This window comes from Oreochromis aureus, linkage group 3 (assembly GCF_013358895.1).
Source record: "Oreochromis aureus strain Israel breed Guangdong linkage group 3, ZZ_aureus, whole genome shotgun sequence".
In the NCBI taxonomy this organism is placed as follows: Eukaryota; Metazoa; Chordata; class Actinopteri; order Cichliformes; family Cichlidae; genus Oreochromis; species Oreochromis aureus.
The window spans coordinates 5711884-5777335 of record NC_052944.1 but is presented as its reverse complement, the minus strand read 5'-3'; the positions used below and the strand labels follow the sequence as shown (position 1 = coordinate 5777335).

The following is a 65452-nucleotide window of genomic DNA, read 5'->3' as shown; positions in this document are numbered from 1 at the left end:
TGCATTTTGTGTTTACTTGGGTCTTTACTGTCTAATATTAAAATGTATTTGATCTGGAACATCTTAAGTGTGACAAATATGCAAATTATAGTATAAATATATATATACAATTATCTAAATATATAAAGAAGAGCAAATACTTTCATAGCACTGTGTTAAAAAAAAAAAAAGAAGCTGTTTCTGTGCTGTGATGAGCTCTGAAACCTGACTGAAACTCTTCAAATAAGCCATTCCTCTGCAGATGATCTGTTAGCTGTTTGACAACTACTCTTTCAAGGATGTTTGATATGAAAGGAAGGTTGGAGATTGGCCTGTAATTAGCTAAGACAGCTGGGTCTAGAGATGGCTTTTAAGTAAAGATTTAACTACAGCCAGCTTGAAGGCCTGTGGTACATAGCCGATTATTAGAGATAGATTGATCATATTTAAGATTGAAGAATTAATTAATGGCAGGACTTCTTTGAGCAGTTTTGTAGGAATGGGGTCTAAAAGACACGTTGATGGTTTGGAGGAAGTAATTATTGAAGTTAACTCAGAAAGATCAATTGGAGAAAAAGAGTCTAAATGAATATCAATGGTACTGAAAGTAGCTGTAGATAACCATTTCACAGATGTAACATTGAGTAATCTTTTCTCTAATGGTTCAAATTTGATTTGTTTGTTGCGGAGTAGCTATGGCAGTTAATTTTTGGGTGTTAAATGTCATTGTTTTGTGCTTGGCTGCTGGTAAGTAATGGATTCTTAGGTTCTCTATCCTTCCATCACAAATAGATGCTCTGAGATATGAACCCCTTTCACTAGTAGCTTCTACTAGCTACCAGCTAAAACAACTGCTTTAATAGTAGTTAAAGCTAAAATTCAGCATTAGATACTGTTATAGTCGTTTTTATCTCTGGCTCTTTTCTTTCCTTTTTTACTTTAGCTGCTTTTTCCTGTAAAATTTGCTTTTATTATAAGGCTCATGAGTTGGCTAACAGTGTCGCTTTCTCCGACTCTGCCTTTAAACGACCAGATGATACACAATGAGACTACACTGTAGCCTTTGATCATAGCAACATATGTCAGATTCACCTTTTCATTTCTTTATTCAGCTTCATTAATGCTATTCTCAGTAATGATTAGCCATCTCGTCCAAGTCCATTCTGCAAAGTCCTGAAAAGAAGCATCCTTGAAACTTGGGTTCAAGCAAGGTTGTTTGATCTTTGTTCATTTTTTCTTTAGAAACCTGTTGAAGCATCCCTTTAACACTGTTCACAGAACTCTCCAACCTGCTGAACTCATCCATTGGTTTGTTTTATCTTGAATGTCATAACCCCAGAACAAGGTGACATAGGATTTTAAAATTCATACCAAAGATGCAGTTTCTAAAATTCTTGGATAAGTTCACATCTCAGTGATCTTGAAGCCAAGATCAAGGTCAGAGATCAAGTGTCCTGAAAATCTAGATAACTGAATGTGAATGTGACAACTCACAAATGCTCACCGAGGATTTTCACATTTATACTGCACGAGCATCTACAGGAGGGGAAGCAGCAGTCGCCAAAATTTTTACTGTGATCTAACATCATTTTTATTTTCTTTATTTTTAACCAATGTTGTTTGTATAAAAAATATTCATAGTATAAGGCTATCACTACCATGTTCTTTGTGTCAGCTGAAACCCTGCTGAAGTTTTTATACTGTGGAAGAACTCTGCAATGCTCAGGGCTGGAAAAGTCAAGTTAAAGCACCTCACTGCATAGCAGAGGTTTGTTCTATGGCTCAACTAAATAAAAGCTCAGTTTTTGAACTTGTTCCTTTTTGTTTTTTTCTGAAATAATTCTGCAATTGTTTTAACAAAATGTATGCTTTTTAAAGAAAAGTGATATGTTTAGAGATGTTGAAAATTAAAAAATTAAAAAATTTTGAAAAATCTTGACAAACATTTTTTGACAAAAAGTTGATAGAGTCAAGAAACACAAGGTTTTACAGCAGTGTCTAGATGTTGGTCAGCTCAATTTAATTTTTGGGTGGGTGAACAATTTGCATTATTACATGATTTCATTTAAACATTTAAAATAAACAGTCTGAATCTCAACACTTTACTACTTAAAATCATCTAAAAGTCAATTGAAAACTGAAGTATATATCAGGAAATACGATGACCACAGAGACACAGACACAAATTTTTATCCAAACTGTGATCTTTGACTAAACCTAACCAAGGCAGGAAATGAAAAGTCTAAATCCTAAGTAAAAGTACCACACACAACATAAATCCCAGTTTCTTGGCTGCAAAACCAGATACCCCACAAATGAATATGGTCCTTGCTGTTAGGCAACAGTGCAAGTCACCGCAACACCGTGGTGCCCGCACTCTCAAACTCTTAAATATAAAATTTGTAAAGTGCATCTCAAGGAGACGAAGGAGATAACAGACATGGAAAAAAGACTGAGACAGAGACAGAAAGGGAACACCGACCGCCGACCACACAGGGGAGGCATGGTAACAGAAACCTAAAGACTAGATGGCAACACGACACAAAGCAGAAACATGACAATGAGAACCAAAACCCAGAATACAAACTAAATCTTAGAATATTAAATAAACCAGAATCCAACGAGTCCAGACAGCTTGTCACTAGCTTGTCTGTTGTATCAGACCACATGTCTCATATGCCATGATGTGTCTGGGCTGACCCATGACCCTGTCACTTGTTCACCACTGTTTCTTCCTTGGACTGCTTTGGTAGAAACCCACCACTGCAGACCCTCTTACCCAGGTGGGTAGTCCTATGCTCGCCCATTTTTCCTGTTTCTAACACATCAGCTTTGTAGATAAAATGTTCACTTACTCCTTAATATTTCCCACGCACTATCAAGTGCCATCATGAAGGGATAATCCATGTAATTCTCTTCACCTGTCAGTGGTCATAATGTTATGCCTGATGGGTGTAAACCTGTCGAGTTGAGCATCCTGATCTATGTCTGTGAAGGTTCTCAGTCATCCAGGTCTTTCTTTCTCTCTCTCTCAGGATGTCCCAAACTGTAGATTTTGACACTCCTAATATTGTAGCAATTTCTCTGATGGGTTTTTTCTGTTTTTGCACCTTAAGGAGTCTAAGGAGCTTGAAAAGAAAGGCGTCTGTACTTCAGTTAGGTCTCTTGAAGACGTTTCATCTGAGAAGCTTCTTCAGTTCTAGGGTCAAATGGTGGAGAGTCCCAGATTTAAGCCCTGTGGGAGTGCCCCCAGAAGAGGGCCAATGGACCCCCCTAATGATCCTCTACCTAATCACACGAGCCAAGGTAAAGGGTGTAGGTCACAATCAGCCAAGGTTTCGGGTGAACTCATTGTGAAACCTAGCCCCACCCTATCATGTGATTTCCTGAGGTCACATGGCCCACGATGTGAGTGGGCGTTAAGTCATGTGGGAAGCATCTCAAAACATGGATTAAAGACGGCAGCCCTTCAGGCTTAGAGGGAACATTTTCTGCCCGGTGTTGTAAGGTCCTAATTACTCCAAGTTTGTGTTCCAGAGGGTGGTGGGAGTCAAAGAGGAGGTACTGGTCTCTGTGTGTGGGCTTCCGGTAAACTTCAATGTTGAGGTTTCCATTCTCTTCATTACGCACGGCACAGTCAAGGAATGGCAAACAACAGGGGCGATTCTAGGATCAGAGCTTTGGGGGTGCTGAGCACCCAGAGAGCTGCCCAGCCAGCCTAGATAAACTTTACTCGTCACGATGAAACTTCTTCCCTGTCTCTGTCAGTCCCTGCATCCTTAAATGTCTCCAGAAGTCCCGAGTTCTCTCTGACTGTCTCCTTGGTGCATTTAAACCCCTGTTCGTCCCTGTCCTCGTCGTCTGTTGTCTTCGTCTCTGTTATCAGTCATCATAATTTTACCATCTCTGTGCAAGTCTGCAAATTTCTTTTGTTATGGCCCGTCTAGGCACGGCCAGACCACAACATAAAGGGTGATCCATCCCCGTCCAACCCCAAGCAGCACGTCACACACTTAATACTTTGTGACAGTGATTTATTTACAATGAGTGCATTTAAACAAAGGAAGGGAGCAAATTATAACTTCAGGGTGAACCCAAGGCCAAAACAACAAACAAAAAGGTAGCCTATCTCAGGAGTACATAACTTACCTATTCAAAAGAACCAAACCAAACAACAAGTACTTTCCTCCCTACCTAACAAAAACAGGAGAAAACTAATCAAACAAAACGGCAGTCCACCCCTACATGCTCTTACATCAAATCAACATAGTGACACAGTGAACACACGGTCTGCCGGCTGGGTTGGGCGGAGGATGAATGACCTGGCAGTCCCTGGCAGTGTCTTCTTATGCGCTGCCTCCCGGTCGTTAGCCAATCGGTACAATCCATCCACCCTGGATGCACCAATCATGGAGGACCACCTGCACACTCAAATTTGCATATTATAATTACGGCAACAGTCGTAACACTTTATTAAATCATAAGATTCTTAAATTCATCAAGTCTCTCTGTGCCTGGGTACTCGTCACAAAACATGACATCACTGTTTTGTACATTTTAACACAATTTATCCCCACATTAGTGAAAGAAAAACACTTTTTTGAAAAGTCTGTAACAAAACCATCAAATCTGATAAAGTTTATTTAAATGCTGCAGAGAAGAATGGATTGGAATAAAAAAAATACATATATTAACCTTAATTACTGGGGGAGAATAATGAATGATGCTCATAGTGAGTAAAAAGTAAACTGAGTGCATTTTTTGGACAGAGATTCACTTTTAATGTGTATGTATAATATAATACAGATACATAAAAAATGCACTCCAAAAACAGAAGAGTCCTTGAAATGTACAATGTACTAATAAAAAAATTATAAAAATGGAGGCAACTGTGCCTATGGCGCAATGTATACAATATATGAAAAGATCTTTACTACAGATACTACTATGGCTCTGGAGACTTTTTTCTTTTATTTTAACCTATGTGACTTTTCAATTTAGTAACAGATTGGAATTTTGTGTTGTAAGATTTATGAGTTTCATGCTTTCATAGTGGTACTTGGGTGTAAGTGTATTTGTGCTTTTGGAAAACATTTAAAGCTGCTGTACAGAATCTTTGAAACAAGCCAGCTTAAAACATTTTTAGAATATAAACAGAGCACTCTGCTTCTCTTTACAGCTCCTCACTCCACCAGGGCTCTGTTTGGCATTTTCTGATAGTGCGCAAATGTGGTGCACGTACTGCAGCAGTCATACAGACAACTAGATGATCCAAAAGTTGGCCTACCTATTGTTGACTGAGGTTTTAAATGGCCTGTATTTATATAGCGCCTTTATGGTCCCTAAGGACCCCAAAGCGCTTTACATATCCAGTCATCCACCCATTCACACACTGGTGATGGCAAGCTACATTGTAGCCACAGCCACCCTGGGGCGCACTGACAGAGGCGAGGCTGCCGGACACTGGCGCCACCGGGCCCTCTGACCACCACCAGTAGGCAACGGGTGAAGTGTCTTGCCCAAGGACACAACAACCGAGACTGTCCGAGCCGGGGCTCGAACCGGCAACCTTCCGATTACAAGGCGAACTCCCAACTCTTGAGCCACGATCGCCCCAGTTTTAGTAGAGTTGTGGCTGAACAACACAAAAATATATCATTAATTTTAATCTCCCCAATCAATGATAATGTTATGTTGGAATGTTATTAAAGAGGGTCAAAAATGTTTCAACTCAGTTTGTTTTGCAGATTCTGTATAGCAGCTTTAATATAGGGAGAACACAACTTCCAGATTGTATGAGTAAAATTGTTTTTTTTGTCTTTGTCAGTTTAACAGTTTCTGTTTTGCCTGTCACTATTCCCTGTCTGTTTTCTTACCTGGTTCTTCCTGACCTTGTACTTTCTCCTCACGTTCCCCTCTTTCCTCTCTCCCTTTGGACTATCCTACTCCCTCAGTTTTCATCCGATTTTCACCATTCACATTTTAAACTGTTCTGCTCTTTCTGCTAATGCCAGCTATATCTTTTGGTGCTCATAACTTTTATACTTGAAATATTAAGCTTTTTATGCCATTTTTTGGCCCATTTTGCTGAATGGGACAACATTATCAGTGTGATCACCGGTTTAGCTTGCTGGGCTGAGTCATATTTTAGCTCAGTGAGATGAACAGCCGTTCTCAGAGCGGGAGGCCTAGGTTCAAATCCTGCTTATAGCAACATTTTTTCAGTTAAGAATTTAACTTTTTTAACTCCTTTCAGCACAAAGTTCATCTTCACCTCTTTTCAGCACAAATTTCAGCTTCTTCACCTCTTTTCAGCTAAATGTTCAGTTTCTTCAACTCTTTTTAACAGAATGTTCAGCTTCTTTAGCCCTTTTCAGGAGAAAGTTCTGCTTCTTTACCTCTTCAGCAGAAATTCTGCTTATTCACCTCTTTTGTGACAGTTCAGCTTCTTTACCTCTTTTCAGCAGAAAGTTCAACTTTTCACCTCTTTTCAACACAAATTTCAGTCTTCACCCCTTTTATGCAGAATTTTCAGTTTCGTTACCTCTTTTCAGCAGAATTTTCAGTTTCTTCAGCTCTTTTTAGCAGAAAGTTCAACTTTTTCAGCTCTTGTCAGCAGATTGCTCAGCGGCCTCTGCAGCCTCCACATTTTTTCTCTCATCATATCTTTTAGTCACATGAGAACCAGTTTCGCTCAGTGAGATGAGAAGCCGCCTTGAGACCAGGTGGCGCAGGTTCGAATACTACCTGTGGCTCGTCCAGCACATCTTCCGTCCTCGCACTCATTCCGCTTTCTTGACACTCTTCAGTGCACCCTTTCAAATAAAGCTGTCTTCAGCGAACACTTCAGCTTCTACACCTCTTTTCAGTAGACTGTTCAGCTTTTTACATCTCTTGAGCATTAAATTCTGCTTCTTTACCAATTTTCAGCAGAAACCTCTGCTTCTTCACCTCTTTTTAGCAGAAAATTCAGCTTCTTCACCTGTTTTCAGCAGAATTCTCGGTCTCTTCATTTCTTTTCAGCAGAAAGTTCAGCTTTTCACCTCTTATTAGCACACATTTGAGCTGCTTTACCTCTTTTTCACCAATTTTCAGTAGACAGTTCAGCTTCTTTCCCTCTTTTCAGCAGAAACCTCTGCTTCTTCACCTCTTTTCAGCAGACAACTCAGCTTCTTCTGCACCCTACACATTTTTTTTGTATCATCATATCTTTCATTTGAATGAGGACCAGTCTGGAACAATGAGATGAGCAGGAGGGTGGGGTTCGAATCTCGCTCATGGCAACATGTTTTTTGTTTTTTTTGTTCACTTAATTTCAGCAGAAACCTCTGCTTCTTCACCTGTTTTTAGCACTAAGTTCAACTTTTTCTCCAACTTGCACATTATTCTCTCATCATATGTCTCTTTGGGACAAGAAGTGGTTTGGCTCAGTGAGATGAGCAGCTGCCATGAGATCCGGCATAGGTTCGAATCCCACCTGTGGGCGTTGCGCACATGTTCCCAGCTTGCGCTCAGTCTACTTTCTTGACACTCTTCCGTGTACCCTTTCAAATTTCAGCCATTCAGCCATTTTCCTTATGCCATTTTTTGGCCCGTTGAGATGAATAGGACCACATTACAAGTGCGATCACTCATTTTGCTCGCCGAGGTGAGCTGTGTTTTAGCTCAGTGAGATGAGCAGCCGTTCTCATACCGGAAAGCCCGGGTTTGAATCTCGCCCATTGCCATGTTTTCAGCAGATACGTCAAGCTGACAGAACTTTAGCTTGTGCAGCCTTTTTCAGCTGATTGTTTTGCTTGGTAAATACTTCTGCTAATTTATTATTATTCTGCAATATTTTTGTGATTTCAGCAAATTTTCTAATATTCATTTCAGCTTTTTCATCTCTTTTTAGCAGAAAGTTCAGTTTCTTCACCTCTTTTCAGCACAAATTTTAGCTTTTTCACCTCTTTTTCAGTTTCTTCACCTCTTTTCAGCACAAAGTTCAGCTTTTTCACTACTTTTCAGCAAATAGTTCAGCTCCTTCACCTTGTTTTAGCAGAAATTTCAGCTTCTTCACCTCCTTTCAGCAGAAATTTCAGCTTTTTCAGCACAAATTTTAGCTTCTTCACCTCTTTTCAGCAGAAATTTCAACTTCTTCACATCCTTTCAGCAAAAACTTCAGGTTCTTCACCTGTTTTGAGCACAAGTTTAAGCTTCTTCACCTCTTTTCAGCACATTTTACTTTCTTCTGCACCCTTTTATCTCATCCTATCTCTCTTTGGGACAACAGCTAGTTTGGCTTAGTAAGATAAGCAGCTGCTGTGATATCCGGTGGTGTAGGTTTGAATCCTAACTGTGGCTGTTGTCACATGTCTTTTCTGCTTGCACTCACTCTGCTTTATTGATACTGTTCAGTGTACCCTTTCAAATACAGCAGTTTTCAGCAAAGACTTCAGCTTCTACACAGTGTTTTCAGCAGATAGTTCTCCTTCTTCTGCTGTTTTCAGATTCCACTACATGGCTTTCACACTGCATTTTCACAGGAAATGCAACTTTTTCTAGTTTCATCTGCCTCAAGTGCAAGTTTCTTTACCAAAGCAAAACAAAGCAACTAGTACTGAGTCTCCCTGTTAATGTTGTTGCAACAGTGTCATGAGAAATGTTCATCAGCACTATCATTACAACTGAGCAGTCCTGTCTTGTGACATCATAGCTATCGGACTCAAAAACAGGTCATTGGCAGCTAAAGTCATATAACATACTGGCAAGAGATGAAAATATTGAAAACTGGTGAATGCAAAGCTTTCCGCCATTAGATTATTGCTTATCCAATTTTAGGAAAACACCATAATTTGAAAAAAAAAAAATCTATGCTACTGGGGATGGTAATACTGTTATTAAAAATGTGATTAAAAACATAAAAAACTGCTTGTCCAATCTTTTTTTTTTGAAGTTTATTTTAATCAGAATATGAATAGTGTAAAATTCGAGCACTTGAGTATCAGTCTTGAATGCTTCTCTGTGTAACCATGATTTCATTTGTGATTTCATCGCATTGCATCATGTAATTCAAGACCGGCAATGCTCACTAGAAATTTTAACTCATTTCACAACTCAAAATTTTAACATCATCAAAGTTTTTTATTTTTTTCTTAAATTTCTACTTGTTAACTTGAAATTTTGAGTTATTCTTGGAGTTACTCTTTTGATTCCAGTAGCAGAAACCAGCTTCCACAGAATGTTTCAGAATGGTTTCATTGCTAATGGAAGGTCAGGGTAACTGATTCATGACTTAGAGTTGGAACTGTATTTGTAACTCCACCCACACCATTATTCCAAACCCAAGCTCTGTCTTTCCCGTCTGAGTGTCAACTTGGAAGACAGTAGGTTGTTTTTCTGACATCCAAAAACATTTATTATTGTTAACAAAAAACAAATCCAGGATTGAGCTCCCGAAACACTAAAATGTTTAAAGAATTAAAACTGAAAAGAATTTAAAATTGTATGATTTACAAAAAAAATTTATTTACAGCACTATACAAAAGTCTTGGGTCAATCGTCATTTTTTAATATTTTGCTAGGAAAATGGGAAATAGGTTTAATCAATAGCTGCACCTAATTTACATGGAAAAACAGTACATGAGGCAAAACCAGGGTTTGTACAATTCTACTGACCACCTATATTCTTCAACACAGGCTGGACTCTCTTGAGTGCCATTTGTTGTACTTTCTTTAAATAGTCTTCAGGTCTACAGTTTTCCAAGCATCTTAAAGGAGGTAGATGATCTGCAGACTCTTTCAACAATCTCTCCTTTGTTCCTGTCGGTGTCTATATAATCCCACACTACCTCCGTGATGTTGAGATTCCAGACTCTCGGAAGGCTAATCCATGACTTAAGTCTATTCTACGATGATTTTACTGGATTGGTTAGGAATGATTTCCAAACTACAGAATGGAGCTGTTGCCAACAAGATGTTTTCTAGATGGTTCAGCGTGACAGACAATATCTGACAGTACATTTATGCATTCTGTTATGTTCCAATCCCAGTTTATAGTCAGTACCATTTAGTCTCCAGCTAATAGTCAGCTGCCACTAAGAGCTTACATAAAGAAAAATACAGCAGAAAAAACAGTGCAACACAAAATTATGACCAAGTCATAACCATTATATTTCCATCAATCTTGATACCACTGACTCAATGGCAGCCCCAAACCACGACAGAGGCTCCTCCATGTTTTCAGGACTGTACTGGCAGTTGCTCTGCTCCTGTAGAAACAGGAGGCAAACTGACATGTCTTCATATGACACAAGCTACTGTTTTTGATACATCATTAGTCCCCCACTGTTGCTTTTTCTGTGTGTGACCTTTTGCAGGTGAAAGTCACAACTTTCAGATGTACTGTTTCAGCTTTGTGACTTCTTTCATCCACTGATCCAGTTTTTTTTCAGGACCTAACAATATTTGATGACCAACTCTTTGGGAATCATCTGGTAATTGTTAAAAATACGAGAATGTCTTTAGAACTGTTGGTACGTGTCACTCATCTAAAACAATGTTGCCAGCAGAAATTTTACATTGGCTCTTTGCTTGTTGTAAAGGGTAAATAGATCAACTCCACTCGAGAACTCTACAATGTGTCTTGTCATCCACCTGTTTAAGCACACATTTATACAACTCTTTTGTTTGTGCTTTCTATTTAACAAACACACACACACACACACACACACGCACGAGACGTGGCTCAAGACTGTTCTCAGTAATGTATTTGTCAGTGGTTTCATTTTCAAAGTTCATTCTTGATTTACTGCAAAACTTGACCTCTGACCTTGACCTTGAGGTGGCTGATCCCATAACACACTCATACAGTGTACACATAACAAACTGAGATTAGGAGTATTTGTAATTGACTGTACAGTAGGGGGATCAAAAATGCACAAATGAATTTTTCAATCAACTTCAAGTAACATTAATGTGTTGTTTCTGAGTTTTTTGAGATTCTGTCTCTCTCCATTAAACTGAAATTATTATAAAGAACTATTAGACTATTGATTTAATAAAAATTCAACAGGGGATCGAATAATTATTTCTCCCATCAAAGTCACATCAAAGTAGAAGCAAGTGTACTTTAGAAAGTTACATGAGTAAGATCCAGCCTGGAATGTTCACTAGTGACCAGCTGTCGATTTTTAACAAGTGAACAGTGTTTCCCTGTTTCCACGTGTCAGGAAGTACCTGTTTATAGTTGTCTATTTAAATGAAACATGAAGTAAACACAAAGATAAAGTTAGAGGCCCATGGGCATTTAGATTTCAGGGAGCAAACAGCATCAAACAAGGTGCGTCTCAGAAAGAAACATTGAATTAAAGGGCTTAATTAGGTTTGACATAAAGATCCCTCTGTGTGACCTAAAACAAATGATATTAAATAAATATATTTCATTATGTATTTCATGTATTTCATTTCAGTGATAAAAAATAACATTTCAGTACATGCCTGGTTTATGCCGCTAGCACGCTCATCTTACAGCAATGGTGGCTCAGAGTTATGACATGTCTTATTATTTAAACTGCTGAAAAAAATTGTTTTTTCTCTGAAATTATTGACTTTATCATCATGTTGGAAAACAAAATTGTGAAACTTGTGATTTGAAAAGCATCTTCAGTGTGGAACGTCTTGTCCCAAAGTTGCTCCATGTCTACTCCGTACCAAAAAATAACATCTTCTGTCTTCATGCAGTGTCCCTCCTACTGTCCTATATTCTTGTATTGTGCGCTGCTGTACTGCTGACCTGGTGAAATATTTATCCTCTTTGTGTTCAGCTCTGCAGCAAATCCTCGTGCCTTTTGATAAAAGAAGAGAGAGCGCTCCCGGTCTATTATGAAGTTGTGGTAGATGGTGGCGAGTTGGGTGCACAGCTGCAACTGAGACTTTTTGTTGCCCAGATCCATGGCTGCAGCGAGAGCTAAGTGGTAGTATCCAGCAGCATCAAAAGGGTCCTGTTGAGGCAGGATTTCAGTTTAGGCATATCGCAGATCACTATGTTCATCAGATTCACATTTTATTGTTTAAAATACAGAAAACAACCCACATCTACGGTCCAGTCCATTACCTTCAGATCAGTGAATATAATGTCTCCCAGTGTTTGGTACAGCCTCACATAATACAGTGGCTCCTCATCGAACTGCAGAGGTGTTGGGCAGAGGGTCAGGGTCTTCAGGTAATAGTGCTCAGCCAGTTCATACTGTTTCAGACAGTGGTACAGTGAGCCCAGACGGTGGTACGCCACTCGCTCATTCAGACGCTCACCTACATGTACACAGTTTATTTGGTTTTAGCACGGGAATTAATGTCAGGATATAAGCCAGTGATACGTTTTTATAGGAGCTAACTTTGAAGTCTAACCATACCTGCTGTTCACAGCTGTCATGATTTATTTGAATTTGTCATTACATGCCCCAAAATTACTAAAACCAAAAGAAGGCAATTTAATTTTATCGTCATTATATTAATATAGATTAATAACAATAAAAATACTGCAAACAGCAAGTAAATTACACTAAAAATGAAAATGTTTGTTTGACTGTTAGGATGTTCTCTGTATTATTTTAAAGTCTTTATCTCACAATTCAAAGTACCTTGAGGCGACTTTGACAACATCAACAGACAACAAACTCACTTTGTGTCTCTGGTCATACAGGAGATAAAGAAAATACTAGACAAACTAATGTTTAGAACACTACAGAGAAGTTAATTACTAAGGCATGTTGAAAAAGAAAATGCAATCGTTAAAGGTAGATTAACTAAAATAACAGCTGATACTGTTGTGGGCAGTGGGAAGCAACTTAATTGGATTCAGGCTCTGGGATTTGTGGATGCACAAATCACCACAAAAAGGCTACAAAACAAAGTTAGCAAATAACCTACTAACACTCTTACTTTGTCTGAGTGGCAATAGACAGAAACACAAAAAAAATTGGAAAGCAGTAATTGTGTGCTGAGGAAACCCTTAGTTGAATGTCTATTTGAAGTTACCTGTAGCAAAAATGGAAACCCTTACATATGTAAAGTTTGTAAAGCTGTTAATGTTACCGCTCCCCCATGCCATTAATGCTTCCATAGTTCAGCATATAGTCACCTGAAAACACACCTATTATCCAAAGTGTTTTGAGAATAGTTAATTTATGTTCTGTGTTATGTAGATTAGCAATCAATGGCAGGACAGGTACACACTGGGTACTACCAACAAGCCCTAAACCTGAATATTTTAAGTCAGCATCAGCACCTGACGAGCCTGAAAAAAGGGGACCGGGTGAAGCTGCATCTTCAGTGGTATTTTTGCCTGCTTTTAATTATAGTAACAATAGTTTTGAAAAGCTAAGTACAGAGAATACACTTTGGTCCAGTGTTGACACACTTCATGAAAGGCAAAAGATGGAAACAACTTTGGTGTGTGCTGGTTTTGCTTACCCAGACTCTTACTGATGTCAGCTGCAATGTGAGCAAACTCCACTGCTTCCCCATACAGCTTGAGACAGAACATCACTTCAGCGAGCTTATTGCACAACCTCAGTCTACTGTGAATGCTGTTGCTCTTCACTGCGATTGGCAGAGCACGGTCCTACATGGAATGAACATAAAAATACAGCCATTTAATTATGATAATTACAGTGTTTTCTAAGCTTGTATTAGTTTGCACCAATTTTGTAGAAATTATAGTAATATCATCATAGCACAATAATGCTGAAAAAGTTTTAACAAACATGGATAAATAATCTAATCCTACATATGAATTACTAAAATCAAGAGTACTATGACATTATTCTAATATGAAGTACCCTGTAGAAGATGACAGCCTTGTCCCTGTCCTGGCAGCTGTCGAAGAAAATGTCTCCTGCAGTTTCAAGAAGCTTCAAGATAAAGCTTGTGTCTCCTGTGCTCAAAGCTACATCCTGGGCTGCCTGAAAACACCAGAAATACAGGATTTCAGTGTATGATGAATTTCATTTTGGCCAAAGCTGAAATCGCTAAAATTGTGAAGATGGCTCTTTCTTCCACACATTTTCTTTGCTGATTATCTGACTTAAGAGTTGTGGTAAATGGAGTAATTCTTTTATAATACTTTTCTACTCTACGCAGACCCAGGACACACTGGTGAGATTACATCTCTCGATTGGCCTGGGAATGCCTCAGTGTTTCCCTGATAAACTGGAGGAAGTGACTGGGGAGTTGGCTGTTGTCCCCATAACCTGACCCAGAATAAGTGGAAGAAGACAAATGGATGGATAGAAGTTGAGAGATATTCATGATGGCTGACAAAGTTTTCAATATAAACTTGCAATTCTGAGAAAAATAAAAGTTTAAGACGATACCAAAGTTCCACATATATAGCTACAAATGAAAACACTGGTATCAGACCTGAACATAAATGTCCACCAGTTCAATCTGGCCCAGCAGCTGGTAGATCTTCCCGGCTTGTAGCCAGCCATATGCTTCCTTCTCCTTGCAGCCCAGGTCAATGAAAATACCCAGACTGGTCTTGGTGTAGTCAAGAGCAGCTCGGTACGCCCTGAAACAATTCAAAGACAACTTTTTTAAAGGTCTACAGTGGTTCCAGTGTTAATTTTATTCCATTCAATTTTATTTACCATTCACAACAACAGTTGCCTCAAAGCACCTTACACTATAAGGTAAACCCTACAATATTAGAAAAAATCATAACAATCATACAGCCACCTACGAGCAAACACTTAATGACAGTGGGAAAGAACTATTTTTAAATACTCTTTCTATCTGACAATCACATGCATTCATATTCTGATGGATGCATCAGAGAGCAACTTGGGCAACTTGGCATGCAGACTGGAGCATTCGGCAAACGAACCACCAACCTTCTGATTAGTAGGTGACCTGCTCTAGCACCTGAGTTATAGCTACCACAGGTTAAGTATACGCTAAATGGCAGGGGAACATGATGAAAACAGCCCCACCAAGGCTGGAGATTAGTGGTGTGCGATACTGCATATTTTGGTATTGATCCAATACCAAGTAAATACGGGCCAGTATCGCCGATACCAATACCGATACCGATACTTTTCAATAAATAAGGTGGATGCGTCATTGAATTGCTAATTATTTTTAGCAATTATTATTTTTCATGACCTTAAGTGTTTTTTGTGATGTTTCCTTTTTTATTAATAAATAGTTAAAACCCAGGACATAATTAGGACAAAGTTTAAAATTAAATAAAAAAAATGCTTTATTATTGTGGCAGGTCGTGGTCTGCGTTGCCGCTGCAGGTGAGATGGACTCACCTTCATGGCATCTACAATCATGCCTTGCTGGCTTAAAACCTGTGAGCTGCTTGTGCTGTTGTTGTTTTTGGTGGTTATGTGTACGGCTGGCAGCGGGAGAGCTGCAGCCGTTGAATGTACTGTTACAACAACCGTGTGATTACTGTAAGGGTGGACAGTGCGCGGCTTGGGGTGAGCCAGAGGCTGGAGCCCGGCTCACTTCCACGCCTGCTGCGCCGCCGCTGCTTGCCACATGGGTGGCCACCAGACCAGCTCCGGGGCTTCCGCTGGAGGCGCGGGCAGCCGCCAGAGTGGACACTTCCCCGTCGCTGGGCCGTGACATGGGGCGCCGATGGTCCGGGCCGATTCCCTCGCCTGTTTGCGGAGTGGGGAGTAGGTTTGGCCGGATGGCTCCCCGGCCTGAAGCGGGCGATGGGGGTATGTGGCGGGGCGTGTTCTGCGATGCCGCTGCAGGTTTGGTGGTGGTGATGTGTACAGCTGGCAGCGGGAGAGCTGCAGCCTTTGAATGTACTGTTACAGCAACCGTGTGATTATTGTAAGAATAAATGATGCTGCGAAGCATGAAAATGCCATCGGGTCTGTCGTGGTGGCGATCTTTTTTTTTTTTTTTTTAAATCTTAAGTGCACGCAAACCAGTAAACAAATTAAAACAAATACTGTTGATAAACTATAATACAAAACTTACAATTAAAATTCTCAACAACAAAAACAACTGGTAAAAATATAATTAATATGTAAACAACTTAACAACCCCCAAAGTATCTAAGTCACGTCACGTGACAGCACAACACCGAAACATAAGAATGGGGGAGGCGGAGCAAAGTGTGCCTGCTCTTCGCGGACGCAGGAGCGGCGAGTCCAGCGACCTGGCTGTTTCGTCTTTGCCGAAAGCACAGCGTTGTAAACGAGCAGAACTCAAAGTAAAGAATCGATCTCACCAGGCTAGTATTGATCCGATACCGATGCTGACTTGGTATTGATACTATCGATATTTGGATCGATCCGCCCACCACTACTGGAGATGGAACAAGACTGGAAGATCACAAGGAAGGAGGAAACAAGACATAACAATGCTAAATGGCTAGTGGAGTTAAGAGAAGACCACAGCAACCTCCCTGAACAGGATCCAGTAACCATCACAGTGGCAGACATCCAAAACAGAGTCTCAAGCATGAAGAGTTGGACAGCATCAGACCCTGACATGACTCAAGCCTACTGGCTAAAGAAGCTAACTGTACTCCATGAGTGCCTTGTAGCACAAATGAACCAGTTGCTAACGAATGAGACACACCCGAATTGGCTAACTGAAGGCTGGACAGTCCTGCTCCCGGTAGATAGAGCAGTTGTACGAGATAGTAAGATCAGACTGACCAACCTGTGCAATACCTGGATTGACTACAAGAAACCCTAGTCATGGGATGCCTCACACATGGATCCTTGAATGTGTAGAACTATACAAGATCAACCAAGAGCCTTCATCAGGAATTCAATGGGGATGTGGCGAACAACACTAGAAGCTAACTTCAAGCTAACTTCAAGCCAACTGCACAAGTCACCCTCAACTGTGGGATTTACCAAGGAGATGTCCCCACTGCTGCTCTGCATAGGCCTGAACCCCTTCAGCCAGATCATTGACAAGACTGGCTACGGATACTGACTACGGAATGGAGCAATTGTTTACCACCTCCTCTACATGGATGATATCACTGTATGCTAGGAGTGAATGGGACATTGATTCACTCATTCACACTACTAGGATCTACAGCAGTGACATTGGAATGTCATTCAGACTGCATAAGTGTAGTTGGATGGTAACTAAGAACGGAAAGGTAGCCAGGACTAAAGGGACAGCACTACCAGTAGGCAACATTATAGACATTAAGAATAGCTTCAAGTGCCTGGGAATCCCTCTGGTAAATTGGAACCATGAAGAGGCTGCTAGCAAAGCCACAACCACCAAATTTTTATTTATTCTTTATTTAACCAGGAAAAAAAATTTCTACTGAAATTTCTTTTACAAGGATGTCCTGGCCAAGATGAGAAGCTGCACAGTGTGGAAAGTTCAAAACAAGCTTCATTACAACAATTAAAACAATTTTGTTTACTAAGTTGGTGACCAAGACCTCTGTAGGTCTCTGTAGAGATTCCAACTCTGACAGGAAGAGGTCTGGCAGACCCAAAGCCACAACTGAATCAAAGTACAAGTTTGTGAGAGTTGTTCTGAAACTTTTGACCGGTAGTGTATACTTCATTCAGATGCTGATGAATATAGAACTGTATCATCTGCATACATATGGTAAGAGGAGAATTTGAGCTGCTCACAAATGTTATTAATACGAAGTAAAAAGAGCAAGGGTCCTAAAATAGACCCTTGTGGAACCTATTTATTCAGTATGAGTGGCTCAGAGAACACCGAATCAAACCGAACAGACTGGGTACGTTTTGTTAAGTAGCTTTTAATCCAACTAGTCATATCTGTACTAAAACCAAGCTTTTGCATAATATTGATAAGATCAGTGGTCCATGATGTCAAAGTGGTCCATGATGTCTAATACTAGTACTCTAATTGTATTATGTCCCGCCCTGAAGCCAGATTGAAAATGGTTTATAATGTTATTATTTTCAAATAACTGTTGAACTGGACAGACACAATTAACTCAAACACTTTTGCTAGGATTCAGCATCAGCAGATGCTGAGGGAGGTCTGTAGGACCCAATTATTATTATGGGCGAGGAAGCCAAAGTTATTTGCAAAGCCAAAAACTCAAACTGTCTGGGAATAGATATAAAATGCAGCAGTGATGCTTGTAAATCCTCAGACACATACATGGTGACACCTTCAGCTCTGTCTTTTCTATCTGCTCAAAACACATTATATCCAGTAAGATATAAAATATTATCATTTATCGTTGGACTCTGAGACAATCACTATATCAGGTTTACTAGTTATGAACAAAGTCTTGAACACATCTAGTTTAGGGACAAGACTCCTTGCATTGAAGTGTAAAGTCCATGTCTATGACTAAAGTCTTCAGGTGTGGCTAGATGATGTACGCAGAAGGTACCTGCACAAGGTCAGTTGAATGGGAAAAACAAGATCGGCCTGCCGGTCGTAAAATACCTTGCTGTGCAAAGATGCCCCTGTGGCAATCCAGCACATAACAGCAAGGTGCAAGACGCTAGCAGGCAGGGCATAGCTTGGAAGTCCCAAGGTCAAAATGGGATACATCCCTAGGGTGGTTGAAAATGGCTGAGATAAGAATACAGACCTACAGATACAGTCATACAAACTGGCGATGGCTAACCAACCAAATATAGTAGTGGTGGACAAGCAGAATAAGACAACCATGGTCCCCGTGGTCATCGGAGAACTCGGGTCAGTGACCCCCTAAGCTAGGCAAGTGGCTCCAGCAGATTCCAGGAATGACATCCAAGATCTCTGTCCAGAAGAGTGCAGTCCTAGGAACAGCTAAGATACTGCACAGTACCCTCAAGCTCCCAGGCCTCTGGTAGAGGACCCGAACTTGAAGGATAAAAGAGGGGCGAGCGGTATAAGTGAAATTATAATGTATATAGATCCCTTTTGAGTTCTGTAGAATGAAAAAATGAAACAAAAATATTCTAAACCAGCACTGGGCAAAATACATTTAGCACTGTGAAAGTAACATGACAGTAGTGTTTTAAATTCTTCTCCTCAAAGAAAGGTCTGGAATAATCAGGCCTCGTCATATCTTAAAGACCTCAATAGTACCGTATCACTCAAATAGAGCACTTTGCTCTCAAACTGCTGGAGCCTTCAGCTTTCAGTCCCGATCTGATCTAAACCACAAAACACTGTATTTTGCTACTGCATAAAAGTGAGTGAATGTCATATTCCAGTCATACTGCAATTCTAAATGCACATACTGTTCTGTGCCAATAGAAAGGTAGATCTGGCTGATTGCTTCCAGTGCTTCTCCCTCCTGTTCTCTGTATCTGGTGCGTCTCAGCAGCTGGACTTGGTGCTGACTGTAGATTATCCACTGAACCTGGTTTGGAATCTTACACTCATACAGACGACACAGACATCTTGTTACACTGAGCTCGTCTGGCGAAGTGACAGAGAGAAAAAAGGACAGTTTTAACACAGAATATAAGATGAACATACTGCTATGGTTATGTGACATTCATACTTACACTCTAATAAGTTAGCATTGATTGCCAGAAGCAGAGCCCACTCATAGCATCCTTTCCCATAGTCCAGCTGCTGTTGCTTCACATAATACTTTCCCAGCTCCATCAATACGGGGATAAAGTTTTCCACATTGCTTTCTTCACTGAGCTCAGAGAAAAGTTGAACTGCCTCAAACAGATGCCTCTCTGCTAGTGTTTTTGCTCCAGCCTTCAGACACAACAACCCTTTATGAAGATGAGAAAGAGTCATAACATATTTGGAATGAAACATTTATGCACAGTAGGATATTCTAGCTTACCTAGATTGGCCTGAGCTACCGCCCCGTTTGGCATATCTTCAAACTCTTGGCAGATGTCAATAGCAGCCTGGTAGCTCTCTGCTGCCCTCCGAACATCACCCATACATCGAAGTGCCACGCCCCGCATGTTGAGAACCACACCTTTGTATTGCATTAAAGAAATTTACTTTAACATTTAAGAAATGCCTGTTTGCTAAATCTTGATCCTACAGTACACTCCACATAGTTTTATTAATCAGTCAGAAGTCCAAGTCTTTCTAAAGTTGACCACTTTCTTTAGTTAAAAGTTTCAGCTGTATGTAATATATATAACAAAAGGAGTTAGTAACCCTGATATATAAAAGTCAAAATCCCAGATACCAAAATAGTTATTTGTGCGAAGCTGTGGTTAAACTCTGAAGTAACTCTGAATGAAGATGTGGAAGACAGCCAGAGATGAATATTAACTAATCATTAAATGCCGAGTGATGCATAAGTGTGAAGCAGAAACACTCCTAGGCCAATTGCAGCGTAACTAAGGAAGGATTCAGGGTCACCTGATCCAGTTCTGACTAAATAAAAGGACAAAGGGTGTCATTTTAGATGAACTCAATGCTTTTCAGGGAATTTTAGGACATTCTGATAATGATGAATTACAGTAGTGCAGTCTAGAAGTAATAAAAGCATGAACAAGTTTATCATCATCACTCTGAGACAGAATATTTCTAATTTTAGAGATATTGTACAAATGGAAAAAAGTTATACATATTTAATACACACATTGACGGATAACTCCTGGTGAAAAATGACTGTTACTGGAGGCCAACGTAACAACATCCAGAGTAAGCATCTGGTTACTAAAAATGTTTCAAACATTTTCAGGGCCGAGTACAAAAACCTCAGTTTGATCTGAATTTAGAAGCAGGAAATTAGAGCTCATCCAGGTCTTTATGTCTTCAAGACATTCCTGAAGTTTAACTATTTGTTGTGTGTTATCTGACTTTGAGATAGACCTCGGTTTATAACTACATTTAAGAGTGTGAAACAGCACATTACAACTTTGAAATATGAGCTGCAATTTTAAAACAAAGTATAGTTTGAAGACAAAATGAAGAAGCTAAACAGCTCAGCACACACAGCTTTGCCTGTTCCAGTCTCTTAAGGTCGAATGACATATTTTGGGAATGAAAACTCAGGAAGAGATGGTCCATACAGATCTGGGATCAAAAATATAAAAAATGAATAAAATATGATACCACTTCCTGTTTACGGGGCTTTACAGCCAACTTGTTGTAAAGGACATTTGCAGAAGCAAATCTTAAACTGAAGGTCATCTGTGAAAATTTGGGTGAAAACTAAAAAACACTTTAAAATTCCTTAAGCTATAATAAGCGGTAGTGATAAAGGAAACAAGAACGCTGAGATTGTCGGTCACACTCTGGAACTTTTGGGGGTTTTTTTTTAATGCATTTTAATCATTTTAATTTTTAATCCAATTTATTGAAACACCCTCACCTTCCTGAGGAGTTGTGCAGTGTTCTGGCATAGAAGCCAGAATTGATTCCAGTATGTCCAAAGCAAGTGCAGACTGACTGTTGTCAATGTGAAGCCACGCCAGCCAGATGAGAAAACCTTTTCTTTCTGAAACAGAGACATAAACTTGCCTCGAAGGATTGTTGTTGATGAGAGCCTCCATATGGCAAATCGCATGTCCCGTCATCTTGTGTTTGCAATAGAGTTGGCAAAGACAAACAGTGAGCTGGTGGCTCAAAATGTGGTAATGGTTTCTCTCTCTACTTTGGAGCTTTGTAAAAGCAAGAGCTTTGCGCAAATATGGAGCCATCTGAGGTGGAATGGGGGTTTCTTGTTCAGCGACACTGTCCAAAAGTAATACCATACTGCCAAGACAGTCAGAGAGCGTGGCAGAGGGCAGCAGAGAAGCTCTCCTGACTGAACTGGCACTGAGGTGGGGACGGTGAAGTTCACTGTAAAGCTTTCCCAGTGCCAGATATCCATGACTGGGAGAGATCCTCCATGGTCTTTGAGCTTCATCACAAAGAATGAGTAGCCTTTCCAGATAAGGAACAACTTGAGCTCCCATAGCAGAAGTCCAGTGGTGCTTTGCCAGTAGCAGACAAGCCCGAGCTTCTGCCATTTTGTTGTGAGAGAGGATAGCTTTCTTGAGCATGTATTTAAGAGAAGAGTTGTCCTCTAAGCTTTTCAGACAATCTGGGATTCCTATTAGTAAGGCAACAAGTCGTTCTGTCACAGCAAAGAAACTTTCTGTATTTTTCTGCAGAAGATATATTGCAGCAAGGTTGGAGAAGATGCTGCCCAGCAGTCTGAGGTCTGTGAAGCCTTCTCTTGGGACACTAAGAGTTTCCTCAAAGTAAACCTGGGCTTGATTGAACTTTGACCTACCTACACAGAGCTTCCCCAACAGGAAGCATAAACGAGTTTGTGACCAGAAAAGGTGTTTCTTCCTGGCTGTCTCCCTGGCAACACCCAGAAAGCCAATCAGTTCATCCTCATCACAGTGACCAGTGAAAGTGGAGGAGGCAAGTTTTTCAGAACTCAGTCCATACAGAATGCCAAACTCTACTTTGTAGTCTCGGCCGTCCAAAAAAGATAAGAGTGGAATGAATGTGTTTTTGTTCCCTTCAACTGGTTGGACCATGAAAGAGGGAAGTTTGGGGATTTTTGCCTCCGTAGCCAGGCCCGATTCCTCTAGAGTCTCACTCTTGGTTACGGTGTAATGAGGGGTCGACTCTTTTTCTTGATCAAGAAACCTGTGAATATTGATCTTGAACTCATCCTGTTCAGACTCAACTTTTCTTGAAGAGCTGGCTGCAAAAGAATAATGAGAGAGAAAATAATGATGGCATGCACAGGAGGCAAATTGGTAAAGAAGTGCTAATTTCATACTTACGTGAGGTTTTTTTCTCAGACTCTTGACAAGTGACCATATCTAAGATTAAACAACAGCTATTATGAGAAAGTGAATGTGTAAACAAAAAAATCTTAATGCTCAGAAACAAAACTCAGTGTAAATTTTATACACAAATGTATTTTATACTTGTCTTTGAATCTTTATTCATATAAAACGGTAGCGATAGAGAACTGCATGCATCCAAAACAAGTGAGAAGTTGGACTATGGCCACAAAAGTCTTGAAATTCATAGACACAAAGAAATGCCATGAATTATTATATGCAGAGTAATCTAACTGGAATCTTTGCTCACAAAATCCTACAAAGGCAAAAAGAGTGTAACTTTGTCACAGTAAAGCAAAGGACACTAGACACTGGTTTCTTTTAACCGTGACAACATGACGATTGTTGCAACAGTTTTTGTACCTATATTTAATCAAACACAACCATAACCACAGCAGTGGCAGATTACAGTAGGGCAGGGCAATATGACCAAAAATATTTATCACGATATATATTTGAAAATGTGCGATAACGATATAACTGACGATATGATTGCTGCGAGACAACATACTTTACAACTCCACAACTTTATTAGTGCAAAAAACCCCATCAGTGTATTTTCACTTAAACAAGCAGCTGTTTTTATGTGCATTAAAGCTATATAAAAATGTAACAGTGAAAATGCACATTTCTTGCAGACAGTTTAACCAAAAGGCATTTTCAGTGGAAATTGGCCGACATATCCTCAGCATAACCTCAGCATATCCACAAAACTTAGAAAGAGGTTATACACACACAATGCAGTAATATTATGTTGAAGCACTATCGATTTTTGAGAAAATCAAAGGATTGATTTTAAGTGCGCCTTATTTTCCGAAAAACACGGTAAGAACGACGGCCAGCTTGCATGCTCTACCAAAAAATGTACTTTGGTGTGTATTTGACGGAAGAAAGCCAAACCAGTTCCACTCCACTGAAGTTGCACCATTTTTACAAACCAGTTCTGGTTCATTTGTTTTATTCAAAAATCCGCTTTTGCCCTTCTCACTCTCTGTCGCCGCCATGCTTTTTCTGCCATGTGCGTATGAAAACAAAGGCACTGCACATGCACGTTTTACCTATATTCTATCGCGATATTTCATTTTCTTATCATTGCCTAACGTTATACCGGTATTACAATGAACGGTATGATGTGGCCTAGCTCTAGTTTACAGTAATCTGAATCATTTCAGCTATGCTAGCAGCAACATTTCCCAGATGACAATGTTGGTGAGCAGGCTGGTTGGTGGCCTGGTACGTAATGTTTTTAGCCTTTTCATCAAATGCCACCAACACGTCAGAAATTTCGATTTAATAAGTAAGTAATAACTTGGAGGATTGCAATTTTAAAGAGATTCATGTCCCTAATTCATACAACACCTCATTATGCTTGTAGATTGTGCCTCCATGAACTTATCAATGGAAGTTAACCAATGCTGACAGCACCACTTACAGGTCTTCATGTTGGACCTGGATGGCGGTTCTTTTAGAATTGCACAGGTTTTTATTCTTGCCATTTCTCCCAGAGCCACAAACTTTGGCACACTAAACAACCTGTTGTTGGGCTGAGTTAATGTATTTGTGTCAAAATGTCTCCGACACAACCAATTGTAATGGTGGATATCTACTTTTAATGTATAACCTACTACCAAACACAACTACCTATCTTGCATTTTGGTGATCTAGATCTGCTCCATCGTTCAATACTTTTTTCTTCTCTCCCCATGTTCCAGCTGCTCCTGGCTGGTCTTTTTTTCCATAATCTTGCTGACATACAGACAAAATACTAATGACACAGTCTTTATTGGGCGATCGTGGCTCAAGAGTTGGGAGTTCGCCTTGTAATCGGAAGGTTGCCGGTTCGAGCCCCGGCTTGGACAGTCTCGGTCGTTGTGTCCTTGGGCAAGACACTTCACCCGTTGCCTACTGGTGGTGGTCAGAGGCCCCGGTGGCGCCAGTGTCCGGCCGCTCTCGCCTCTGTCAGTGCGCTCCAGAGTGGCTGTGGCTACAACATAGCTTGCCATCATCAGTGTGTGAATGTGTGGATGACTGGATGTGTAAAGTGCTTTGGGGTCCTTAGGGACTAGTAAGGCGCTATACAAATACAGACCATTTACCATTAGTCATCCAACAATCACTATGTAACGGCAAATAATATTACTATGTACTATAGGTACTATGAGCTTACTAGGTATCGGTAAGCTGTTTTCCTTTTCTTTCTCACCTAGTTTGTAATTATGCCCAATATCATTATGAGATTTCTTCTTCAATTTGGCAATTGATTCTTCGATGACTTTTTCCTCTTGCAGAATTGAGAAAATCCAATCCTCTTCATCTAAAAAAATCTCTGCAGAGCTGGAGTGGTGACAGAGAAGAAAACAGGTACACATTGTCATCATTTTCAACCTAAAATGGTGTAATACAAAATAACTGTATACTGTATTGGAATCGGCTGTTACACTCACTCGTAAGCATCAGTGGACGGTTTTACCAAGCTTGTCTTGACCAGACCTATTTCTCCTGTTGCTTCCTTCTTCCCCGTGAACCAATCAAAACAAGGCACCAAAAATCCCACAATCGTGATGCGATCACCAGGTGACACGCTCAGCTCGTCTGGGCCCTCAGCATCATACTCCTTTGTAGCCAGACAGGTTCCTCTGGCTAAACAGAGGAGAGACTACATGAAGATAGTCCCAAACTGTGAGAGAGGTTTCTGTATCAATAAGTATCTCTGAAAACTAGAAAAACAGCTTTTATTGTAAACTCTATTTCCATATGTCAAACTAATGCATATTTGCCCATATGTAATCAGTGGTATACGTGGTGTATGTGTGGCCAACTGTTATATCACCAAACCCAATAAATACAAAGTGTTAGATGCAGTAGTGTTAAGCATGCCACCTGACTGCGTTGTGTAAAGTTGGGTGAAGGGGGGATCATTGTCTGGGGTTGCTTTTCAGGAGGTGGGCTTAACCCCTTAGTTTCAGTGAAAAGAACTAGCAGTGCTTCAGCATACCGAGACATTTTGGATAATTTCATTCTCCCAACTTTGTGGGAACAGTTTGGAGATGGCCACTCCTGTTTCAAAATGACTGTGCACCAGTGCACAAAGCATGCTCCCTAAATGGTGTGGAAAACTTGACTGGCCTGCACAGAGTCCTGACCTCAATCCAACAGGACACCTTTGGGATGAATTGGAGGCGATACTGTGTTGTAGTCCTAGTCCTAGCACAGTGACCTCAAGGCTAGACTGGAAATGATTATATGAGATAAATGAAAGTAACTGAAGTTAACATAATGCAAACACTTACCAAAGTGCAGAGGGAAGTCACAGGTAGATTTCCCATCACCTACTAAAATGCTTTCTGCACAAGATTTGAGAAACCACCTGTGGACAGATGAGATTATCTAAACTGATTTATGGTACTTCATGTTCACATCAAAGTTACTATGAGACTGCTTAAGGTCCACACGGGCCTTTATGTAGCTGTAACTCACTGATGGAAAGGGATAACTGGCTCCAGAGCAGGTCTAGGTGCAGTGCCCCGCGCTCCATCAGCCAGACAGAGAACAGTCCACCCTGAGCCTAGGAAGGGAGGCTCGAACTGGGCTATGTCTCCCTGCTCCAAGTACAGGTCTCCTCCAGAGGTTGAACTGTCAAACATCTGGCTGGCACTGCAACTGGCAAACAATGAACCTAACAACAAAGAGAGTGTGCAGGTTAAGTTTACTTATATAATGACAGTAAAACAGCAACTCAGTACACATGTATTTTAAATGATAAAACTGGGGGCAGCCCACACCTCCCCCTGCCCGGCCACCTCAGGTGGCTGGGATACTCAAAGTCCTCCAGCTTGTCTGGGGAAGGCGTTCCTCCAGACAAGCTGGAGGTCATCAGGAAATTAATGACATTAAAAAGACAAAAGGCTCTTAGTGACATCATTGCACAAACTGACTGGCTCCTGCTGTTTTCTAGCCCTCATAATGTAGACATGTTCAACAGCGGGGGAGAGAGAGAAAACATTTTCTCATGGAAAACTGAAACCGTCTGAGCTGGAGCCTTGAGATCAACTGACTAATATTCACTCACCTGCATTTATTGCTGAACATTAACTGTAAATTAACACACTGAGCTTGAGCTTCCAAACTGGCATCCCGAGCCCACCTGACCTCCTCAGCTATGACAGTACGATCTGGCCATAAATTAAATAAGCACACCCATGAGTAAATTGGCCACTCCCTCACCCCCCCAAAAAAGGAAAATCATGGGTTCCTATACTGTTTGGTATATCAACCCATGATACAGGTATGGTTTGTCCTTTAAATAAATGGACCACACTAAGGCTGCTTGTGAAATTATTTCTCAGAACAAGTTTATATTAGTACTTTAAATTCATTACACAACATGGCATTTGAGTGTGATGATTTATATGTTTTCTCAATGGCTGCATATAAGATGTTGCATTTGGTGTGAATTGGAATTATCAGCATATATACATATGTAACTTATTTAAAAAGTTAATTTATACTTTCACTCTGCTAAGATTTCACCAGGTAAATGCACCAGGTAGTAACACCTTTGTTACTAATTTACAGTTTTCTGATACCATGTCTAATCACCTTCTAAAATGATATTTTAGTGCCAACCTTCTTGTAGGAGGATGCCTCTGTAGAAAAGGTTAAGTGTTTCCTCCTGAATGGTCACCTCAACAGCAAAGTCATCCTTCAAAGAACTGAGCCAGAACATCTGGTCCAGCAATAGGTTCTCCATACAATGGCGCAGGAAACCTGCAGGAGAGGAGGATGTTCACAGAAGGCAGTGTGAGCTAATGGGACAAGATGTACCACAAAACATGACATTTTACACTGTGTCATTATTTATTAACAAGAACTAAGACAAAAATGCCAGAGCAGTGTGGAAAAACCAAATACACATACTAATCCAACACCTTTAGCAACAATAACTTGAAGTTTTATGTATTAATTTAAAAGGAGGAATTTTATCCTCATCTCTACAACATCTTTACTCATCTTTTATCTGTTTATTGAGGTTAACAGGCGTTTGTTTATGTCCAGCTCTCTTAAGTTCTTGTCACAGTATTTCAGTTGGGTTCAGGTTTGGATTTGACTGGGCCGCTGCAACACCTTGGTGTTTTTCCTTTTTCAGCCATTCTGTTGTAGATTTGCTGGTGTTCTTGGGCTCACTGTCCAAGCTAGAGCCTCCAAACAGAGTCCCTCACACTCGACTCGATCCACACAGAACATAGTTCTGTTTTCTACGGTCTCGAGTTACCCAACTTGAATTGTCATTAGATGAAGCTAAATCCCAATTTCAATTTGATTTTAAATCTAATTATTTAATACTGAACTAAGCAGGACTAAAGGTTTAGAACTGCATGACAAGATCTCTAATATGAAAATCCTGCTGTTGGTTTGTTTTTATGACATTACATATACTTCCACTTCAGTGTACTCCATACCTATTTTGTAATATGTGGTGAACTTCCATATCTCTTCAAATGTTGTGAACATTACATAAATGGCTTTTCTTTCACTGTTGATGGAGATGAGATGGGCGGACAGCTCCTGAAGAAAACAAAACACAATGTGTTGATACTGAAGTTTCTTAACTCCAAGAACAAAGAATCACAACTGTCCATCTGATCCAATTATCATTTGACTGCTCACATTTAGCAAACTGATACATAATGAATGTCATTTAAACATCAAACTGAAGGTTTTGATACTTTTCATGTCTCAGTCTCATTTTCTTCAACATAGCAGTTACAGGAAGTACAGCAGGTTATCAGCAGGAGTATAAGAAGAAAAATGAGCTGTGGCAGCACAACAAGAAGAGAAGAGTTAATATTTTACTGAAATGTGGTCCAATAATGTTTTACAGCTCGAGCCATAAAAACTCTTCAAAGACCATCACTTTCCAGATGTTTTTCAGGTATGAGACAGAGAGTGAGCAAAACCACCTGAAGATAAACAAACTTCAGAATCAGTATTTAAAATATAAACAAAAACAGCAGAATACATATATGATAATGATCTGCCCAAAAATGTGTCTCGAATAATTCAAACAGTGGTAGGTTGCTCGCTGACCACAATCACATGGCTGCCAATGCACACAAATGACTTCACATCAAAACACAACACAGTGAAAAGAACACAAATGTCTGTTTTCTGTGGAGGTCGATAACACTCACTCACCGTCTCTTCTCTCAACCAACCTTTGTTTTCACAGGGGTGCTGCAACACCGAGCCACAAATATCACTGCAGAGCTGTCAGGAAGTGTTTGAACTCTTTCAATTAAAATGGTTGAGGAGTTACAGATGTTTGAAAAGATGTTGTGAAACACCTGTCTGACACCAGTGACAGAGTACGCTTTAGAGGGTTATACTCCTGATCTCCTCAGATGGCCACTCCCATCTTTTCCTCCTCAATCACCACTTCAATGAAAAAGCTTCTTTTTCATTGTATTACATTTGTATTACAAACACATGCTTTATAGAATATGAGGCTGCACAATGAGCAGAATATAAAGTATTTAAAATGAGTTCAATCTTAAACATATGAAGCAGTAATATTAATCTGTTTAACAGCGATTTGACATTTCAGATACAGTTAATAAAGTACTGTACGAACATATCTTTAAATGTTAAAGCTTTAATCTAAAGCGCTTTAAGTGGTCAGTAAGAATATTCCCTTTGAAAAATGAACTGTATGGGTGTCAAGCATGCACAGGCATCACTGGAAGACTCTGCTGCCATTTCCATGGAATTCCCAGCAGAATCCTGGAGCTGAGCTCGTAAGTGTCAGCGGCTTCAAAAGCCGATTCCTGCTAAATTCTGTACTGGGAACTGTTGCAGCCACACATCACTTCATTGGGATTAAATCTTTCACCACAGAATATCAGTAGTGAGGTTTTGGGGCTCACTGAAACCTCAGTGGTAGAGTCTCACCCCAAACCAATGTTCCTCATTCACGTCAGAAGGAATCGACCCTCTCAGGTAAAATCCAGCATTTCATAACCTCTTTGTACCAAAAGGTTTATCAGTTGGCAGCTCCTTAGAGACAAAGGTATTAGAGCAAAAAGTCTTTCACAACTGTTGCTGCCACCCCTGCTGCTACGTCAAGACGTACGTTACACTCCATGAGGAAGGAAACCTCAATCAACTTAGGAACAGTGCCTGCCATGAGAGATGGGAGATCCATGCCCCGAGCACTCCAGGTACTTGTTCACTGCTCCCTCCTCCCCCCAAAAAGTGTATAGAAGAAGATTTTTTCTCCAAGTTCCACTTTAAGCTGTGTATTGGCCAAAAATATTCTCCATGTTCACATTCATGCTCTTTGCCTCTCCTCAACACCTTATAGCTTCTGTGATGGGCAGGCCAGAAGACGGTTGCCTTACTGAGATACTTCACTCAGTTTTAAGTTTTCAACATGCAAAAAACAAACTAAGGAAAAGATATTTATTGCATTGCTATCAATTCATGGAGGAACTTTGTGTTGGAGCACATATATAATGGACTAAAATACTCAATAGAAGGCTTTTGTGTGTGTCTGTGTGTTATGAGTCAGAAGTTATACCTTAAATAGGGTATTGACCTCGGAGCTGTCAGCCTCCAGCATGCACAGTTTCCCTCTCAGCATTTCCTGTGACTTTTCATCTGCAGGAAGATGGTCTGGACCCCTGACCACATCCAGCAGTACAGGAAGAGCTAAACACACAACACACACTTAATATAGACGTGTCAGACAAGACTATGAGTGAATCAACTCTAATGTGCTGATTCTATACATTTCCTGTTCTGACTGGACAACCTGTGTTATCCAGTCAGAACAGGATGATTGTAATGAAATTGAAATGACAATCATTTCATATTTTATTAAATGGGTTTATGACTTCTTGAATTTACATTTATGGCTGTGTGGTGTCTGTTAAAGACATAACCATACAACATGTTTTCAACCATGTATAAAAACAAGGGTGAACAGTACAAAACTAATAATTAGGAAAATACAGTGTTATAAATGAAAGTGATTAATAATCTCCATATTCAAGATGGTGCAGCTGGTGGCAGCCTGAATACTGCTCAATGATACTTTTCCTGCTTGTGTTTATCTGTTCAGTTTTCAGCTCTTCCTTCCTGTTCATATATACATCAAGTTATCAGGTTATCAGGTTGTTTTTTAAAATAAAACTTTACCCTGTCTTTCACCCATCTGGAGAATTTTGCAATACTATTAGTTGGAGGAGCAGCTCGTCAAACTCCTTCCGATCGGACATCCTTCTTTCAATTCACCCAGCGAATGTTCAGCCCTGTGCCTCAATGAAATCTGGCTGGGTGACCATGTCCCCAACAGCTCACTGTATCTACCAGGCTTTCAACTGGAATACTCAGTGCAATCATTTCCATATAAACTGTTTCCATATAGGCTTCAACCTACAAATAGGTTTCCAGCCAAATTCCAAAACTGAACCCAAGGAGATCTCATAAAATGAGTGCTCTTGGTTAGCTTTCATCTGGTATGACTAAAACCTCTATTAGCCTCTATTATAATAGAAGATCAATAGAAGATCAACTCACATGGGTTAAAATAGAAACTGCCAGTGAGTTCACTGTAAAATAAAATCATCCAGTGATGAGCTAATGATGAACCTGAGTGTCTCTCTCACAGTTTAATAAGTGACTGAAGAGGAACTAGTGGGTTCAAGGTATAAACCACTTTAAAATCTTTCATGATTTTCTACTGAGGTCACTTCAGTTTTACAGGTTAGATCTTTTCCTGTAATACTCAGGACTCAAAGTACCAATAAAAGCAATATGATTTGTTAGGGTGATTTATCTTCCTCCTAAAATGTTTTATTGTGCATTAACAAAAAAACAACAACAACAAAAAAAAACACTGACTCTTAACTCATCTAAAATAGACTTCATGAGACTACAGCATGTTCTGACCTTATAACCCTTGCAATCCCAGCATCTGACAGTGGTTCAAAGAGCTTCTATAAACATCACTATTTGTGGCATGCAACTTTCTCCAGACTGACAGCAAAACAAGCAGGGCTGGACTGGGACAATCAGCCCGGGCATTTTGACTAGAGACCGGCCCAACAGGTATCATAGCAAAAGCCATAAAGCCTCTGAATGAAAACAAACGCTGTTGTGACAGTGATGTACACTGTCTTGTTGGTATATATGTATCAACCTTAAACCTACGCCATCCTTCATATTCTGGTATTCTAAACAGTACTTAGGTTGTTTAATATTTCCACTAACTAATAGGGTTGCCAACTCCCAGCAAAAAAGTAGGGAACCACCAAACGAGAGACGGGACTTGCGACAGAAAAGCCGATCAGCTGATCATTGATCAGTTTCATGATTGAAGTAACAACAGCAGGGGGAGGGGGAGAGAAGAAGAGGCAGAATAACAGAATAACTCCGGCTTTGTGTCTTTTTTTCATTCTAGCTGAAGTACGGGACAAATTGCGTTCCTTTTCACCTCAATACAGAACTCATCGGTTGTAATTTGTCCAGCCAAGAGTCGATCGTGACCAATTGGCCAATCCACCACCTTTCATTGTTTAATTTATTTCACCTTTTATTGTTAATTTTATTGTTTAAAAAAAACCCCCCAAAAAACCAAAGACATTGGCCCATAAAAACAAAAAATCACTATGTTCACTATGAAAAATCAGCTATGTTGACAAGGTACATAATAGGATCATGGGGAAACTTGAAACCTGGACCCTTTGTAGCCGGTTACCAAGATTATGTGAAGTACCCTCTGAAGAGCTCCTAGATGATGTGAATGCAGCACTATGGACAATTCTTACCGGGGCTATCACCGAGACTAATCAGTTCATCTACACCATGGCAGCAGTGATCAGTGAGATGACTATAAGATGAACAGCTACAAGTAGCAGTACCCACCATGGAGAAAGAGACTAGAGGCCAAGATCAAGGTAGCAAAACTAATGGATTAGCAAAAGGTGCCAAAGAAGTACAGCAAGCTGTCCATACCTGAGGCCTTGAAGACTCACTGCTTAAAGAGGTATACACGCAGAGAAATAGAGCGGCAGGAGAATAAACCAGCTGTTCTTCACAGAACCATCTAAAATATACTCTCAGTAGGGAACAACAAGAGAACAGCACCGCCCAGGATAGAGATGGAGCAACTCTGGAAGAGCACATGGGAGAAGGATGCAAACCATAATAACAATGCTCAGTCCCTATTGAATCTGAGAGCAGACCACAACAAACTCTCTGAACAGGATCCAGTAACCATCATAGTGGCAGATATCCATCTGGTATTCAATGAGAGACACAGACACAGAATGGCTAGCCAAAGGCCAAAGAGTCCTGATCCCCAAGGAACCCCAGAAAGAACCGGTCCCATCCAACTACCGCCAATAACCTGCCTCAGTACCACATGGAAGTTCCTGTCAGGCATCATAGTGGTTAGGAAAAACAGGCACATGGCACATGGGGAAGAGAAAGAAATTGGCAGGAATATCAGAGAACCGAAACACCAGCTACTGATAGACAGAGCAAGACTGAAAGACCAGACTGACCAACCTGTGCGCTGCCTGGATTGATTACAAGAAGGCCTATGACTTGATGCCCCACACCTGGATCCTGGAATGGCTGGAATTGTACAAGATCAACAGGACCCTAAGAGCCTTCATCAGGGACTCAATCGGGATGTGGCGTACAACACTAGAGGCCAACTTCAAGCCCATAGCACAGGTTGCCATCAAGTGCAGAAGCTATCAAGGAGATGCCCTGTCCCCACTGCTGTTCTGGATAGGCCTGAACCCCCTCAGTGAGATCATTGACAAGAGTGGCTATGGATACAATCCTCTGACATCAAGCTGTATGCCAAGAGTGAACAAGACATCGATCACACGAGTACATCAGGACAACTGTGTGCTCAGTGAATGCCTCAAGCAGCAGAAACCCAATAAAGAGGAGCAAGAGGAGTTGTACTTTAGTTTAAAAGAACTGAGTTACTGCCACCAATGCACTAAGAACTACGTGAAAAGATAAACAGGCATAAGTGGAATAATATTTTTTTTTCATTTTACAAATCAGTGCAAATTCCAGGATTACTCAGCATTGCTATTTGTGATTTTCTGATGTTACAACTGTTAGTATAACTTAAGGTTACGAGTATATTGTTGATTTGCTAATAGAGCTGCCACGATTAGTCGACTAGTCACGATTACGTCGACTATCAAAATCGTCGACGACTGATTTAATAGTCGACGCGTCGTTTGAAGCTTTGTAAGATCACAAAAGACGCAGGAATAAGTAGTAGGATTTAAAAGTGTAATAACGGACTGAAACAGAAGATGGCAGCAGTGCATGTAAAGGATGCCAGCTGCCGTTAAACCCGAAGAAGAAGAAGCTGTGTCCCAGAATTCATAGTGCGGCCCAGCGCAGTTGTCAACAATGGCGGCAGCTAGTTAGTTTTAATATTACTATTATTATTCTTTCTGGGTCACAAAATAAACGTTTAACATATTTTCAAGCTGTAAGTTTTACGTCCAATCGATGCATGATCTGATTAGTCGACTAATCGCAAAAATAATCGGTGACTAGTCGACTATCAAAATAATCGTTTGTGGCAGCCCTATTTGCTAAATGGTGAGTTAAGTTTCTGTGCTACCCTCTGTTTTGTGATAATTTGTTTACGACGTCAGTGGTGTGTTCTGTAATGTTATGTACCAAATTGCACCACTAGAGGGTGGTGTCATAAAAAGTGGAGGAAAATGCGGTCAAAAAATAGTTAAGATGGCGAACTGATAAACACGCATGTAACACCCTGCTACATTCAAATATGTACGTTTATGTGCTGTGTTCATTAAAAAGGCACTTGTTCCTTGCTGAGGACTTGTTTCATTATAAACCACCATTACAGACTAGAAGACAGCAAAGAGGCACTAATTATGGCAGCACAGGAACAAGCTCTAAGCACAAGATCCACAGAGGCTGAGGTCTACCACAACAGGCAAGACCCAAAGTTTACCAAAGTGGTAGCAGGCAGTATAAAGAGTCCCCTGAGACAATCCAGCACATAACAGCAGAGTGCAAGATGCACAGAAACATCTGTACCGAGTATGTCCTGGAAGTCTCACGGTTAAAATGAGAGACGCCCCCTAGGGTGGTAGAAAATGACCGAGCTAAGATCCTGTGGGACTTCCAGATACAGATGGACAACATGGTGATTGCCAACCAATTGGATATACTAGTGGTGGACAAGAAGGAACTGTAGTGATAGACGCAGTGATACCGAATGACAGCAACGTCAGGAAGAAGGAACACAAGAAGCCTGAGAAGTATCAAGGGCTCAGAGAAGAGCTAAAGAAGATATGAGGGTGAAGGTAAACAGCGTCCCAATGGTAATCAGAGCACTTGGGGCAGTGACCCTCAAGCTAGACGGCTCTAGCTGGCTCCAGCAGATCCCAGGAACAACTTCGGAGATCTCTGTCCAGAAGAGCGCAGTCCTAGGAACAGCTGTGATACTGCGCGGACCCTCAAGCTCCCAGGCCTCTGGTAGAGGACCCGAGCTTGAAGGATAAAATACCGCCCGCAGGGGTGAGCTGGGAATTTTGTTTATAGCCAGCCACTGTTTACCTATTAGCAAATTGACTGTGCATCAAGGTTTTACCAGGACCTTTACCAAAGCTGTCTAGCCTCTAGTACCTGTTAATGGCTATTTTGTCATGACCATATGAGCTACACCTGACCCAGACAGGCATTCTCAGGTCCAAATCTCAGAGTTTGCTGAATGGAACAATAGACAGGTGAGCCTTACTCCCAAGTGGAATTCTTACAGGAGGGGAAACATCATTGACAATGCAGTGATGATGTGATATTAAAAAATAGCCATTAACATGCGAGTTATTCTAGTAGTTCTATAAGAAGATAGAATACCTACGTATATAGTATAAGAATAGTAAACTATTCTGATTCAGCTCTACTTTGATCACATCATAGATAAGCAACTTCATCACTGATACAGCATTTTCACGTTCACCAACGTTCACGTTTACTTGTAGTGTTAACCAATCATCTGTCAAGAAAGTACTTACTGTAACTTGACTTGCATCATAACACTGAAAATTTGGAAAAACAAAGTGTGATAGTTGTGACAGTCTCTAGTAACGCTCTTGAAATGTGGAATTTCCAAGTATTTCAATGAATGTTCAAAACTGGTGAGCAATCACCAATTTTATATATTATATATATAATTAGTTAAAGATGGTTTGACAGCATTAAATTGGAATTGATAAACTCACCTATTGGGAAGTTTTCCTCATACGCTGACAGAGTTCCTTCAGACTCACAGCATCTCCAGACAAACCATGCACTGCTAAAACACATAAAGAGACAAGTGCAGAATTTATCCTTAACGAAAATGTTATGTGTTTCTACATTTTACCATTATACAATCATCTGTTAATAATCCGTGAAAGTTAAAGCATAATTACAGACGTGCAAATGACATCTAAAATACAGAAGACCTTTACAGTTGGATTCATCTGTTTATTTGGTCAGTCACGCAAAATTAATTTGTTAAACTTCATATTTAACTAACAGTATTTAATGAACAATTGAAGTTGTTTGCTCAAAGTAATTAAATGTTTAGCTGTCGATTAATATTGTGAAATAGCTAACAACTGTTTATTTAATAAAATGCCTCAGTAAACAGATGAAACTATTAGCTTGAAGTTTGCATAATAAGTCTCGAAATAACAGAATATAACTAAATACAATACTCAGTTACTAAATTACTCTACAAATATGCAGTGACTCTTTTCAATAATACATCTGAGAGGGGATTCATATTTTTATTGGTTGCTTTGCTTAGGAATTTTGCACACAAAACGTTTGAAATGTGGTGTTTTGTTCTACATGTAGCTACCTAATAGTTCATTCAAGTAAACCTGCAAATCCTACAAATGAAACATTAGTTGAATAATCAACTAGCCAACAGAACCTTAGCACCACTCTTTTAGCACTATTTTAAACAACTTTTGGTGGAAAATGTGATCAGTGGAATCACAGTGAAAATAATCACTGAATGCAGTTGGACACAAAATGTCTGTGTAGGTTCTCAGTCATCCAGGTCCTGGTTATCTAAGGAGGAAGGGAAAGTGACTGGACTTCTTTAAGTTTCCTGAAGAAATGGTGAAGATGTATTTAAATGGAACAACACTGTCATTCCTTATGTAGCAGGTAGAAACTCATCAAACCTCTGCTCATAATGACCCACAGCCTTTTTCACACCTTGGCTCATGTGACGAGGCACATGACCAGTAGTGAAGGTTTAAATACCTGGGCCTCTACCATTTAGTTTTAGAAGTGAAGATGCTTCTGGGATGAGAGGTTGAAACGCTTCATGTGACTGGACTTCTTAAACTTAAACAGGAAACTTAAACAAGTCCAGTCACTTTCCTTTCCAAGCTCGTTGGATTGGACACAAATTCCTTAAAAATAAATGTACATAAACCAACAGTAAAATCCTGAATTTATATGTTAATGTGTGACTTGCTGTAATTTCATGATGTCATGAACAATTAGTCACAGAAGGTAATTTTCTTCATTGGAACCACTTTTACTTCTAAATATAACATTTTTTAGTGACAATGATTATCTGAACTTAACTTTAACAAAGAACTTTTAACAGAAAACGATGTTAGACAGATAGTTTTACTTAAGTCACACAGCTGGTTTATGCACAAGACGGTTTAAAACTGATAATTTGCTTATATAAACAGAAAATTGCTAAAGTTTCAGGCTTTCACACAATTACTGTAAAAAAACAATATAAAACGCATCTGCTACTTTGTAGTGAACAGCAGCATGAGAAGGATCTCACTCATTACCCATTCCGCTCGACCGGTGTAGTATCTCCGTCATATGCCGGTACTGCTGGACGTCAGTGGAAAGCTGTCTCCGGTACTTGTGGCTCCAAGAATCCCGCTCTGACCGGGCTAACATTTCCAAGGCAGCTGCGCAACGTCCTCTGCGACCAGTCAGCAGCACAGCATCACATGCCTGTGCACGACGCACCTGGTAAACTCCCAGTGAGGGACACGGGAGGTCTGGCTCGCTTTTCCTTTTCAAAGTAAAGGTCTTCAAAAGTTTGTCTTAGTGAGCCTGTAAGCCAATACGAACGAGTCCGAGTTAAGCTCCCCTTCAGTCCGCATTAACATACTACTACTACTAATAATAAATCCTTCTGATTTTACTGTAGAATTTTGTGCAAATGTTAGGCATCTTTTGTGTATGTGTTTGTGGTGTGTGTTATGGGTAATACAATAAACAGCATGTTGACCTTGATGTAAGCAAAGAGGGAGATCTTTGTTTCATTGTTTGCTTACTTCTCTTTTGTCATATTGTTATTATTTACATTTATACATATATCACATATACACATTTAAAATCTTTTTTAACTTAATGTCACATATAACCTAATTAACGGTATATTATATTATTACATTTTTCAATCAGTATTAAGGTCAACATCTAACAAAGTATACTGATTATATCTAAGCAGCTTTTATTATGAAGTTAAATGTGGATCATTTCCTGTGTTGGTTCGGTGAACTTGACACTGACGTACATAGTAGTGAAACTATCGTTTTATTTCAGTTTTTCTTTTTAATATAAATGCTGCCACTTGTTTATCTGCACACCAATAACCAGAACAATTCAGTTAGTTTTCTTTGAGTGAACATGGAAAGTTTGTACAGTTTTTCCTTAAAATTAAATTGCGTAAACTTCACGTTAATAATCACCCAGTGAGCAGCTGAGTCACATGATATTATTAAAATCACTCTTTGCTTTGTCCCTACCTCTACCCCAAAGGATATGCATTTTTTGGAGATGAACACATTTGTTCCAAACAGTTTCCATCAACTTTTTCTCTCTGTTTGCTTGCACGTGGGTTTGACTTGAGTGAGTTTTTTTCCTCATTAATATCCCAGGAAAAGACTCAGCACTTCCTTTCTTCCAGTCAGTTCCTCTGTCAGCTCAGAATTGCAGCCAACTAGCAGCAGTGTTGTAGAAACACAAGAACTGTCACAGTCATGAAATCCCGAGACATAAAGTGATACACATTCTGCAAGTCTTGCAAATGTACTGCCATATAATACTTCAGTTCTTTTTATTGTACACACTAGTAGTCAGATAAAGTACTATGTCAGCAACATGCGACCCTTAAATTCTCTTTTATGGTAAACGGACTAGTTGTTACTCTACTCAAGCACTTAAAGCACCTTATGCAGCTAGTTTCATTCACACACAAGCAAACTTTCTAAGTGCTGTCTAACATTCACACTACAATGAATTGAACACATCTGCAGCAACCTGGGTTGAGTATCTTGCCTGGAACTGACCCACCAACCTTCCAATTAGCAGATCAGCTGCTCTGCCTCCTGAGCCGCAGCTACCTCACAGACAGGTGGACAGATTTTGACTGGTATTTCTTTATTAAATGCCACTTAAAACAAGGATGAGTTAAAAATGACAGCAAAATGATAGATGAATAAAATTAAAGGTGACCACATAATACGCTTAGTTAAATATGAACTTTTCAGTAAATTGAAAGCACAGCTAAAGTGACTCCATAGTGACAAATGGACAAAAATAACTTACAAAAGAGTTTTTTAAAGAATGACAGCAAAAAGACAGCCTGCTACCAATACACAAAGATGAACAAGAATTCACACAAATGATCACTTTTTGAACATATTTTAAAGACTGAGAATCAGAATACTTTATTAATCTCATAGGAAATGATTTTGTCACAGTTGCTCCAAGACAGTAAGAACAGTAACTAATCAAACTAAAATAAATACAATATATTACAAAGTTACAAAATATAACTAAATTGTTCTAATCAATACAGATAGCTCTAACCATTGTCCCAGTATATTATTCAAATTAAATACACATGAATGACACTGAGGTGCCCTTCTGTTGTTTATCATCTCTGTAGAGGATGTGCAGATAATCACAGTGTGCAGCTATTGCAGTTTGTACTTGTGCTTTGAATGGGGAAATTGTTCAGTGAGACAGCCACAGGCAGGAATGACTTCCTGTGTCATTTAGTGGTGCATTAAGGTAATCTCTGTCACAATCAGGTGTGTGGGAACAGAGAGAGGACCGAAATGCAAGAATTGGCTGGCTGGCTTGGAACCGATGTGGTCTTTTATTACAGGAACCAAGTGAACTGAACATAAATGATTGAAATAAGCAGGAACGGAGACAAACTGAGCGCTTAAATGGGCAGGATAATGAGAAAATTGGAAACGGGTGGGAAAACAGCTGGAATAAATCTAAGTAATGAAACAGAGGAAGTTAAACTACAGATAATGCACACAGAACAAAAGTTAATCACAAAAAAGCAGGAAACAGACATGGGAAACTAAACAGTGACAAAAAGTCCAAAACCAAATCACTGGATCAACCACCCAGGTACCACGACAATCTGTCTCTCACTGAACCTGCTCCTGTGACTGGCCAGCACCTCATGTCCACCAGTGTCCTGATCTGGACAACATCTGCCTCTCCAACACCATCTAACTCTGTTCTCCTTCTCTAATGGAAGCCTTTTTTCCACCCAGACCTGGAACATCCCTGAGACGTCCCCTGTGTTCACCCTTATTCTCTTCCTGCAGTTCAAGCACAATAAAGACTGTTAATCTCTCAGTGACTCTCTTTGTGGATCCAACTTTGCTATGCAGCCACACAGCCATGACACACACATATATGTATCCCTGCTACCATCTTGCACCTGGGGTCAGGCTGGGGTCTTGCCTATTGTGGCAGAGCCCAGCCTCTATGGCGCTTGTGCTTAGAGCTAGTTCCTGTGCTGCCATGATTAGTGAAAAATTATTATTCCACTTATTCCTATTAATCTTTTCATGTAGTTCTTAGTGCACTGGTGGCAGTAAATCAGTTCTGTTAAACTAAAGTACAATAAGTGATAGCATTTCTCCAATTTTCTTTTAACAAGCACAACTATTATGGCACAATGCAGTCTTTGTACCAGAAGGCTTGTACTTGACACGTGGCAGTCTTCTGGCAGCGGAGCCATTGTGAGTGTGGTGCAGCCTAACAGTGTTAGAGATCTTTTCAGTCACGGGGAGACAGCGAGCTAGATGAGTGGCATTCCAAATCTTTCCATCAGTCAGCAAGAAGGCATTTGAGCCTTTGGTTTTTGTTACTGTTACAGGAGGAGTAACTCTGGGGTGTCCTTTAGCAACGTGATGTGGCTTCCCTATCCTTACTCTCTCTCCTGGTAGAAATTTCTGCATGATGCTTATGATCAGCATAATGCTGCATTTTAAACTGATATTTCTTCACTGAGTGACGTGCAAAGTCATCCAGTGGAGACACAGTAGAAGGCAAAGGGAGGATGTCCAGTTTAGTACACATCTTCCTGCCAGACAGGAGGGAGGACGCGATGAAACCGTTCAGTTGCTCAGTTTGCAGCTGGGTAGTAGACAGATGTTCTGCTGATGTTCTGGCTACCAGGTGTTATATTTGACATCCCTGGTCTAAATTTTAGGTGTTGTGTTCAAGCTGGTAACAGCTTTAGTTGTATACTGCACATACTGCAAGGTAGGTCTGGGGACGCGTACGTGCTTGACCATGTATCTCTCAGCAGAAAACTCATTCTCAATACTCATCTACATTCACTCCTCACTTCAATCTGACAACTCATCAAAGCAGTTTGTATTTTGTCACTCACAGCTCCAGATTGCTCACTTTCCTGAATACTATCCAGCACTGCGTTAATCTTTACAATCAAATTACTTCCACATTTTTTAAAGTATGTACGAAAGAGTGAATACAGTAAGTCGCTGTCAGAGGTTTACTTGCAAGAAATATAAATACATATTTTCAGTCTTGTGTCACAGCTGCTCATCCAAATTTCCCTTTCAAGTATCTCAGGGACTACTGGAAACAGATCTGGTGACTGAGCAGGCCATTGGAGTACAGTGTTGTCTATTATTGGTGAGTCAGTGCAAAATGTAGCCTTAGTTTCCTGTTGTAGCCGAGCGACATGGCCCCCAGTGTTGTCTTCTGTTGGTGCCCATTTGCTTAAAGGTCAAATGTGCTGTGCTTTCATAGATGCTCTTCTGTGTGGTTGTTATTTGTAATGAGTGGTTGTTTGAGTTACTGTTGGCTTTCTATCAGCTCAAAGTAGTCTGGCCATTCTCCTCAAACATCAACACATTTTCAACCAGGAAACTGCTACTCACTGGATATTTTGCCATTTCAGGCCTTTCCTTGTAAACCCTGGGGATGGTTGTTTAGGAAAATCCCAGTACAACAATGTACTTACACGAGCCCGTCTGACATCATGTGATGTGAGAAGCCAATCTCAGGTTAGTAATTCATATAGGCATGTAGACATGGTCAAGACAGCCTATTGAAGTTCAAACAGAGCGTCAGGTAGAAAGGTGAGTGGCATGGTTGTTTGTCTGAGTGTTTCAGAAACTGCTGATCTACGTTCCCACTCTGTCACAGTCCCTGTTTTGTGTTTTGGGGATGTTTTCAGTTTTCTTTAGCTTGTATTTTTGATCATTTTGTTTGCCCACCTGTAGCAACGTGTGGTTTGCAATCTCAGTCTAGGAATATGCTATAGATGTGCAAAGGTCTGCATGGGCTAGCAACTAGCGGTGAATTCACTGTGTTCTCCAATAGTCCAGAACGCAGCACCTTCATCCTGTATTTGTTCTTATTGCTCCCACTGCAGACACATTTGGACGATGGGTGGACTGAACATTGTCTCATGGTTTGTAGTGATCCATTTTGGTTCACTTGTAGTTCACTTGGGTTTTCTCTCATTTCAAACTCATCAACTGTTTCAGATCAGAGTAAACAAACTATGTTTTCTGATTTCATACTTTCGTACTCGTGTAGTATCTTTTTGTTTTCAGTCAGGTTTATCAATCTCTGTTTTTTCCTGCTTTCCTTGTGTTTCTGTTTCTGGTTCAGTCTCATTTCTGTGTTTGTTTACTTTTCTGTCTTCTCAGTCAGTCATGTGTTCATGTTTGTTTATCTCCTGTCACTGTGTCACATGTCCTAGTCCAGGTCTCAGTGTTTGTTACTACTCGTTTTTGTTTAGACGGTCCCTCGTCTCGTGTTTGTTGTGTTTAGTTTTGCTTCCCTTGTCTTGTTATTCTGATTCCATTCAGCTGTGTTCCCGGTGTTTGGGGAGGAACTTTCCTAGTGTGCATTTATTCTACGAGACTCCGTTGAGTCTTTGTTGCATCATGCTGTGTTGTTTGTTGTCCTCACTTACAGTTTGTGTTCCCTTAAGATTAGTTGAAGTTTGGTTTCCTAGTTTTTTTTGTGCTGTCTTTTAGTTTGAACTCTTTTTGAACGTAGATGATATTAAGGGTGTGCAGCTACTGCATTGCATTTGGGTAATCTCAGTACCTCACTGAACATGCCTCTGTGACTGGCCAGCATGTCATGGAGTGGGTGGGAGGAATCATCTAGCATTGTTCTCGTCTTGGACAACATCCACCTCTCGTAACTGTAACTCTCTCTACTTGGGCCTCCAACACTCTTCCCTTTACCGTCTGCAGTTAGTTCAAATTGCTGCTGCACGCCTTCTAACAGGTACTAGAAAGTATGATCACATCACCCCAGTTCTAGCTAATTTACACTGGCTCCCTGTCAAATACTGTATAGACTCAAAAATTCTCTTGCTTACTTTTAAAAGTTTAAACAATTTGGCACCCAGTTATCTGACTGAACTCCTCCGCGTGTACAACCCCAGGAGAGCACTAAGTTCATCTTGCCAGATGCTCTTAGAACAACCTAGATCGCGGCTGAAGTCCAGAGGTGATCGGGCTTTTGTAATTGCAGCACCTACACTTATATATAACCTCTCGTAGTTCTGAGTCTATTCATTCCTTTAAATTGCGTCTTAAAACTCACTTTTTTACTTTGGCTTTTGAATCAAATTAGTTTAATCATCCTCAGGCCTGTTTCATGTCTGTCACCTTTGATTTTTGTTGCTGTGTTTGTTTGTTAACCTTTTTCCTGTGCATTGCCTTTTAATGTCACGCTGATTTTTGCTGATTGTTAAGCACTTTGATCAACCCTGTTGTTTTAAAATGTGCTATATAAATAAATAAACCTTAAACCTCTCGTACACCACCTTTAGAGAGTGCAGCTCCACCCCCAAAATGTTACTGGCCTTGCAGATCAGTTTATTGAGTCTGTTGGCATCCCAACCCTCAACTACAGCATGCAACACCATAGAGGATGGCACTGGCTGCAACAAATGCATAGAAAATCCTGAGCATTGTCTGACAGATGTTACAAGATCACAGCTGCCTCAGGAAATAGAGACAGCTCTGACCCTTCCTGTAGTGTGAAGTAGTATTTTTTTTTTAACCCAGTCCAGTTTATTGTCAGTGTGTACTCGGAGGTATTTATTATCCTTCACTGTGTCCACTTTGACCCCCTGAATTAAAACAGGTGTCACAGGTTTCCTGGTCCTCTTAAGATCCATAATCATGTCCTTGGTGTCTGTCACACTGAGCTGCAGATGATTCTGTGTGCACCACATTATATGACTCCATCTCTTTACCCTGACCGATGCAACTAACCATCACAGAGTCAGCAGGAAACTTCTGAAGATGGCAGGACTCTGTGCAGTGGCTGAAGTCTGTGGTGTAGAAAGTGAATAGGAAAGGGCGGTTCCTTGTGGTGCCCCCTGTGTTGCTGATAGTTTTAAACCAAAGTTTTTCTTTATCTAAATAACGCACTAGCATATCCTGTCCTTTTACCACGTCACTCTAGTTATACTGTCTGTAATGCATTTATTATCAGTTTAACTCTACCTTAACTCTAACTCTTTGCTTCTCTCTCAAACTTCTTTACTGTAATTTTAAAACTATCCATCACTCCTTTAGATATTGTTTTTACAGTTAGGTCCACATGTATTTGGACACTCACACAAGTTGTTGTTTTTAAACTGTTTACTGAAACAAATTCCAATTATAGTTAAATAACAGACAACATCTGTAGACTCTCAGGTTTCATTCGAGGGTATCAGTACATTACAATACATACATTAGAATTGGATGAAGGTGTTATGATTCAATGAAATGTCGTGGTTTGTGATCACATGCTGGTTGTTTTGATGTGTGGCTCCTCCCATTGGTGTACGTGTGGTTTTTGAATCTCCTCCCTCCAGGCTGGGCATGTGGGTGTGTCTGTGGCTGGTGAAACAGGCTAGAGCGCTTATTGGCTGATTCAAACAAGCTCTTGAAGTCCGGATTGGATGATTGAATGGACAGCAGCCTCTTAACCTCCAGCTGACAGCGCCCTCCCTTGTCTCCTCTACACCCAACAAAGAGCCAGCTAGTTGTTTGTAGTTCTGAGCATCTGTGTGAGAAAGTCTTTTCGTACATTGTGCGCTGTTTGTAATTAAGATATCTTTGTGTTGGGCTAACAGCATTTTTGTAAATTCTTATTCATGCATATACACTGAGCACTGCAGCAGTTCATTAGGAGTGAGAAGCCCTTTTTCTTTTTTTTGGTAGGAGCTTAGTTTAGAGAATTGTCTTGTTTGCTTTTACTTTCTGAAACGGAAGATTAGAAAAAATCCAAAACTTTTTTGTTTGTTATTTTGACATTGTTCATATCTGAAGAATATAAACTGCTGATTAGCCCCTTTAGTTAGTGTGTTGCTGGCCTGTCATGGGAGTCATGGGAGTGGGGATCGCTCCTGCATGTTAGGTCCTGGTTACCCCTAGGCCGGGTCGAGGGTCGAGGAGTTTCAGCCCCGTAAAATGTGCAACCCTGTTTTTGACAGGAGAAAAGTAATTATTTTTTTAATACTCAAATTTCCCATTGAGAGGGCCAATGTGAGTTTATCATTTTCCAGATTGAGTTGATTGGTTCAGCTGCCCGTCATGTGTGAAGGTAACTCTACTTGGACAAACTGCCTGAAATGCGTTGACAGAAACATTTCAGGGATTTTGAGTCATTCTGCACTCCGAATTCCTTAATTGCATTAAAAAATTTTTAATCGCGTTAACCGTGATGGTGGATTAATTTGCGTTAACGCGTTATTTTTGACAGCACTACTTTAAACACATCAATCATGTAATCTTTATCTAATTTGGGATTAGGAACTTCTGCATCATCATTTAATATCCACTAATGATATCCAACTCTTGCTTCTTAAAACCATCCTCTCTAGGATGTTTATTGTCGGTTGACTCAGCCAAGTCAGTCAGAAATGGCTCCACATAATCAAAGAATTTTATTTGGAATATTTTTTTAAATGAGGATTTGTTTTTAGTAATTCCTTCCTTGCTTCCCTTTCTTTCCATAGCAAATCATATTCTGTTTTATTTTTGATTGACATACTCTTAATTTGCGACAATTTACTGGCCCCATAATAAAGTATTATATACAAGCTAAATCTCAATCACTGATCCCGAGTTTCCTCTTCTTCATTTATGGCACCAACTTAATTACTTCGGACATCATGAGTAGGAACAGTATGTTGTTGCATGTCAATGCTGCTTTATTGATCGAGACTCACCAGCCTTTTTATTTGATAAACACTTCTACAAAATAGAAGTATGAGGCTGTATTGCTTCCCGTCTATTGTAATGAGGAACGTTAGGTTGCTAGCAAACAACACAAAGGAGCTAACAGCGGTACTGCAGAGTCAGAGGGAATATGGAGACTGCACAGAGACCTGCTATCTTCAGAAGTTTCCTGATGACTCTCGTTGGTTTGATGCATCAGTGAGGGTGATGAGACGGAGAACCCGGCTGTGGTGGACTCCTTTGTCATGAGGTGTGAACAGAATCATCTGGAGATCAATGTGACAAAGATCGAGGAAATGATTGTGGACTTTAGGAGAACCAGGAAACCAGTGACCCCAGTTTCAATGCAGGGGGTCGATGTGAAAATAGTGAAGGACTATAAATATCGCAGAGCACACAGTGACAAGAAAATGAAGCTTATGCGTAATTTCAATAAGGAAGCTCTGTGGTCTCACATCTGTCTGATGTCACTCATGCTGTATGATTAGTGTGGTATCATACATCATTTTTATAACTTATACAAATCCCGTTTTTTAATTTGAAATCAGAAAAGTCACACTGAGTGTAAACACAAGCAGCTCTGCGCTAACGTAGCAAGGCACACTGGCTGCGATGACGTTATGTTGACCATACAGATGCCCGCGTTAACCTGACCAGCACAGGTTAACGTGGGCGTGTTTCCTAAACAAGCAGAGTTTGAAATATTACTTTTTCTGGGTCACAAAATAAACTTTTAAGATATTTTCATGCCAGAATGGTGCTGTGTAAACTTCAAATACCTGCTCGATTCATGAAGACATCACATATTTGCAAAAGTGCTCTAACTTTCTCGGAGATGCCTGTTACCCACCAGCTGACCGGTGGTCACTCGGGCAAAGCGTAAGGCTGAACTGACAAAAACAATCACCAGGTATTATAGGAAAAACCAGAAAGCCTTCAAACTAAAACAAACGCTGTTGTGACAGTGATGTACACTCCAGCAAACAGCTGATACTAGAAATTAATATTAAATAAATTCTAACAACAGCTGATCAAGCTTAAACGTGCTGCTGTTGTTAAGTGCGACCTCCGCTGGTTTCCTCTTTCTGGCGCAAAGTGGGCGATAAACAAACAAGAGACGATCAGCTGATCATTGATCAGTTTCATGATTGAAGTAGCAACAGGAGAGGGAGGGGAGAGAATGAGAGAAGAAGAGGCAGCTGCAGCGTAAAGACAGAATAACTCCAGCTTTGTGTCTTTTTCATTCTAGCTGAAGTACGGGACGAATCGCGTTCCTTTCCCCCTCAATACGGATGTATTGTAATTGGTCCAGCCCAGAGTTGATCATGACCAATTGGCTATGTGCACGATAGCATATGCTAGTTCCGGTGCGGAAAATCCTGTGTGGAGCTTTGTTTCCGGTGTCCTATTCGTGCCCTGTTTAATGTCCAAAAGAAGTTAACCAAATGAATGAATTAAGCGTCGATTTACATTTCTATAGATGTCTTGGTCATTTACCCAATATAACTGTAAATGATGTTCATGGACTTGTCGATATTTTGCCCCCACGCCTCAGAGCAAAAGAGAAAAGGGATTCAAATGTTATATTTCTCAGCTGTCCCTCGTTTATTGCGGGTGCTATGATCTAAAAATAACCAGCGATAGGTGAAATCAAGTAACCAATTTTATTTTTTTGATGCGTGGACATCGTGGACATCCAGTACTGCACTTTTTAATTTAGAAGGTAAGTCACAACATACCCTTCATACATACTAATGTATAGAAACCCTCACCAGCAATCGTTCATTTTTTGTGTGGCTTTTTTCACGGTTTGTTAACATGCTGTGTAGGTGTGTACTTGACGCGCTAATATCGACATAACGGGAAACATCTGTGACTGTTGTTAATCTGTAGTTTGAATGCTGAACATTTGCCTGTTTAAAGAATAAGACCAGTCACTATACAGAGATGTGCTTCTGAATGTGGACGATGTGTCTTATGCTGCAGTGATGCAGTTCTGCTTGTGTTGAGTGATGCAAACAACCGATCGATCTAAACTCTTTAAACGTCAATCACGTGGTTACCGGCTACCGGCGAAAATAATCGGGACGGTAAGCCAATTTCTGTCTTAGAGCATATGCGCCACTGTGTGTTTTTGTGGTCTTCTTTTGTGGCTAATTCAGTGAATTTTGATCTGATCGTGGTGAAACTTGGTGTGTGGAGTCAGTGATAGGCTGGTTAGCTCCCAGAGCTATCTTTAACCGGTTACTATCATGAAGTCTGAAGAATTTCTGGTTCGGTTTTGTTTGTTTAGCGGACTTCTGCGCATTTACGTAACTGCTCGTTTAATCGCGGCTTATTTTCGGTGTGTTTGGTGGTTGTAGAAATGGTTTATATGACATTTTAGCTGAGATTATGAGGTTTCTGTGGATACCACACATGTCTGGACTTATATTTCTCAACCCGCATTATAACCGATTAAACGTGATCTCCTCCTTTTTGCCCCCGGTACCAGAGACGTGGGGCTTAAGTGGTTAAACGTCAAAATCTATCATTAGATTTTTTTGTGACAAAACAGTGGTGAGTGTTCCCACCTTCTGCTCTTTGGAACTTAACGCAATCTTTCCGTTTCCAAGTTTTGGACATGATTTTAGAGTATATCTTCGCAGTAGCGATTTACCGCAAAGTAAAGCTACCGGAAATGTGCAACCCCACATCCGGCCTCAAACCAGGAAGTTAGCATTTTCTCGTGCACATAGTCAATTGGCTAATCCACCACCTTTCATTGTTTATACCATAACAAAAACAAAGAAACAAACAAACATAAAAATGAAAAATCATTATTGGCTCACCAGGCAAATGCCCGGTATGCCTGATGGTCAGTCCAACTATGGTCGTGCCATCAGTTAACCCTTCACGTGCCAGCTGTGACACGCGTGCCCAGGGTTGCCGACCCCTGCTCTAAAGCATCTGATTTGGATTCCTGAGATCAAATATATTTTCCTTTGGCTTTGTTTTCTTCCCATTTGTGGCTTTAATGTAGTGTTACATCCTGTTTGTTTGCTTCCATCTGTACACATGTCCAGATTCACTGTTATGTTTCTATTCTTACATTGCTGTGTGATCACTGTTCCCTCTGCTGACTGATGTGACCTTTTGTATCTCACACTGATACTTGTCATATTTGTATCTCCGCCTAAAAGATAAAAAGTTTTCCATGCTAAAACACAGCTCCACCTCCTGCAGTTCTCCCTCTGAACCACTAGATGTCTCTGTTATCTAAATGAAGACGTGCAGCACAGCAACCACAGCAGCGCTCAGATCACACGTGTCCTGTTCTTATGTATAAAAGCATGAAACAGGTGAGACAGGTGGGATCAATATTAATGTTGTGGAAATATATGAAAAAGCAACAGAAGAGTGAAAACATTTGGCGTTTCTAGAAAGATCTTTCAGCTCAGAGCTGCTCACAGACTGTATTTACAAGTGACAAACTGCAACTCTACAGTACATCTACAGTATATATCAAATCTATTCTGTATTCAAATCTATTGAGTGATGTTTGAAAGTCTTTCCAGGTGAGTTTGATCCAGGAGGGTCTGAAGCCAGAGTCAGACAGAGACTGTGCAGAGACTGTAGAAGGACAGAGCAGCAGCAGAGCAGTCCAGATACACTGATGATCCTCTGTCAGATCCAGAGGGACACACAGGGATGATGCTGGACTCTACATTGTGTCTGACAGTGGAGCTGTTCTCAGAGCAGTTCACTCTGCAGCACTGACAGTCATCTGCACTTCATTCCTCTGTCAGTCACTGCTGGATGAAGCTCTCCTCTCCACCTCCCAGTAACATGGCCCAGTCAGGCGTCTCTACACACAAGCTGCTGCTGCTTCAACCTCTCTGGATCATCAGGACACAGCTGCTCCTCTCTCAGCACACACACCGTCCTGTTTACCATCATCAGCCCCACCTGCAGAGAGAAGGAGGAAGAGCAGAGGAGATAAACGAGTGTTTCCAGAGACTCTTCATCAGCTGTCAGTCAGTGATGCAGCACATCCAGTATAAAGAGCAGCAGGGACTCCAGTGCTGGGACTGTACTAGGACTCATTGTTGCTTCACTTTTTCTAATCTTTGGATTTTTATTGAAGTTGATGAAAATGTTTTTCCCTCCTAGTTTGAGTTTGGACTTTCATTCATTAGAAGAAGCTTGGTGTGTCCACTCTGAGCTCTGTAGGAACCCCAACAACAAGCCCAACAATCCAGATGGACGGTTCCAGCTGTTAACTGGAGGAATTCCATCCAAACATCTGCTCTCACTAAAGTCTTCCTCACCTACAGACTGTGTTCTTCACTGCTTTAAACTTGGAAATGAATGCAGTCATTGGTCTGCGTGCTACTTTGTTCAGAGAGCTGATTGGCTGTTGACAGTGTTTGATCAGAGCGTGTCAGCCGTTACTATGGTGACCATAAAGGTCAGAAACAGGAAGTGTTTGTGTCCAATCCTGAAGCCTGTCACCATTCTCCTCTCACAGCTTCACTGAGAAGCTGCAGCTTTACAGGAAACACTGGATCTTTGTTTCATACTGACTGTGTTTAGTACAATACTGCTGACAGCACCACCCACTCACTCCATCACTCTACTTACACCAGCCACTCCAGTCTGTAGTCTGGACTCTGCTGAAGATCAGACAGCTGCTTCACATCTGGATACTTCAGGTTGTTTCCGTACAGCTCCAGCTGTCTCAGATGGGAGGGGTTGGACTTCAGCGCTGCTGCCAGATAATCACAGCTGATCTCTGACAAACCACAGACACTCAATCTGTATAAAGAATGAAAGATGTAAGTTTATTAGACAAAGTGTGAGCTTGAAATCATTCAGTGTTTCATCATCTGTTCAGAGCTGAAGAAGGTTCAGAATGTAGAAGTTTAGAAAATGGAAACTCCAAACAGCTGAAGCCAACAGGAAGCAGCTTCAAACAAACACAACAAGAGAAAAAACTCTGAATGTTTCACATTAAAGTCGTACATTTATCATAAAAACAGGACAAAGACTTGAAAAAGTCGTGTTTTTCCTTCCAGGAACCACAAGGCTTCACTTTTAAAGGTGAAGTGTGAAAGAAACGGACATATTTGAAGTCCAACACCTTTTTCCAGTCACATGATTAAAGCAGACAAACTACAAGCTCATTTTCATTTCAACAAGTCATCTTCTGACCTGGACTAACAACACTGGTCTCTATGTGCAGCTGGCTGTGAGACCAGTGCTCAGGGAGCGTCTACAAAGTGCAACACTGAAAGAACATCACACACTCATTTGCTTCCAGCACTTTCACACAAACATCTACTGTCATTATTGTCACCAAACTCTGTGGATCCTTTATTGCAAATTCAAATGGGATCAAATGGTCAGACAAAAGAGGGTTATGAGGAAATATGATGAAATGTTGTGTATTAGCAGCAAGTTATTGAATCATTTTCCTCAGAAACCAAACAAAATGATTGACAAACATGTTTTTACAAACTCAGTGTTGGACTTGGATCAGCAGGATAAGCTGATGTTTAAAGGCATTTGAGTCTCGCTGTATGAGAGTCCAGTTATTCCTCAATATTTATGGATGATGTTCTTTCAGTGTTGCACTTTGTAGACGCTCCCTGAGCCTCACAGCCAGCTGCACATGGACCAGCTGACATTACCCAGCATTAGAGGCGGCTGTAAAAAAGTGGATTTTCCTATTTAAATGGTTTTAATTTGAATAAAGCGATGTTGATTCATTCAATCCTGAATGGATTTTTAATATAAATGTATTTTGCCAGAATCTCAGGTTAAAGCTCCCAAAAGTATTTCAACAACAAGCAAACAGATAAAACAGTAAATGAGAGCAGCTAAACACACAAAGATGGAAACACAGAGCGTGGATCGTTCACTCGACGGCACGCGTACACGGACACGCCGTCGGGGCTGAAAGTGGACAGCTCACAGATCCTGAAGCTGCAGGTTTCATCTGTCTCCAACCAAAACTGAGTGAACCAGCAGCAAAGAAGATCCAAACTACGCTTTACGTTTGATGAACATCGTCATGAATTCTCTCTGACTTTGACCTTTACTTCCTGCACAGCTCTCTCTCTCTCAGTGTACTTCAAGAACAGTTTACCTTCAAAAATCTGTTTTCTGCATTATTCACTGCTTATTACGCACCAGTCTGCTGTTGTGTTCACTGCTGTCGGCCTCCCAAAACAAAGCCTCATTTCTGCTGTTCAATACTGAAGAAATTGAAACCTTTTAAAATGCTGACAGATTACAAACTCTCAGCTGTGTCTGTAATCAAACCTCTGTAACTTTGCTTCACTTCAGCAGCATCAGCTCATGTTCACATGTTGATTCATGGTTTGCTTCAGTTTTTGATCGACTGCAGAAGATTTTGAAGGTTATCTGCTATAAAAAGCCAGAAGAGGAAAATCTGCTTCATGTGTTTCTGTTTGATCCTCAGTGACTTTGACACAAAGGCCTCTGCTGTGATGATCACACCTCTGATCAAGTCTCACAGTGTTTGTTTTTATACATATGGATATGTGCTGATAAATGATCAGAATTAGAATATTTCCCACTGTCTGCTGTGTGCCGTGACCTTTGACCTGCTAAAGACAGTCAGCTGTGGATTATTCATTGTTGTGTCTGATACTTAGAACTGTGAGGAAGAACACTACACAGTTAATCAGGGTCCCTCTCTCTGAATCAGGAAAGGTGGGCAGGCCGCGTGTGGGCCGCGGGCCATACGTTGAGTCTCACTGTTTGAAATGTGAACATTGTTCTGCTGCAGTCAATGGACTAAACCAGAGAAGAAGAAAACAGACTTTACCATGAAGATCCTCAGTGTGGATCAGTATAATATCAGCCTGATGTCTGCAGTTTAGTGTCAGCACAACTTTCACATCATATTCATCTCAGCACAACTAAAACATGCTGACTGACCTCAGAGTTTCAAGTTTACATCCTGGACTCTCCAGGAAACCACACAGATGCTTCACTCCTGAATCCTGCAGCTTGTTGGAGCTCAGGTCCAGCTCTCTCAGATGGGAGGGGTTGGACTTCAGTGCTGCTGCCAGATAATCACAGCTGATCTCTGACAAACCACAGAAACTCAATCTGTATAAAGAATGAAAGATGTAAGTTTATTAGACAAAGTGTGAGCTTGAAATCATTCAGTGTTTCATCATCTGTTCAGAGCTGAAGAAGGTTCAGAATGTAGAAGTTTAGAAAATGGAAACTCCAAACAGCTGAAGCCAACAGGAAGCAGCTTCAAACAGGAAACTGTGCAGAGTTTCAGACTATATGTCCTGATGCAGCCAGTTGGATTTTGGAGATTTGAATCTCTGTTCTGTGACTAAGTCCTTGAATCATTTCTTCCAGTTGGTCCAACAAGACAGACTAAGTGTTGGACATGTGTTGTGGCTCCATTAGGGGAGCTTCTACATGTGATGTGATGGCCCTCTGGGTCTGTCAGGTCACAGGACTGAAGAGAGCTCAAACTGGGCACACAGTTGTTCCAGTCTGGACCAAAGACTCTATACTGGGACTGAGGGACTGCTTTGACTGCACCCACTGGGACTTTTAAAGGCTCATGTTCTCACTTAGATCATCGATTTCTACTGACATTTCTTTCTGGGAAAAATGGGGATTACTTTGGAAACAGGAAGTCTTTTCCCCAATAAGCAGCCCTGGATTAGTAAATCACTCCAACATGTTCTCAGGCAGAAGAAGCTGTCTTGTTATGAGGGAGAGAAGAAAAGATTGAGGCACAGAAACTTGTTGAAAGAGAGATAAAGCAGCTAAAATCAGGTGTAAAAAGTAAAGCAGAGGATGAGCTGAATAAAGGACACTCAAGGCTGGCTTGGAAAGGAATGAAGTCCATGGTGGGGATGCAGAACAAGGAGCAAAGATGAATGTGATGCTGAATCAGCAGAAGACTTGGACTCATTGGATTCCAGCTTTGATATCATTGATTTCAATGAAGAGCTTTGTGATTGTAGCAAAGGGCTGGTAGCTCTGAGAGTCCCACTGATGAGGTGTTTGTGTGGAAATCTCTTAGTGGGACCAAAGAGAAAAAGCCCTGGTCCTGATGCTGTGGGAGGAAATGATTGAAGTGTGCTGTGAGGAACTGACTGGGAGGTTTTCACACATTTTCCAGTCCTCCTTGGAACAACAGGAAGTTCCCAGCATATGGAAACAAAGGTTAAGTGTCCTATGGCACTCAGTGATGATGGTGCTGTGGCCCCACCACCTCCACCTCTTTGTGAAGGAACCAACTGTAATCTGAAGCTTCAAATGGAACTAAGACTTCCTCCACTAGGTGGCAGTGTCTGATGAGAAAGTGTTAGTGGAGCTGGCCTGGAGTCAGAAACAGGAAGATGCAGGATTTGGGCTGAAATGGGGAAAAGTGGTTCGCACTAGTGCCTTAAAGCAAGAAGGTTGTAGGTTGAAGCTTGTTGGCCTTTCTGTGGAGGTTGGATGTTCTCCCACAGTCCAATGAAATGCTGCTTAGGTTCATTGGTGCTTCTAAATTGGCTGTAGGTGTGGATGTGAGAGAGTGCTTCTCTGTCTCTCTCTGTTGGCCCTGTGATGGATCTTCACAGTCTGCTTCATGAAACTCATTCTAACCCTGAATGTCAGAGTCTTCCTCCTTCTCTTTCCCATCATTCATGCTGGCAGTGGAGGAAATTTGGATGTTGGATTGTGTTTTGGATGATGTGTGTATGTTTGTGTTGGACTGCTGTCTGTAAAGCAAACGCACATTTTTCTTTGGATTTCAGTGTCACACAGACTTTAAGGTGGAATGAAGAGTTGGAGAGTTTCACAGTGAATTATCCAGTGGAGGATTTTTCTTCTTCTTTGAAGGTTTGAAATGTGAACATTGTTCTGCTGCAGTCAATGGACTAAACCAGAGAAGAAGAAAACAGACTTTACCATGAAGATCCTCAGTGTGGATCAGTATAATATCAGCCTGATGTCTGCAGTTTAGTGTCAGCACAACTTTCACATCATATTCATCTCAGCACAACTAAAACATGCTGACTGACCTCAGAGTTTCAAGTCCACATCCTGGACTCTCCAGGAAACCACACAGATGCTTCACTCCTGAATCCTGCAGCTTGTTGTTGTCACTCAGGTCCAGCTCTCTCAGATGGGAGGGGTTGGACTTCAGTGCTGCTGCCAGATAATCACAGCTGATCTCTGACAAACCACAGTCCCACAATCTGTATAAAGAATGAAAGATGTAAGTTTATTAGACAAAGTGTGAGCTTGAAATCATTCAGTGTTTCATCATCTGTTCAGAGCTGAAGAAGGTTCAGAATGTAGAAGTTTAGAAAATGGAAACTCCAAACAGCTGAAGCCAACAGGAAGCAGCTTCAAACAAACACAACAACAAGAGAAAAACTCTGAATGTTTCACATTAAAGTCGTACATTTATCATAAAAACAGGACAAAGACTTGAAAAAAAGTCGTGTTTTTCCTTCCAGGAACCACAAGGCTTCACTTTTAAAGGTGAAGTGTGAAAGAAATGGACATATTTGAAGTCCAACACCTTTTTCCAGTCACATGATTAAAGCAGACAAACTACAAGCTCATTTTCATTCCAACAAGTCATCTTCTGACCTGGACTAACAACACTGGTCTCTATGTGCAGCTGGCTGTGAGACCAGTGCTCAGAGCATCTACAAAGTGCAACACTGAAAGAACATCACACACTCATTTGCTTCCATCATCCAACCTGAAGAGGAAACAGAGACGGCTCCCCTTCAAAGTAAAAGCTGCTCCTTTTGGACACAGTATCAAAGAAAGTCTACAGTATAACATAGAAAAGACAGAAAAAAGTTTTGGATGTTTTTAAATTGTGCAGAAATGAAACTACACTAAGCTCAATTATGTGACAGACATTTCATCCCATGTCAGTTTGGCCTCATCCTGGGCCGGATTATCCAGCACACACTCTGACCACAGGCCCAGGGGCCACGCACAGCTGGGCTCCATCCAAGAGACAGGAAACAAACCAACACAATAATAAAAAGCACCATGTGATCTTCTTACATCTTCAAGACAAACATAGTAAAAACATGAGCATATCTGCCGAGGCTGTTAGTCTCTCCCAAACTCAGCTACAGGACTTCCAAATGAATGAAAGCAGCAGAAGTGGCTTTACAAATGAAAGAGGACGAGGAGAAGAAGAGGAGAGGGAGGCCACCCTGACCATCACTCCAGCTGAAAACATCACACTTCCATTAAAGTTGGTGAGAAAATGTTGAGCAGGATGAGCTGCTGGCTAATCTGGAGGCTGTAGCAGCAGCTCACAGTCACAGTGGATTTCCACTCATGAAAAAGCTCTGGCTGCTTCATTTCTCATCTCATATCAGAGACTTTAGTGAAGCTGTACTGTGATGCTTCCATATTCCAGTGAGGCCTCCATAATGATTTCAGCTTTTCTGTACACACACTGTGTGCCCTGTATGGCTCAAAGTCTCTGCAGCCTGTTTTTATCTGCTATCATCAGATCTTCATCATCCTCATTCACATCCCTCACATAAAATTTATTTATGAACAGCGATGCAGGGCCAGGAGTAGCAACGTGAATTAAATAAATACATCATTAAATAATTCATTATCAATATATTTTTTAAATTAATTATGTACATTTTTAATTAATTACTGAAATAAATAATTCATTAGTGATGTATTTATTTAATACAACCATAAAATTATTGCTAGTTTACTCAAAATAAATTTAAGACATCAATATTAAAGGTTAAATTATGATAATGAACACATGCAACTATAACTGATGACATAAGAATTTGGATTTTTAAGCTAAAGGAAGGTGCTGACTCACTTGGCATGTTACTCTCAAATCCTCCCTAATAACAATAACATAATTACACTTTAGCCACAAGAGGGCAGCAGTATTAATATAAGTCACGTGTATATAAAGGTACAGTGATTATATTCCAGTGATTTTGACAAAAATAAAACAGAAGTTGATGGCAGTGTGTTTTTCCATAACATACCAACCAAATTAAATAATAAAAACTTTACAACTTACAGAGCTTTTTTAGAGACTTTGACCACTGGCAGCAGCCTCAGAAGAGCCTCCTCTGAAGCAGAGTATTTCTGCAGGTCAAACACATCCAGATCTTTTTCTGATGACAGTAAGATGAAGACCAGAGCTGACCACTGAGCAGGAGACAGTTTATCTGCGGAGAGACGTCCTGATCTCAGGGACTGTTGGATCTCCTCCAGTAGAGAACGATCATTCAGTTCATTCAGACAGTGGAACAGATTGATGCTTTTCTCTGCAGACAGATTCTCACTGAGCTTCTTCTTGATGTACTGAATTGCTTCTTGATTGGTCTGTGAGCTACTTCCTGTTTGTGTCATCAGGCCTTGCAAACGAGTTTGATTAGTCTTCAGACCCAAGAGAAAACGAAGGAACAAGTCCAGGTGTCCATTGAGGCTCTGTAAGGCCTTGTTCACAGCACACTGGTGGAGAGATTGGAGTTTTGGTTTATCAAATAATTTAGGCCACATGGACGTTGTTTGTTGTTCTTCCAGCAGATTGAGTCCAGAGTTGATGAAGGTCAGGTGGACATGAAGAGCAGCCAGAAACTCCTGAACACTGAGATGAACAAAGCAGAACACCTTGTCCTGGTACAGTCCTCTCTCCTCTTTAAAGATCTGTGTGAACACTCCTGAGTACACTGAGGCTGCTCTGATATCGATGCCACACTCTGTCAGGTCTGGTTCATAGAAGATCAGGTTTCCTTTCTGCAGCTGATCAAAAGCCAGTTTTCCCAGTGACCCAATCATCTTCCTGCTCTCTGGACTCCAGTGTGGATCTGTCTCAGCTCCTCCATCATATTTGATCCTCTTGACTTTGGCCTGAACCACCAGGAAGTGGATGTACATCTCAGTCAGGGTCTGGGGCAGCTGTCCTCCTCTCTGGTTTCCAGCACATCCTCCAGAACTGTAGCAGTGATCCAGCAGAAGACTGGGATGTGGCACATGATGTGGAGGCTTGAGCTTTCTTGATGTGGGAGATGATCCTGCTGGCCTGCTCCTCATCTCTGAATCTCTTCCTGAAGTACTCCTCCTTCTGTGGGTCAGTGAACCCTCTGACCTCTGTCACCATGTCGACACACTGAGGAGGGATCTGATTGGCTGCTGCAGGTCGTGTTGTTATCCAGAGGCGAGCAGAAGGGAGCAGGTTCCCTCTGATGAGGTTTGTCAGCAGCTCATCCAATGAGGTGGACTTTCTGGTTTCAGTCAGGATTTTAGTTTTGTTGAAGTCCAAATTAAGTCGACACTCATCCAGACCATCAAGTATGAACACAACCTGGAAGTCTTCAAGCCTGCAGATTCCTGATTGGTTAGTTTGATTAAAGAAGTGATGAACAAGTCCCACCAAGCTGAACTTTTCCTCTTTCAGCACATTCAGCTCTCTGAAAGTGAATGGAAATATGAACTGGATGTCCTGGTTGGCTTTGTCTTCAGCCCAGTCCAGGCTGTATTTCTGTGTTAAGACTGTTTTCCCAATGCCAGCCACTCCCTTTGTCAGCACTGTTCTGATTGGTTCGTCTCTTCCAGGTGAGGCTTTAAAGATGTCTTCTTGTCTGATGGTTGTTTCTGGTCTGTCTGGTTTCCTGGATGCTGTTTCAATCTGTCTGACCTCATGTTCATCATTGACCTCTGCAGTCCCTCCCTCTGTGATGTGGAGCTCTGTGTAGATCTGATTCAGAAGGGTTGGGCTTCCTGCTTTAGCGATGCCCTCAAACACACACTGGAACTTCTTCTTCAGTTGGGCTTTAAGTTCACGTTTACGGAGTGAAGCAAATATTTCTGAAGGTAAGAAATTCAGAAGAATTAATTATTATCCAATAAATATCACAGCCTTTCAGTACCCTGAAAGGATGAATGTCTATTGGTCCATTTCTTGAGTTGTTAGGAAAGATCAATATTCAGTCTTTAGAGAAATTCTCTTACTGCTCTGCAGATGGTCAGCCATCTCATGCTGCTTAAGTCTCCTCAAGAAGTGGAGTGTGATCTTCAGAAATGCTTCTCTGCAGCTCTTTCTTTCATCTTCATCCTCACCTTCAAACATCTCCTCATCCTCCATCTGGCTCTTTAAAGTTTCTGGGTGATCTGGACTCAGAAGCTTCTGGATCTTCTTCAGCTCGTTCTTCACAAACATGGTGATGTTGTCCTCCAGCCGCTGGAAAAGAAGACTATATGAATTACCCAGTGGTAAATGGACTGGTTCTTATACAGCTCTCTGTGATACTCTGTGCACACAAAGCATTTTATACAACATGCCTCATTCAACCAAGCACATTGTTCTGTGCTTAAATACTTTCTTTCACACTCTGATGGATGCATCAGAGGGCAGCAGGTTTAGTACGTTACCCAGTACATTTGCCAGCCAGGGTTTGATTCACAAACCTTCTGACTAGTAGCTGACCTGCTCACCTCCTGAGCTACAGTCACCCCAATCTGACTGAAATCATGGAGCCCAAACTCTAATTTATGTTGGACACACTGACAATCCTCTGGTCCACAAAGTGCAGCATAGAGGTGACTGAAAAGAACAAATGTAAACGTAGTACTACAAACCATAACCACAGAGTCCAGGTGTGTTTGATGTTGCTGTGCAGACTGACCAGTGGAAACCTCGGCTCTCTCCAGCTCCACTCTGTGGAGGAGTAATGAATAATTAGCTCATGTTATGTCTGTCCACACACAGACACAAGCTAAAGGTCCATGAAGTGATGTTTGGATGGGTTCAATCAGATGACTGTCATGGTGAAGCTTTGCTAGTCCTGGTGATCCCACTGAGAATTAACAACTCAGTTTCCAGATGTCTGTAGTTTTCTGCTCAGTTTCTTTAGTCCCAACAGCTCTTACCATCTCCTGCATAAAGCTTTGCCTCCATGCTCAGATGCCCTGGAACAAGGTGCTCTCTTTATATCAGTGACTGGTTTAAAGGGACAACTTGCAGTTCTCGCCAAACTTTGTGTCAGCAAAAGTAGTTCTAATGTTTATTACACTTTTTACATTTTACACACACAAATCAATGAACGCAAAAACATAAACTTTTCAGATATTTTGTTTCACAATGTTACAAAACTCAGTTCACAACTACACAGTCTGATTTACAAAATATTTATGACCACAGTTTGAGCCGATGTATGTCCCGAGTCTGTGGACTCAGTGGTTTTGTTTTGATTCTTATTGTCTTTTGTTACAATTTCATCCTGATTAAGATTTTCTAGTTCTGAGGTTTTGGTTTCTGTGTTCCCTCTGTACTGTGTTAGTATTGTGTCTCTGTGTTCACTTCCTGTTTTATTTTGACAGTGCCATGTCCTACGTTAGTGTGTCTACTTTTGCTTCCCCTTGTCTGGTTATGTCCAGTTAATCCTGCTGTGTCTCCCTTTTCTCATTCCCTGATGGCTCTTTTGTGTATATGAGCCCTTTGTTTTCTCCTGCTTGTTGCTGGTTCGTCTGTGTTATCTCCCCGTGTCTCCGTTTAAGGTTTCAGGTTAGTTTTTTAGTTTTTTCAGTAGAGGTTATCTTAGCATTAAGCGCTGGCTTTTTACACGCTGGGGCGCACGGCTTGTCTACCGAGCAGCGCAGTGTTACAGTGAACAACACAGGAAAATGATCGGAGATGCCCAACTCAGACATTTCAGTGATGCACACATCCAGCCCGTGGGAAAGCTCCAAGTCTAGTGTGTGACCTTTTTTATGCGTGGGACCAGTAACCCACTGGGTCAAGTTAAAAGAGTCAATAATATTTAAAAAGTCCTTGACCAGAAGTTTAGAGCCACAGCAGACATGGATGTTGAAATCACCAAGGCAGCATCATCAGAAGACATAGCACACCCAGCTCTATCTATCCATGAAGCCAGGTAACACACACCAATGAGTTAAACTGCAGGAATGTCTTAAAGACATAAAGACCTGGATGGCCGCTAACTTTCTGCTTCTTAATTCAGATCAAACTGAGGTTATTGTACTCGGCCCTGAAAATCTTAGAAATATGGTATCTAACCAGATTCTTACTCTGGATGGCGTTACCTTGGCCTCCAGTAACACTGTGAGGAACCTTGGAGTCATTTTTGACCAGGACATGTCCTTCAACGCACATATTAAACAAATATGTAAGACTGCTTTCTTCCATTTGCACAACATCTTTAAAGTTAGAAATATCCTGTCTCAGAGTGATGCTGAAAAACTAGTTCATGCATTTATTACTTCCAGGCTGGACTACTGTAATTCACTATTATCAGGATGTCCTAAAAACTCGCTGAAAAGTCTTCAGCTAATCCAAAATGCTGCAGCAAGAGTCCTGACAGGGACTAGAACGAGAGAGCAGATTTCTCCTGTTTTGGCTTCCCATCATTGGCTTCCTGTTAAATCCAGAATTCAAAATCCTGCTCCTCACATACAAGGTCTTAAATAATCAGGCCCCATCTTATCTTAATGACCTTGTAGTACCATATCACCCTATTAGAGCACTTCGCTCTCACACTGCAGGCCTACTTGTTGTTCCTAGAGTATTTAAAAGTAGAATGGGAGGCAGAGCCTTCAGTTTTCAGGCCCCTCTTCTGTGGAACCAGCTTCCAGTTTGGATTCAGGAGACAGACACTATCTCTACTTTTAAGATTAGGCTTCAAACTTTCTTCTTACTTAACGATTAAGTCCCTGTATTCCACCGTTATATGGAAATCAGCCATTATAACTTGTGTCAAATCTACTTGTACCTCACAGTTTTCTAAGCACACAGAGAGCAGTAAACCTCAGAGCAGCAGCACATCAGACTGTGTGCAGAAAATCTAGAAGAGAAAATATTTTATTTCTAAATGATTCTTGTGACCATGCTGCACCACAACACCTGATCTCTGGTTTCCTGACCTCTTCAATCCCACTTTAATACTTGACTAAACTCATTTTCCTGTTCAGGTGTTGAGGCAAAGCCACCATCTACAATGCAGGCAACAGCAAACGGAGCTATTTTTTATTCCCTTTGGGTTTTTTCTACTTTTGTGCTACAAAATGTTCAAGCTGATTAAATTCATTAGAATAAAAGTTCAGATAATTTTCTCATATTAATGTTGGAGGTAGAAGTTCAGGTAACTTTGCACAAAAACTGGCAGAAATTTCCTTCAAAGATGGAGTTTTTACTTTAACACTGTGAGTACATTTCAGAGCCTGGACTCTTTTACCTTTACTTGAGTAAAGAAGTTGAATCAGTATTTCAGCTTTAAGAGGCTATTTTAACACAAACGTCAGTCCTTCTACTTAAGTATGTTTGCCTCTTTGTTTACGCCTAAATTAACTTTACTGTTAACGAGTTTTCATGTTTCTGTAATCCACCAGTGTGCTCATGCTTTTTTAATTGAAAACATATTTTTAATGATCAAATATAATTATTTTTGTTATTTGTGGATTTTAAATGTCCTTGACAGAGACAGATGATAATCATTATCCTGCACTGTGGTCTCAGGTTTGGTTGAGCTCGCACAAAGAATGGCTGGCTATGTTGAACTTCCTCCTGGGATCTACACTAAGAAGTGAGTCCAACATTAGCAGGGTCTCTTTCCTTTATCTGGATTCACTTTAGCATTCACAGTCACGTGAAGCTTGTTATTAACTCGATAAGTCAACCCAGGGTTTCAGCTGAGCGTTCACATGAAACACATGGTGTTGGCAGCATCTGATCAATCACATTCATGGAGACGTGTATCAGCAACAGAGCAGCTGAGTTTGCAGAAGGAAGTCAAACTAAACCACAGGAACAATATGAGGAGATTACACACATAATAAAATACTAGCAGTAACACAGCTGCTGCAGACAAATCAGTCATGTGATTGTGTGTGAGAGGAGAAGGACTGTAAAGGAGTTTGGTGTTAAAAGCTCTGTATGAATTTGAAGGGCTTTAAAAAGGCCAATATAAAGTAAAAGGCAGCAAAATTGCTGACTGTGAAAGTCACCAGACTTATCAGAGCTCTGTGATTAAGACCTGTAAGAACACCTATTTGTACTTGTTGGCATTATATCAAATACACACGTATATTAAGCCTTTGTTTGAATTCTGGTTGAATTGAAGAGCTGAGCTGATATTAAACATGAGGATTTATTCGAAAATACAGAGTCAGCAACAACATCTAGACACACATTACCTCTCAGCAGCAGAAGAACAGCCTTTAAAGTCTTCACCAATTTCCTTCGACTGGTTGCTCTTTAAGGAAACACAGCTGGGTTCAGGTCCAGGAGATTCTGGCCTCTTATTGATCCTAAAAGAAAAACAATAAATGTAACAGCTTCATGAGATAGGAAGGAAAAACTGGAAATATTAAATTAAAGACATGATGAACAATCTGAAACTCATAAAAATAATGTACTTACTCTTTGTCACATAACAGTCTTTTGTTAAAGTTTACAACAATACCCTTCGACATGTTGCTCTTTAAGGAAACACAGCTGGGTTCAGGTCCAGGTTCTGGATTAGTTTTAGGGTTATGTCCAGCTGAGCCTGGTACGCCCCACAGCTCTGGGCTTTAAAACAACACACACAGAGGTATGAGTGTGAATAATGATGGAGCAGTGATGTGAGTGCTGAGCTGTGACATGGAGAAGAGTCACGGACAGTTAGAGATGGTCATCTCACCTCTGAGCTTTGGTCTGGCTCTCATGTTCCCCACACAGAGTGCTTTTAGAGGAGGGACTCCTCCTCTCTGTCCTCACACTGATCCATGCTGCTGAAAACATCCAGATGAACAGAATCAACTTTTTGGGGATTTACTGGATGATTGAGCATCAAGACACTTTTTAATATTTTACTAATTTCTGAAGCATTTTACCAACTTTGTTCAAATTGGTCTGCTGTCATTTTATTGTTGACAAAAACTGATTTTGAGTTTGACTGTTGACGTTTCCATGTGGGACTAGTTTCAAGTTACAAGTACGACCCTATTTTTCTTCCTTTCATGTGATTGGTCAATGTCATGTCAATCACAAATGTAACAATCCAATCAGAGAACAGATGGGTTTGGCTGTCGGAGGGGCGCTTTTTTGAACTGCAGGTCCTTGAAGGGTAATACAGATTGAAGCTGGAGGATCTCTATGTAACTATCCGATAGAAGCTAGGTCCCCACCATTATTACTTTAGGATTAGTTTAACACAAAGTCAGGGCGGACCCGGGACCATTGCTGTGAGTCACAGTGCGCAGCATAAAAGTCCTTTCACATCGGACGCAGCATGTGCTGCTAATGCTAACTGCTAACTAAGCACGTAAACCTGTGACACAAAAATCACAAAACTCGGACAACCACAGACTGTTTTCCTTCCTGGTGATGAAGGAAAACGCTGGGCTAACATGAAAAGGGCTTTATTCCTTCAAGGACCTGAATCTTCATAAAGCACCCCTACAATAGCCAAACCCATCTGTTCTCTGATTGGATTGTTAAATTTGTGATTGACATGACATTGGCCAATCAGATGAAAAGAAGAAAAATAGGGTCGTACTTGTCCGCACACAAATCTTTCTTACATACACACAAATTCTTTTTACACATACAAATCCTGATTTACAAGTACAAAATATTTATGACCACAATTTGAGTCCATACATCCACAGACTGCTGGAGGCAGGAGAAGCTGCCTACAGTCACCAGTCAGTGGATCCACAGTAACATCGACTCTGAGTTCAGCTGCTGATCATCAACTAACTGTTTCTGTCTCGTTCCCAGACTCTGATCTCACATCAAACGAAGCAGATTTATGCTGAAACTAAGCTGCACACAGCTGATGTTAGCCAGGAAACAGTACAGACTGCTAACGTTACCTTAACGTGGAGACGATCAACTGCGCCACAACATTCAAGAAAGTGAAAGTAAAAGTGACGTAAGGAAACGATCAGAGAGGCGTTTGAGGGACGTTCAGAGTCAGGAACCTCAGAAACGGATCAGGCTGGAGTTTAATTCTGTTTTCATCTTTAGAAACATCTGGAAATAGTTATAAAAATGCTGCGTAATAAAGAAAAATAGTGTAGATTAGTTTGAGTTGTGTTTAGCTGAGCTGTGTCATTTTGTGGAGGAGCAGCAAGACTTTC

At 40.7% G+C, this 65452-nt stretch overlaps 1 protein-coding gene and 1 long non-coding RNA gene across 2 annotated transcripts; both read right to left on the bottom strand.

Moving 5' to 3' along the window:
• Positions 1-10999: 10999 nt before the first annotated feature.
• On the bottom strand, positions 11000-36047 carry LOC116321175 (SH3 domain and tetratricopeptide repeat-containing protein 1; the record flags this gene model as incomplete). Its single annotated transcript, XM_039609653.1, has 18 exons — positions 11000-11960; positions 12074-12270; positions 13432-13582; positions 13800-13922; positions 14380-14530; positions 19182-19362; positions 19452-19673; positions 19748-19888; positions 21242-22573; positions 22656-22694; positions 24922-25052; positions 25163-25358; positions 26009-26085; positions 26196-26394; positions 27345-27485; positions 28178-28283; positions 30295-30425; positions 36014-36047. Coding segments are annotated over 18 exons (3804 nt in total), but the record flags the coding sequence as incomplete, so codon positions are not given.
• A 14157-nt stretch (positions 36048-50204) lies between these two features.
• On the bottom strand, positions 50205-53313 carry LOC120439298. Its single transcript, XR_005612529.1, has 3 exons — positions 53267-53313; positions 50942-51115; positions 50205-50266 (listed from the first exon to the last, which is right to left on the bottom strand). It is a non-coding gene; the product is annotated as an uncharacterized LOC120439298 (long non-coding RNA).
• Positions 53314-65452: the final 12139 nt, after the last annotated feature.